Source organism: Rhipicephalus microplus, chromosome 9, assembly GCF_043290135.1.
Source record: "Rhipicephalus microplus isolate Deutch F79 chromosome 9, USDA_Rmic, whole genome shotgun sequence".
NCBI lineage: Eukaryota > Metazoa > Arthropoda > Arachnida > Ixodida > Ixodidae > Rhipicephalus > Rhipicephalus microplus.
Genome location: NC_134708.1, coordinates 109,648,013 through 109,720,101, shown reverse-complemented (window position 1 = coordinate 109,720,101; position 72,089 = coordinate 109,648,013). Strand labels below are relative to the sequence as shown.

The following is a 72,089-nucleotide window of genomic DNA, read 5'->3' as shown; positions in this document are numbered from 1 at the left end:
CCGTCACGCTGACCCAGACATGCCTGAGGAGGAAAAGTTTGTTTCTTCATGCGAGGGGTCAAACAGGAGCTCTTCGTGACACTGCTGAGAAATCCACTGAACACCGTTCAAGAATTTGTAGCCGAAGCGACCACTATCGAAAAGACCCTGGACATGCGCACCAGACAGTGTAATCGTCGCCTGACTCCAGAATGCGCTGCTGCTCAAGCGAGTAACTCCGAAGACCTGCGTGAAACGATGCGAGCGATCGTGTGGGAAGAGCTGCGCAAGCTGTTGCTTTCGGCGCAGCCTCAAGTGGATTCGATCGCCGCTATTGTGCGAGAAGTTCGGAAATCGCTTCGAATTCCCCAAGCACCGCTGCCCGAGCAGGAAGCTATGAGCTACGCCGCTTCAGTGCGCCACAACGCTCCTCCCCGTCCACGATCGCACTTCCGTCGACAGACGCCACCGCCGCCACCACCCCCACCGACGTCATACTGTTCGCCAGCGGCCCAGCGCAGTGCACCGAGGAAGACTGACGTCTGGCGCACCCCTGACCACCGCCCGCTCTGCTACCACTGCGGCGAGGCCGGACACACATACCGCCGTTGCCAGTACCGACAGATAGGACTGCGTGGCTTCGCCGTCAATGCACCGCGTCCACAGCCAGGAGAACGACCACGTGACATCGTCGACTACCTGACAGGAACTCATCGGACACCACGAAGCCCTTCGCGTTCGCCGTCGCCCAGCCGCCGCACGTCACCGCACCCCCGGCAGTACTCTGGCCTAACGTGGGGTCGGTCTCTTTGCCCGTATCCGGGAAACTTAGGGCAGCAACCGATGGAGTTGCGGTTGCTGTGCGACGAGCTACCGAAAATCCTTCGATGACGACGACCACGCGACGGAGCTTTCCGAACACAACGCCAACCAGGCAAAGCCCTGACGGTGAAACCTCACTTACCGAAAGTGACCTGACGACGCAACATGGAAGCAGCTGAACAAGCCGACGCAGCCGTGACCCGACGCCATGCCCTAACTGTATATCGAGACGACGAACTAGCGACCTCGACGTTCTTATCGACGGCCACAGTGTGATCAGTGGGTCGTTCGCCGTGAAGTTAAAGAAAGTTAGGACAGCTTGGGAAGGCCCTGAAATCCGCACAGCCGGAGGTCATCTCGTAACGCCTTCAGGAATCTGCACAGCGAGAGTCACCATTAACAGTCGTATTTATCCTACAGACTTCGTAGTCCTACAGCGTTGCTCGAGAGATGTCATCCTTGGCATGGACTTCTTATGCCTCCATGGTGCTGTCATCAAGCTAAAAACAAAGTCGATAACGTTATCCACAGAAGAAGCATTACCACCACGCATGCCATCAGGAAACCATGCCTTGAATGTGCTGGAAGAACAAGTCACCATTCCGCCTCGCTCAAGCGTCATTATTTCAGTCCGCGCTCCTAAATCCCCTGACTTGGAAGGCGTCGTTGAAGGCAGTCAGCATCTGTTAGTCACCCGAAATTTTTGCGTCGCAAGAGGAATTGCAGAGCTGCGGGGAGGCAAAGCAACGGTTATGCTCACGAATTTCATCAATGAGTACAAACATGTGAACAAAAGAACAACGGTCGCATACATTGAAGAAATTATCGAAGCCACCAGTGCTTTCGCCCTCGCCAATTCTGCGGAACCTGCTCAGAGGGATGAAGCCCCTCCCATAGCTTCCGATGTCAATCCCAGACTTCTGAACCATAAGCAAAAAAGGCTCAAGGCCCTGCTCCTGCAATACGAAGATTGCTTTTCATCATCGTCGAAAATTCAGCAAACCCCAATCAAGAAACATCGCATCATAGCCGACGAAAATGCCAGACCACTTCATCAGAGTCCGTACATGTTTTCGACGCGAGAACTTGAGGCCATGAAGAGACAAGTTGATGAAATGCTGCGGGATGACATTATCCAGTCGTCCAAGAGTCCATGGGCATCCCCCGTGGTGTTAGTGAAGAAAAAGGATGAGACCCTACGTTTCTGCGTCGATTATCGCCGCCTGAACAAAATCACAAGAGAGGACGTGTATCCTCTCCCACGAATAGACGACGGACTTGATCGGCTCCATAACGCCAAGTACTTTTCGTCAATTGACCTCAATACTGGCTATTGGCAAATCGAAGTCGGCGAAAGAGACCGAGAGAAGACGGCGTTTATAACACCGGACGGCCTCTGTGAGTTTAAGGTGATGCCTTCCGGTCTTTGTTCAGCGCCTGCAACTTTTCAACGCGTTATGGATACATGACTGGCAGGATTTAATTGGCAGACTTGCCTTGTGTACTTCGACGACGTCGTCGTGTTTTCCTCGAGTTTTGACGAGCATCTTGGGCACCTTGAATCTGTACTTCAAGCCATCAAGACGTCCGGACTCACACTGAAGCCAGAAAATTGAAGATTTGCGTACGAGGAGCTCTTGTTTCTGACACACGTTATTAGCAAGTCTGGATTTCGTCCCGACCGACGGAAAACAGCAGCCATCGCAGACTTCCCGCTGCCCACTGACAAGAAAGCGATGCGCCAATTTCTGGGCCTGTGCGCCTATTATAGGCGATTCGTGAAAAACTTCGCCAGCATTGCCGATCCTCTCGCTAACCTTACCAAGGCCGACGTGGAGTTCAAGTTGGAAACGCTGCAAGAACACGCTTTCCAGGAGCTTAACCATCGCCTCCAGACACCTCTGTTACTTGCCCATTTCGACGAATTCGCCGAGACAGAAATACACACTGACGCAGGCAGCGTAGGTCTTGGCGCCATTCTTGTGCAGAGGGCTGACGGACTTGAAAGGGTTATTAGTTACGCCAGCCGATCGCTATCCAAAGCAGAAGCCAATTATTTACAACAGAAAAGGAGTGAAGATGATGATGATGATGTGTGGGGTTTAACGTCCCAAAACCACCTTATGATTATGAGAGACGCCGTAGTGGAGAACTCCGGAAATTTTGACCACCTGGGGTTCTTTAACGTGCACCCAAATCTGAGCACACAAGCCTACGACATTTACGCCTCCATCGGAAATGCAGCCACCGCAGCCGGGATTTGAACCCGCGACCTGCGGGTCAGCAGCCGAGAACAGAAAAAGAGTGCCTCGCCATCACCTGGGCTACGTCGAATTTTCGCCCCTACCTCTACGGCAGGCCCTTCAAAGTTGTGAGCGATTACCACACCTTGTGTTGGCTAGCCACCTTGAAGGACCCTTCAGGTCGCCTCGCACGATGGAGCCTGAGACTTCAAGAATATGACATTACTGTCATTAACAAGTCCGGCAAGAAACACTCCGACACTGACTGTCTTTCTCGAGCGCCTGTCGACCAACCACCACCCGACGATTCGGATGACGACTACTTCATGTGAACAATAACTACCGACGACTTCGCTGAACGACAGCGGGCAGACCCGGAACTTAAGGCCCTAATAAGATACCTCGAAGGCAGGACCACCGAAGTCCCGAAGGTATTCAAGCGCGCACTTGCGTCATTCTTCCTGCGAAATGGTCTCCTGCAAAAGAAAAACTTTTCACCGCTTCGAGCTAAGTACCTCTTTGTGGTGCCTTCAGCTTTATGACCAGAACTCCTGCAGGCCCTGCACGAAGATCCGACGGCAGGGCACCTCGGTGTTTCTCGCACGCTCACGAGGATACAAGAAAGATACTACTGGCCACGTCTTACTACCGTCGTCACTCGTTATGTGAGGACAGGCCGAGACTGTCAGCGACGCAAGGCACCGCCGACAAGGCCAGCGGGACTTCTGCAGCCAATTGAACCACCTTGCCGACCTTTCGAGCAGATCGGTATGGACCTACTGGGGCCGTTCCCGACGTCGGCTTTCGGAAACAAGTGGATCGTAGTAGCTACCGACTACCTCACCCGCTACGCCGAGACAAAAGCCCTTCCCAAAGGTAGTGCATTCGAGGTAGCTAAGTTATTCGTCGAAAATATCGTCCTACGTCACGGCGCCCCGGAGGTCCTTATCACTGACAGAGGAACGGAATTACTGCTGACGTAACTCAAGCGATCTTGGCATACAGCCAGACAAACCACCGCTGGACGACAGCGTACCACCCGCAGACCAACGGCCTCACCGAGCGGCTTAAGAAGACGATCGCCGACATACTGGCAATGTATGTCGAATTCGAACACAAGACGTGGGACGCCATTCTTCAGTACGTGACCTTCGCATACAACACGGCGGTGCAGGAGACGACGCAGATATCTCCATACAAATTGGTCTACGGAAGGATCCCGGCAACGACGCTCGATGCCATGTTACCCAACGTCACCGACGAAAAAAACTTCGATGTGAGTGAGTACTTTCAACACGCCGAAGAAGCCCGACAACTCGCGCGTCTTCGTATCAAGAATCAACAGACCATTGACAGCCGCCGTTACAATCTTCGACGACGCTTCGTGGAATACCAGCCCGGTGAACATGTTTGGGTGTGGACGCCGATGCGCCGACGTGGACTAAGCGAAAGCTTCTGCGACGGTACCTCGGACCATACAGGGTGGTTCAACGTCTCGGCCCACTTGATTACGAGGTTGTCCCCGACGGCATCACGAACTCTCAACGACGCCGATCGCAACCTGAAGTCGTCCATGTCGCGCGCCTCAAGCCGTTTCATGCGCGTTGACAAACTGAAACAGTGTTTTTTTGTAGTATTATTGTATCGTAATTTATTCATTGTACTTTCTTGCATTATTGGTGTACCTTCATCTTTAGTTAAAGCATTGGGACGATGCCTTTTTCAGAGGGGGGCAATGCCACGTTCCATTTACCAAGTTTCGTTATCGTCCCAAAACACTACACAATTCTCAGCGCAAACCACGACTGCAGTTTTCGAGAAGCTTCCAGACTGTAGTAGATCATTTTTGATAAGATCACGCCTACTCTGCGAATTGTACAGATCATTCTGGAACCTACGCCACCGCCAGCGATAACGCTAGAACATTCTACGGCAAGAGTATAAAGGCCGACGCGCTTCGCCGCTTGTAAGTAGTTGATCGCCGGTCGACGCTCCGTTCACTGCTACCTGTGCGAGACTGCTACTGTATTCGAACTTTCCGTTTACAGCGCACTGGTTCGCCCAAATAAACAGTTAAATCCCAACATAAAGTCTCCTGTCTTCGGCTACGTCACAACCCCGTGACAATATATATATATATATATATATATATATATATATATATATATATATATATATATATATATATATATATATATATATATATATATATATATATGCTAGCGGAGTTGGCCTCGGCGCTGTGCTCGCCCAGCATAAACCTGGGTTTGATCAGTACGTCGTCTCTTACGCCAGCCGTGCACTCACAAAAGCAGAAGCCAACTATTCAGTCACCGAAAAAGAGTGTCTAGCCATCATATGGGCGATACAAGTTTCCACCCTATCTTTACGGGCGCCCATTCAGCGTGGTAACAGATCACCGTGCATTAAGTTGGCGCTCCTCGTTAAAAGATCCCACCAGCCAGCTCGCCCGTTGGGCGCTTAACTACAAGAGTACGACATTCACGTCGTTTACCAATCTGGCCGAACACATTCCAACGCAGACGCTTTGACCCGATCACCTCTACGATGTAGTGACAAGTCGCCGTCTTCGCCTGCCCCCGACGTATTTGCACTTAGCGTCAGCGACATGCTACAGGAGCAACGAAAAGATCCTTGGATCGCTTCACTCATCAACTTGTTGAGTCGAACTCCCTCGCAAAATATCTCTTGAGGTATGTGCCGTGAAATACAGCACTTCGTTACCAGAGATGGTTTGCTATACAGACGGAATTATCTCTCCGAAGGACGCCAATGGCTCCTAGTCATTCCCAGATGTCTCCGCTCAGACATATGCGCCTTCATTCACGCCGACCCACAAAGCGCCCATGCTGGATTGATAAAAACCTACACCCGCCTGTCCCACCGCTACTACTGGCGTGGAATGTATCAGTTCGTTCGTCGCTACGTACGTTCCTGTCCCGCTTGCCAACGCCGGAAGAATCCCACTCCAAGTTCTCCAGCTCCACTACAACCCTTACCTTGTTCTGCCCGACCGTTTGGCCGTGTTGGTATCGATCTGTATGGACCTCTTCCGATTACACCGGCTGGAAATCGCTGGGCAATCGTTGCTATCGATCACTTTACGCGCTACGCAGAAACTTCACCACTCTCTTCTGCATCAGCCAGTGACGTCGGTCATTTCTAGTGCATCAGATCATTTTACGTCATGGTGCACCACGTGAACTCCTGAGTGAGCAAGGATGTGTGTTTTTGTCGGACGCCAACAAATCGCTTCTCAAGGAATGCCAAGTCATTCATCACACCTCCACCGCGTATCATCTTCAAACTGATGGCATTACAGAACGATTCAACCGTACATTAGGAGATATGCTGTCAATGTACGTCGCAACCGATCACGCCAACTGGGATTCTCCCTTTTGTAACATACGCGCCTAATACTGCTGTCCAGACAACCACTGGTTTCTCTCCATACTTCCTCCTTTATAGTCGCGAGCCCTCTTGCACGCTAGCCACCATCGTTCCTTACCACCTGGATGTTGGTGAGCTGACGACAATGTAACAAGCTGCTAAATGCGCGGAAGAGTGTCTTCAGCTCGCCCGCTCCTTCACAAGTGCTGAACAGCAACGCCAGAAACACCACCGCGATAGCCCGACGCCTCCGGCTTTTTATGCATTGAATGACCTTGTCTGGCTTCGCATCCCTTCAACGAGCCCTAGTCTTTCAACGAAACTAATGTAAAAGTATCACGGCCCTTACCGTATGGTTAAACAAACTCCCCCCCGTCAATTACATCGTGGAGCCGCTTGAACAGCCGCATGATCGACGACGCCGTGGACGTGAGACCATCCACATAGACCGCCTAAAACCGTATTACGATCCCTCTATTGTCTTCTACCCTTGAGTGGCCAGGATGGCTTTTTTCCAGAGGGGAGAAAAATGTAGTGAAGAAGATGAGTTCTACTCAGAAAGGCAGGGAGTATGACTCAGTCGGTGAAGAAGACGACGTTTGGTTGGCTGGGTACTCAGACTCGTTCCGCCATTAACAGCAGCGAGGTTTAGAAAACTTTCCCTTCTTGAAGACTCATCAAAAATCAAGATATCGTATCCAGATTTCTCGCACCTGCACTACACATGGAATAATAAATGGTGTCCCACGCGTAAATTGGAAGTCGATAACAAAATTACGTTGCCGTGTACCACCTCTTAATTTCTACTTAAACAGGTCTGGTCTGGTGCCATCCCCTCTGTGCTCAAGCTGTAACGAACCTGAACATATCGACCATTTTCTTATCACATGTCACCGATTCAAAAATGAAAGAAAAAACTGTTTCGAAATTTTATTTAAAAAACTAGGAATATCGCTTAATACTCCCAATATTTTGTCTTTTGGGGCCACTTCATTGGGACACAGCGACAAGAACATCTGCGGGGCTCTCTGCGAATTCATATATAACGCCTTATTCGCGTTATATATGACGCATTATAATAACGCGTTATTCGAAGGTCGTAGGTTCGATTCCTGCTCACGGCTGGTTATTTTTTCATCCACTTTTCTTTCTTCTTATTTACATTCCGTTGGTTCTAATAATTTCCCCTGTACATTCCTTGGCATTACTGTCTGTTATATCTCCTATATATATATATATTTATATGTATATATATATATATATATATATATATAAGGGAAAGAAGTGTATACCTAAGGGCTCGTTTTTCCGTGTTTTTAACACAATAATAATGAGATATAACAGACAGTAATGCCAAGGAATATACAGGGGAAGTTATTAACATTAATGGAATGTAAATAAGAAGAAAGAAAAGTGGATGAAAAAATTACCAACTGTAAGCAGGAATCGAACCTACGACCTTCAAATTACGCGTTCGATGCTCTAACCACTGAGCTATTACAGCGGCCCTCCCTCCATCCACTTTTTTGGGTTTATCTGTGAATTTAGAAGTAGGAGCGACAGTCAGCGCCATCTATAAGCCAAACAACGAGTGTGAAAACACTCTTATGCGCATGTTTGGCGTCACGTAGCACGTGAACTTATTATGAGCGGGCAGCTGATTAATTGTCCCTCTTATACAACCTAAACACACCAAGTCTGCCAGTACGAGACCCTCGTTCAATGAAATAAGGGAAAGAAGTGTATACCTAAGGGCTCGTTTTTCCGTGTTTTTAACACAATAATAATGAGATATAACAGACAGTAATGCCAAGGAATGTACAGGGGAAGTTATTAACATTAATGGAATGTAAATAAGAAGAAAGAAAAGTGGATGAAAAAATTGCCAACTGTAAGCAGGAATCGAACCTACGACCTTCGAATTACGCGTTCGATGCTCTAACCACTGAGCTATTATATATATATATATATATATATATATATATATATATATATATATATATATATATATATATATATATATATATACTTATATATATATATATATATATATATATATATATATATATATATATATATATATATATATATATATATATATACTTATATATATATATATATATATATATATATATATAAATTCTAAGACAGCGTCTCCACGATCCTTAAGACTCTTCTTTATTGTCTCGAGTATGTGCCCCACAACCTAAACTGGAGTGGTGATGATGAGTTTGTACAGGTGAAAAGATGAGACGGATAACTAATGCTCACACCTATTTTCCCCGCGCACTTAAGTGGCCGGCCCGGCCGAGAGTTAGTCGGAAAAGGTACGCCGAACAAAGGGTTTAAGAACTAAAACGTGGAGTACCTCGGAGGCACGGTAACAACGGTTCGAGGAACCCTCGACGGAGTAACAAGGTAATTTACAGGAGATGTTCTTTCACAAACAACGTAAGGTCCGAGAAAGCGTGACTGAAATTTATCACACAATTCTTGTGTACGAACAGGCGTCCAAAGTAGTACTTCATCTCCAGGACGAAAGGTGACGTCTCAAAGAAAGCTGTCATGTCGTTGCTTGCGGTCTTGTTGACTGCCTCCGTGTTGAGTTGGGCACTTTGTCATGTGTCAGCGAGCCTGGAGAAGAAAGGTTGGTGCGCTCTCGTAGACTTTCTTGTTACATTGAGTAAAGAGGCGTTAATGGTGACTGTCGGCGCACGACCGTAGACGACGAAGAAAGATGAATACCCCGTGGTAAGGTAAGCAAGGATTAGGTTTTACCATAGAAAATATCAGACCCATCTCGCTAACTTCGGACATGGTGAAACTCATAGAGAGGATCTTCAATGGCCGAATAAACTCCTGGATAACGAATATGGTCCTAATAAAGCCAAATCAAATTGGTTTTCTTTGTGAATGCTCAATTTGGTGCGCCCATGCGGATTTAGAGAGTCGAATACAGCTTGCTCGTAAAAGGAAACAGTACGCCGCATTAGTAACTCTCGACAGAGCTAAAGCGTACGACAGTTCCGGGGACTCTATTCTACTAACCACCTTGCGGAGTCTAAAGTTTCCTCAGTATATTACTGAGTGGATAGCAGAATTCCTAAAATTAAGGAAATTGTATTGCGTGAAGAATGGCTGTTGTTCGCATAAATTTAAACAGAAACGCGGTGTTCCCCGAGGCCCCGTCCTATCTCCAGCATTATTCAATATACTGATGAGCTCCATTCCAATTGTTCAGGATGTCAGTGTCTATATTTATGCAGATGATATCGTGTTCTTCGCTGCAGAGAGCGACATTTACTCACTACATCAAAAACTGCAAAGATGTATTAATACACTAGAAATTTGGTTGCAATTCATTTCATTGTCTTTGAACATCAGTAAAAGTGCGCTCTTGGTGTTTCCTATAGCAGATACAGTTTCAATTTCTGTATTGTATAATCGAGAACCTATTCCACAAGTAGATTGAGTCAAGTATTTAGGAATGATTTATAATGAAAAGCTAAATTGGAGCCCACACGTTGAATATATAACAGCAAAGGCACAACTGGCGTTAGATTTATTATGCATGTTAAGCAACAGAAAATACGGGCTGCGCAGGCACACGATGTTAATGATATATAAAATGTATCTGCGACCAATTTTGGAATTTGGGTGTGTATTATTCTCGGGGCCCGCTGGTTATAAAATTAAACCACTAGTAATGTTAGAGCGAGAAACCCCGTGAATATGCCTGGGACTTCCCAGGTGCCCCGCCGCGGTGGTCTAGTGGCTAAGGTACTCGGCTGCTGACCCGCAGGGCGCGGGTTCGAATCCCGGCTGCGGCGGCTGCATTTCCGATGGAGGCGAAAATGTTGTAGGCCCGTGTGCTCACATTTGGGTGCACGTTAAAGAACCCCAGGTGGTCTAAATTTCCGGAGCCCTCCACTACGGCGTCTCTCATAATCATATAGTGGTTTTGGGACGTTAAACCCCACATATCAATCAAATCAATCCCAGGTTCGTGGCAAATAATGCATTGTATCAAGAAGCGCGATTGCCAACACTCCCCTGTCGATTCCGCATTCTAACGGTTCAAATCTTCTTAAAGTTCTACAGTTTACCGGCGCGAAGATCAGAGTACGCATTTATCAATGACCCTGACTCTTTCTTTCTTGCACATTGGCCTCGATTTCATACCCCTCAGATAAATTTCGTTAAAAAGAAACTGGATTGCAGAAATGTAGACATTGGCACAGTAATTGAAACTAATTTCTCAACCATCAACATTAGAATAGAGTACGATGAAATCTTCCCCCCACAAGCCAAGTTGCAATCTCTTAGATTTTTGACCACTACATTAAACAATTACTTGGTACATGCAAAAACGAAAACTGTAATAGCTACAGATTCTTCTGTCAACATTAAAAAGGCAGGCGTGGGAATTGCGTCTGATTTTTCCGGCTGGTCTTTTTCAGTAAGGCTTCCAGATTTCACTGCTATATTTGAAGCCGAGCTAGTAGCTATTATTTTAGCGCTTCGTAAAATTCCTACGACCGAGACCAGTACAATTATTCTAACAGACTGACTTTCGGTGTGTGCAGCTCTGACAACCTCTGAACATTCTCGTGCCCCAGCAGCGTTCCACACATTAGCACCACCACATTTAAAACTCCTCAAATTAGTGTGGGTCCCAGATCACTGCGGATTACAAATAAATGCATTGACAGATGCTCTGGCACGAGCATCACTCGTTGGAAGAGTAATTTCAGTACTTCCCGAGTTAGAATACTTATCACGGGATAGATATAGGAAATTTGCTATTTTTGCAGATAGTGTACAAAATATCACACAATGGACAGATTATCAGCACCTCAAATTTTTATGGAAAGCCCAGTAGAGTCCGTCAAAAAACTTGAAATTATAATCTCGAGATTCCGGTGCCGTGTCCCCCCATTAAATTTTTATTTACACAGAGCTGGTCTGACACTTTCCCCCCTTTGTCCGTTTTGCAAAGAATCAGAAACTATTGAACATTATTTTGGCTCATGTTGTAACTACGCGTTAATTAGGAAACGACTTTTAGATATTCCATTTGTGAAGCTAGGTTTAAATTTAACCAAAGAAAATGTTCTAAATTTTAGTGCTTCCGTTTTAGGAAATTGCCACAGAGATGCACTCGATGAGGTGTGCAATTTTAATGAAGACTCTAAACGTTTTTTCAACATAAAGCCCACGTTAACAGGTACCCCCCCCCCCAAAAAAAACCGGGTCGAAAAGTAATTTTCAAATCTGGATAAATCCGCGACATACCAAATTAATCGGGTTTGGCAAAACCAGCTGTCTGGTCGGCTCCCAAAATCAAGTTATAGCTATTAGTGTCTACTTTCTTGTTGATTCTTTTTTCTCATTATCTAAATCTTTGGTATCTTTCTTTTTTTTAACATACTGTCTTCACTATACAACTCCCCCCCCCCATTTTTTTTTCGTTGTAAGCAATAATGCAATTATCGTCTATATGAGACTATATGTTCTCTTGGCCAATCCCCCAGAGTGAGTATGAGCCATGGATTAGAGGCTACAAACAAACAAACAAACAAACAAACCCGGTGGTTCGTTGAACAGCGGTGTTGTGTGCAAACGTTAAGAACGGCAAGATTTTTTGCAGTTATTGTAGATCGGTCCGATGTACATGGATATCATGTCGATAGGGTCCGGTGGAATTCCCCTGTCAGGCCATTTGTCGGCGGGCGGTAAGCGGAAGTGGCCTTACGAACTGTGCAACAAGTTTTTAGAATTTCGTCAAAAATTGTGGACATGAAAGCCTTGCCTCAGTCACTCAACAACGCGCGAGGTGCAGCATGACGCAACACAATGGCTTCTAAAAAGAAGGCGGCAACCCCTGAGGCGAAGCTGGCGCGTAGAGGAGCGGTTTCCGCGTATCGTGTGAGGTATTCGACGGCTGTGACGATCCAGCGGTGCCACGCTGGTGTTACGGGAAGTGGTCCGACGAGGTTTATTCCGACAACGAGAAAAGGTGTATCGGGACATGGAATGGGTTGTAATTAGCCAGCAGGAGCTGAAGTTGGTCGTTTCCGGCGTTGACAAAGTTCGCAAGAAGTGACATAATGAGCCACAAAGGTAGAAAGACCAGGCCAGAAGAAACGGCTCTTGATGCGTTTGTAGGTCTTCTGAAATCACAAGTGTCCCGCTGAAGGGTTGTCGTGCAATGCTTCGAGAATTTGTTTTCGTAGCGAACGGGGAAATACTGGCACCCACCGATGCTAGGCGTTGTAAGGCTGGGTAGATGGTGTTGTGCAAGTGAGTTGAGCGAACCATGCACTCCGGGCGCTGGTAGCTGCATTGGGCTTTGCTGAAGTGCAGGTGTACTAGCAACAAACTGAGCATAAGTTAGCATGGCCATAGGATATGAGCTCGGAACAGGTGCGACAGTCATCGAGGCCAGGCTTTGGTGGCGCGCAGGTGTCGTTTCAGCAACGTGAGTGTAACTTGGTATGGTCCCGGGATGTGAGCTCGGAAGTGGCATGCCAGTCATCAAGGCCAGTTCTTCCCTCACAACGTCGAGTAGACTAGTAGCAGGTGGCGTCGTTCGAATATCAAGGTGTCCTGTGCATGAAGATCCTCGCGGATTATAGAGCGTAATAATGCACGCAGCTCTGTTGTGTCATGACTCGAGCTCAGATCGAACATATCACGCTCTAAGGCAAAATTACTCCAAACAGCAGTAACGAAGCCCAATAGGCGCGCGTGATGAACGGATAGACCGTTGAGGAGCAACCACAGAGGGAAGCGTGCCGCGCGAAACCACGTACTCTCCAAACACGCTCCAAATGGATGAACCACCCGGGTATTGCAAGCAGCGCGAAAAGCGTTGCCAAGGTGAACAGCCATCTGTCTCCTCCTTTGCTGGCTCAGTCTTTCCCCGTATTTTGCCGGTGATGGTTCGCATTGCGTCACGCTCGGAGTGCTCGATCATGGCCGCCTGGATTCGACGATCTAAGAATTACGACGTGGTGCTTGTGTGTACGCAAGGATGAGCAAGGGCTGCTGCTTTTGCGTTTCGCTGCACCTATGAAGTCTGGAGAAAATCTCGACACGTCACCACGCCGCGCTGTATTTCTCTGGCTTCAGGATAGTCACGACCAACAGACGACAGCAGCAGTTGGGAAGGCCAATATGGCGGACGAAAAGACAACAGGCCTATCGGATATATACTTCAGTATGACTCAGGGTAGAAAACAGCGCTAGAGTCTAAGGCAAGTAGGTTATCAGTCTTTAGTCTACTCTACTTGTCGTGTGTGCGATACGGATCGCGCTCTCCGGCAAAAAGCCCAGTCGTGTTGTATATCACATGCACGAAATGCATCGCGAAGGTCAGCTTCGGCGTCTTCAGTACGCCTGTGCTTTGCGACCGCCTAGATATTGGTCGCCATTGCCGTCGGCTTCCTGTATGCTCGCTCATCGAGTGCTCGCCTGTCCTCGCCGCCGCGATGAGCTCCGGGCTGACGATATTGGGCTTAGACCTCGTTGCTGTGTTGGGAGTCGTCGAAAGCACGTTGAGTGTTCTCGTAAAGAGCTTGGTTGTGGTATGTAGCGCGCTGTAAGTGCACCGGCACGGGCTGGCGGGGCTTTCACTAGCATCGGAACTCACTGAAAATTGGTCGCCATTACAGTTGGCTTTCCTGTCAGTCGGTCACAAGCAGCCTGGCGCCGTCCGTTGGTTGCGGCGGTGGACTCGCGTTTGCGCGCTGCACTCGCTCGAGTTTGTGGAATAGAGCCGCATTACCGTCGATTTCTTTGGCGCCAGCTCCAATCCAGCTCTGCGCTGTTCGTGGTGGCGGCCAAGCGTACGCTCGCTCTCCTGTTCGAAGTTCACTGGCGGCAGACACTCCACGTACAGCACCGTGTTTGGTCTCGCGTTCGCTGGCTCGAGCTGAACGACGTCGCTCGCTTAGGACTCGCCGACTTGTTAGCGGCACGGTTGTTCGCGGAGTCGTGGGTGCGGTCGCCGCTCCTAAGCTGTTGCGCTACGGGGATCGAAATGAGTCTTTGACGATGTGTGACATCACGGTGAAATTATTAGCATGTCATATCTCACGTATATTTTAATTTCACCTTGCTTGTATTTCTCATATGCATTTGTATTCATCCTCTGTCACGTGTGACTCATTATTTTACATATTTATTGCGCAGGCGTGGGCACAAACCGTGCTTAAGTCTGTGTGCGCTGGTGTCTGCGATGCCTGTCAGCCATCTCTTTCGTCCGAGTAGCTTCAGAAGAACTGTGCGAGAGGTGAAGGTAAAGTTGTCTGTGTGTCATATTTTAACAATTGTTTTTATAATAACGTGCACGTACTTGTCATATGCGTGCATCTACATCTTCTATAACGCGTGTCTAACTATTTTTACTATATTATTGTACGTGCAGCCGTGGGAACACAACAGGCAGAATGCTGCGAGCACTGGCGCCTGCAATGCCTGTCATCTATCGCTTCCCTCGGAGGGGCTCCACAAGGAGTGAACAAGATGTTACAACGAGACTGGACCTTTACACTTCACCATGAATTCACTTAGCAGAATGGAGAAACTTCATGTGTATATAGAAAAATAAAAGATTTCGATGTCTCAGTTTTGTCTTTTGTTGTTACCGTGACTGCGAAAGCAGTAAACATAGGTGGCTCAGTACTTTTGCGCGTGTTCTTTTCTGCGAATTTTTTTGCTCACTGCGCAAAAAAATAGGCGAAAAAGTATTGGACCTGGCGGAAAATAAACAAAAAACAATGTTTGAACTGGGGACAAAAAGTTCATCCGATTGAAGTATTTGAGTGGATCAAACTGTTCGTCAGGCAAGGTGCAACAGTGAGGACTAATGGTTGCCCGGTAAGATGTAAATGTGGGGATAAACAGTTGCTCTATAAGATGCAAATGTGAGGCCTAAATGTTAGTCTTTTGAGAAGAATTGTGGAACTAACGGTTACTCACTAAGGTGTAAATGTGAGGACTAAATATTAGTCCCTTGAGCTTGTCTGTGGGGACTAACTGCTAGACCTGGTGCTGTTAGTTCTAAAAGGGATAAATAGTTGTGGCAGCCCCATTAGTCCCCAAAAGGACGAATCAAACACCCTTTTAACGCCCTTTTGCCTTAGAGTGCAGGTTGCACGCGAGTAGTCTGAAGCTCCTCAAGGCGCTAACACTTAGCGACAACATCGGCTACGGTCTTGGCATTCTGCACCACAAGCGCAGTAAAAGCGACAGTCGCAATTCTTTTTAGCAGGTGGCGCACATGGTCGTTTTGCGCCATATATTTGTCGATTCGGTGGCAGAGGGCGAGAACATCTTTATTGTAAGAAGTCTAAGACTCGCTGGGGCGTTCAACACGTGCACCAAGCCTCTTCTTGACGATAATCGAGCGCCCGGACGGGTTTTCGAAAATCTGTCGGAGCTGTTGTGTAAAGGCGGCCCATATCGGAAATCCTGTAGCGTGGTTGAAAAACCAATTATTTGCGACGCCGCTCATGTAGAATGCAACGTGTGTAAGTTTCGCACGCTCATTCTAGTTGTTGATAGCACTCACGCGGTCATACTACTCGAGCCAGTCTTCAACGTCCTCACCCGGAAGCCCTGCGAACAGCGGAGGATAGTTTTGAGGGCTGGTGACCTGGTGAGAAGGTTTTCTCGGCGGTGGTAGAGGTGACGTAGCTGGCACACTGGGCTGCAGCTTGCGACATTACCGAACCCAGGTCGTTTAAGCGGTGGCCTGAACGTAGCTCCAGGCATGCATTCGAGACGACGCTGGGGGTGTCCAAGAGCACGAGAGGACGCAGGAACCGAGCAGCACCACTACCATTTGTAAGACGACGTCCAGAACCCTCAAGCCTCTTTTTTATTGTCTCGATAAATGCCCCACAGCCTAAAATGGAGGGTTGATGATCAGTATGGACAAATTAAAAAATGGTACGGATAAATAATGCTCCCAATATATATATGGATCATGTTATGTAGACCGCATAGTCGTTATAATTCTCAAAAACATTTGTTGGCTAGAGGGCACTTTAAACTTTGGGCACTGAGCTGAGGTGTTTGACGGTAAATAATATATATATATATATATATATATATATATTACTGGTGTGATCAGTTATCACGAAATATTTTTCATAATTTAAATATGCTGCTCTTCGAATCGAAGACTGTGGTAGGATATACATTTTTTGTTTAAACAATTTTCCTTGTATGCTTGGTGAAAAATTGCAATATGTTGCATGTTCAGCATATCTTTATAAAAAGCACAATTTTTATCATTAATGTTATTACATTGTCTGTTTCCAATCCTTACATAGTAATGAATGAAGCACTTTAGAAACCACTGAAGGAAAAACATTGTTGAAATATAGTGGCAAAAACAGCATCTTGACTCATATTGCAGCTCAACTTCCGCAATGTAGCAATCTGAATAATAATAAGACTAATGTATTGTTGCATAGCACGGTGCGTCAGCGATACATGCAGAAAGTCTCAAAACAACATATTCTGTTTTAAGGTGGTTAAACATTTTTCATCTTAACAAGTCAAGGTACCACGAAGCTCGCCTTTGCCTCGCCTTCACTGCATAGCAATGCCTGAACCAGGTTCCAGCTGGAGCTTTCCATCAGTGAATAAAGCAAGTAATACAACTGCTTGTCACTTGTTTTAGTGAGACTGCTGAATAGAATGTCGAAAAAGAGCAACAGTGCTTAAACTCTGGAATGGTATCTTGCTCCTTTGACCATTCAAGGGCAGGCTTATATTGAACCGTTGCTTAGTCCCATGGGGCAGAATTAAAATGCAATCGATCACCTACGATACCGCATTGAGGTGTTGCGTTTAGGTTTCAATAATTTATGCACATGTTCCTGAAATATTTAATGACATAATTCAAGTGTTTTGTAATTAAGGCCGATTCATTTTGTTTCAGGTGAAGGGTTGTGCGTGATAGTTTACTACTGGTGTGCTTGATGATATCATGCATCGCGAACACGTTAGAGATAAATTATTGTGACCCCAAGTGACGCTTCAGTCACCATTTCCTGTGAGTCACCACTTACGGTACTAAAAGCCTTGCTTGTAGAGCCAGGTACTGGGCTCGAAAAACTTTGTCTTCCAGGATGCATTCAGTGCATAATGAGAATCTACCACTTAGGGAGCGACGGTTATATACTTGCCTGCGACTGCGTGGATTTGCTGATCGGCCCATTTTCGGTCACTGAGTAGTGAGCATCTGAGAAACCAATCCCAATTGTTTTGGGTGGCATCGGGATGAGTGTTTATAAACTCCCAGAGCCTTTGCGCCAGTGTCGCCATGTAACCGCGCACGTAAAAATAGAAGTCTTCCAAAGACTGGTCCTGTAGCATTCCTAGTATTTGGTAAAAAATTACCCTTAATTACTAGCGGTTATTCTGTCTACGCGCTACGTGTATGCCACATCTCCATTTTCTTTTACTGTGACAACAGTTATATGGACACTCTCGGCTGCATTTCGCTGTCAGCGTTGGCGTCACTGATCGCATAAGTATACATACATACATATAAATATACATATATATATATATATATATATATATATATATATATATATATATATATATATATATATATGTATATATATATATATATATATATATATATATATATATATATATATATATATATATATAAACGCAAAAAGAAAAAAAATAATTCACAAGAAGGAGAGACGCCAGTAAAGGATTGATCCTCTGATCTCTCTTTGGTAGGCGCGCAGCGTTGGCCACTGAGCCACGAAGGAGCACCTCCTTAAACGTTGAAACAGCAAGCTATTTATATCTACCACGGTGAAAATATCGTGTTTTCAGCATTACCGAAGAGATGGCGCGATGAGTTGACTCGGAGTAAAGGTCGGCGCCCAACTCGTCGCGATCTCCCATGCGTGCTTTGCTCCAGGGAGAAAAGGAGCCCTATCCGCGCACTTATCTTGTGTTGAGAGAGAATCGCATGCCTTCGACTTTGCCCGGTTGATATGTGGGGTTGAGCGTCCCAAAACCACTAAATAATTATGAGAGGAAATGCCGTAGTACAAGGCTCTAGAAATTTCGACCACATGGGGTTCCTTAACGCACACCTAAGTTTGAGTTCACGAGCCAATAGCTTTTTCGCCTTCATCTAAAGTGCAGCCGCTTCAGCCGGACTTTGTCCGGAACGATCGCGTTTAGTTACCGGGCGCACAAAGGTTACATGGCTTCTTGAAAAGGCCCCGTTTGGGAAAAGTGCACGCTTTTTCGAACGCAGCGTAGTAACAACTTGGACACTTGTTAGCTCCTATTGATATATTCACCTGCGGTTAGGTTTCTTCCTAGTTTTTGTCTAAAATCACGTCAAGTGTCGAGTTGTAAACGTTGTTGGCTGGCTCTTGTACTACGTGTGTTGTTTTCGTGCGTCATTCCTACGTGAGCAGCGCACTGCACGTTTAATCTGCTTGCCGTTTTCAGCGTTAAATTCCAAGTTGTTGCTATGAAATGAATTGCTTAATCCTTGAAGCGAAACTTTGGCCTTTTGACTTCACCTACGATATCTCTACCTGAAGTATGTTTCCTGACTCACTGTGCTCTCTTAATGTACACCTATCAATTTCTTTCCATCGCTGGCTGCGTCGCCTTCAATTTACGCTGAAATCTCTTCGTAAGTCTCCAGGTTTCTGTTTTGTCGGTAAGTGCGAGCTAAATGAGACTTAAAAGTTCGCCGTTGTAACGTGGCAGTAGAAGGCACAAGACCGGGTTAATTGGTGGATCATTGGAGAGGCTTTTTCCCTGCAGTGGGTGTAGTTAGGTTGATGACGATCAGGGCATTGATGATGATAGCGCTACTCATTACTTTAGTAGTGTGCATAATAATTTTCACACCTACTCTTTTGCTTTACGTGTCCAGTTCAGTAATCATGAGCTGTAATTTGCCACGGAATTACTCATCTAGGCAATGTCATTAGCAAATCGCAGGTTACTGAGATAACTCTCTGTAAACTCTTATCCTGAACTCTTCGCTATCCAAGGTTTTGAAATCTTCTAGTAAACACGCGGTGAATAGCATTGAAGAGGTCGTATCTCCCTGCCTTACACTTTTCTTTATTGGAATTCTGTCGCTTTGTTTCTGTAGTACTATGATGCTTGTGAATCTGCTCTACTTTTCTTACAGTTTGCTTATGTAGGCTTCGTGGATGCCCTGATTCTGTAGCGCGTACATTACTGATGATGCCTCGACTGAGTCGAATTCCTTCTCAATATCTATGAAGGCCGCGTAGAGGTGTTGATTGTATTCCGCAATTATTACTATACAGTCACTTTTAAGCAAGAGTAAACATACAACACTCTCAGCATGAATGACATTTGATTCACCTTCGCTGGCACTTGCGTTCGCACGGTTAAATGGTGGACAATTTTTATATTCCTTTCACTAAAATATTCATGAAGAACTGCCAATAAATTAATGAAGTGGCGTATGTGCCAGTTACTTGTCATTACATTGTCACATTAACACGGTAAACAGCGTTCCAAAAGCCACGAAATTGGTATAGAAAGTGTGGGACACTGCCCGAGAGGCCTTACATCAGCACTCTATGCGCCAGGTACATACCGAACACTCCATCAAAAAAGAAGAAAATCAATTTTTGTTGAGAAGGAATTGCCACGTCAGTGACCTCCACAGCAACAACCGCAAGACCAAAATGTGCAAGGTGATAATTTTGACAAAGCCCGAATTGAACCAAATGCAGCCCTCGATACTTCAATATTCACTGTAAGTAGCATCAGTGTTTAAAAATAGATTTGGGGTGTGTGCATGCTTTGCGCCACCAGATTCCATCAACGTTAATAGATTAGGTACCTAGTCTAGTAACGTTGGATTCCATTGCTGGGTTTTTTGCGCATTGTTTCTGCCATTACAAAATGCGTAGTACATGGTATTCAGCTGCGTGAGCATCGAATGCTACCGCAGCATACTCCAACAAGAGTCTCAGTAGGATGAAGACAAAAACCTTGCCAAAAGCAGTGATAATTGAAGCAAGAACATCAAAGGGGAAGAAAAAGGCACACAAACAAACCCACGCGACCACACACACACACACAAATAAACACATCTAGCGTCTGTTTTTTTAGGCGTTTGAACGCTCTGACGGAATGAAGTAGCCTACTGGAGCACGTCTAAGCAAACAGTGTTCATTGCGAGAGCCGCGTACTCGCAATGTGGTGTCTTCAACAAGCAAGCAAGGACGCAAATAAACAAGAAAAGGTAATTTATTGACTGAGCATCTGTGACCTGAGTGGCCCTGGTTTTTTCACGCTGAAATCACGGACAAATGTTTGAGATGTTCTGAACGGAAGCGAGTGAAGTAAACCGCAGCGTGTGCAGAAGATTTCTTGTGGGTTACTTTTTTTAGTAATCCTAACGAAGGTGCCACGCTTCTCTCCACCACTACATGCAGTACTTCTTTAAAGCTGATTTCAGAAGAAAGCTAATGCAGCATGAAATTTTGTTGAAGATGCCACGCTATGCGAATTCGACACCTAAACAAAACATAATAGAAGGGTGTTATTTGTACGAAGCCAGGACTGTTCTTTTTGCAGTGCATTTTCAAGTTAATTGAGTCATTCTTGCAGTACACCTTAGCAGTGAGCCCGATTTGCCGCATCTTGTATTTACTGTGCTCATGGAATAAGACGGGACATGAAGATCTATACATCTTTTTGATAAAGAGAGCTGAACTAGTAGGTACGTTTTTATGTTAAAAATCTTGTTTTGCAAACATACACACAAGGTATTTTTCTTGCATTTCAATTTCTGTTACCAGACATTTAACATGCTTAAGTATAACAACAAGTGCATGCATTCGCTCCAGCAAACTGCGTTGTATCGCTATGGCCATCATAAGTAATTACGGGTCAATAAATGGACTAATACTCTCATTACGGGCTGATACTGGGCGAAGGCAATGATGCCGCACAAACTAAAAACGATGGAAACGAATATACGTGCATTACTTAGCCCTCTAGGGAACCGCGTTTGATTACGCGAGGAATGTGCATAATCCTCAAACCCAACCTTCCTATGTTTGCGTATTATTTGTGCAGAATAGGAACGGTAGTGTATGGCCATCAAAAGCAATATCGCGTTTGAAATGTTTTGCAACAACAATGGTTGTAATATTTAGTTTAATGACTGCTATACGTGATTAGGCAGCCAAGTCGATGTCTCCCGGTCCTGCTTTCCTCATTTTTCACGGAGGTTTTGAAGATGTTGTGGCTTTCAAATCTTTCAAGAGAAAACTAATTTTACGTCTGCTCTATGTAATTATCGGCCTATGTTATCATTTATGAAACCAACTTCCCAACGATAACCGTAAAGCGATTTCGTGTTTCGAGAAGCTAGACGTGCACGGTGAATTAAATACGGTAAGTAGAACAGCGAACATCCCAAGTCTCTGGGCAAGCACGTAGACTTACTTAGACCTAGTGGAAGTGCTTTTGAGTAGTGAAAATACCATCACAGAATAGAGGACGCTGGAGCCTCCGCCATGACTGCTGTATGCTGGACACTTCGACAGTCTACCTTCTGCCTCAAGTTATCTTGTGGAGCCCACCCTTCTGGTACACGTGGAAATATTTTATATAGGGAAGTATTGCAAATCCTTTTTGTCAATTTCTTTTTTGATTACGGTATATCTTGTTGCATCTTTGGTAATCAAGGCAAACATTTTCTACAGCTAAAGAAGTTTTGAGTCAAATTTTTAGGTATTTGAGTAAAATGTTTAGGTATTACAAATTTGATAAATTTAGTAGAGAATGAAAGAGTATATTTGCAGTAAACAATATATAAAGTGGCAAAATTACACACTATCGGTACAATTTATCGCACTTTTTATTATTATAATTCACCGCATGCGATTTGAACAATTTTTTAAAGAAAAAAGACGTACGCTTCATCTTCAAAGGCTTTTACCTGAGTTTCTGTGCGAAAATCTTTAACGAGGCCTATTTTAATTTACACACGTTGTTCAGGAATGCTCAACTACAAGTATTACCAATCTAAAGGTTCCTTAATAAGAGTGCATATATCATAAATTTAGTTTTATCCCTTTAAGTCACGATGTGTACTGGTGAAGACGGCAACTTCAATATCACGTCACGCGCCACGTGTTTCACCAAATGACTTGAAACATAGTGCGCACATTCGTGCAAGCCTCCTCAGTGGACAACTGGCGATCATTTACCTTCATTAGGTTACGTATTTGTGCAGAGGATCACTTTATAAAACGCGATATCATATTCGACAATTGCTCAACGTGACGCATTCTAAGATCAGCAAGAGAAGTATTTTTCCTTCGCTCGAAACAAAGACAACCAAACAACAAACTCTGCATGCATTTCAGATCTAATATCGCCATTTTTTACGAATGCAGTAAAGCCGAGCGGAAACAGAATAATTTGATAATTAGTTCCACACTTCTTTACCTCAACCGCCAAAACTCGCGCAGAAAAACACTTTGCTTCATTTTTTTAAATGCAATACTGTATGCCTTAGAATTATGCCACGTGAATTTAATGCGTTTACGAAAGCACAATATAATTTGCGACTGAAGCCATTAGAGAAATACCCTTGTGGAGTAGAATTCTTCGGAGTATATTTTGCGTCCCTTACGTTTTGATGAGTGGAAGTACAGCACTTCCGCATTTTTTAGAACCACATGATGAAAGAAATCTTTAGCCCACTAATTATTGTGTTCCTACTTCACGGGCTTTGATAGTTTGCAAGCTCTCATTTCCTAGGCCCGTTTTGCGTGTAGCCCTCCAAATGTATCCTGAAGAAAAAAGATTTTCGAGGATCGCATCATAAAAATCACACCCCTGCTCTCCCAATATAACGTACGGCATGACTTAAACACGTGTGCTGATCTTAATGAGGTGACAAAGTAGCTGCAGCAAGTTACGTGAATATGTCGATAGTATAGGAGAAAGAGAAGAAAAGCTAACTTTGTATCACCAGTTGAAAGAGCTTAACAACGTATATAGGTTACGTGTCGTTTTCACACCCACTTGGTCAGCGCACCTTCTCACCAAGAACCAACGCGCCTTCCCACATACTTCCTCTGCTGCCCGTGATTCTTCAGATATGCTTGACTGGTACACTAGGCATGAATAACGATTCGGCGTTTTGCGCTTTCCAACCTGCTGATATGTTCTCTAACGCATCAACGTAACACTTACATATTTCATATTCAATGTCTTTCACGTCCAGGCTGAGTCCTAAGGTACAGAAACTGAGAGACACTATTACGACCCAAGTGTACACGTGCACTGCTGTGTGACACAGAACATGATAGCAACTCCACGTCAAAATTTATACTTGCTGTCGTTCTGTAGACAATCTAAAATCAATTATTCTCAACTCACGTTCTAGCTTTTCACGCAGATATTTACTTGGAAAAGTTTAAATACGTAAATCCAGATGACGGGCACACTTCTTCTGCAATGATGTGCTGACAGAGCTCGACAGAATAGCCCCGTGATGGTTAGAGCTGCAGCTTTTGAGCCACTCACGAAAACTTGTCCTTATGTCTGACTGAGATAACAACTGACGTCCTTTGGGCCACCATACGTGCACTATACCACACCCGCACTCCATACATAGGCTGCATCTTTGGGCTTCGTTTCGAAGAACGTAGAGCAATATTCTCTGCAGATCACAGACGAAATCCGGGACGTGTGTCTTGTCACAACCGTCCTTCAAGTTACTCTTCAGTTGACTCACTTGAGTCGGCCAACAAGCTAGTCCATCCATGCAGCCCACAGAAACCACATTGGAATCGGTGGTGCCAGTTAGATTGGGAGTTCATGTGCTAAGGTGAGCCTGAAGTACTACAGGCCATGTGGTCTTTATACTGTCCCTTCACGCTCTGTATTGCTGGTCATTTAAAGGGGTCATCGATTAAAAAAGTGTCGCATATATGCCGGATAACGTCATAGAACATGGCTGTAGTGGTCTGAGGACTTTGCCAGAAATGGACAACACGCAAGTGACACTGTTCATCTGTTAACACACGAAGGGAGGCATCTGCTCAGCATTATGACCTGAAGGCAAACGGAAGTGTATGTCCTCGATGTCCTTAATGTCCTTTGCTGCATTGCACGTGAGGTTCGATGTTCACTGAGGAGACTCTTGTACCACGGACAGTTCTTTTGTGTGAGAAGGCACCTCAGGGGTAGTCGATATAAACGGACCAGTACACTGTGTTGAGGATGACGAAGGACAATGGAAAGAATACCCTAGAAATCTTGTCTACGAGCAAGGCGCGATCACGCCGACGAGGTAGCCCGGTTGAAGTGGCTGCCGTCTCGATCTTCTGAGTGGGTGTGCCATTTGATAGCCGCCTTGACTCCTTGAAAGCAAGGGAAAAGAAAGAGAATTCGTAAACGTACACCCTTCAAGATACATCTGCATAAAAACAGCTAATGAAATTGTACATTTCTAGAACAGTAAGTCTCAAACTTAAGGTCACTATACGTCATGTTGCTCTGCTCGTTGTGGTGCTCTACACGAGTGCTTAAGACAGGGAGGCATGTTACTGCAACTTAAGGTATCAGCTTCTGATTGTAATATTACTGTTCGGAGTTTACGTCCCAAAACAGCCACATGAATATGGAAGGCTGCGTAACGTAAGGCTCTCGAAATTTTGGGCACCTAGGCTTCTTTAACGTACGCGTACCTTAGCACAACGAACTAGCATTTCGCTTCCATCTGAATGCCTCCACCGCAGCGGGGATTCTATCCCATGACCTTCGGCTAAGTAGTCAAACTCCACTTTTCAATTAGCGGCATAGCTAAGAAGAAGGAAGTTGTAAGGATGAATGCTTGCTAGCGCTAGGGGACAAGTTAGGTATACAAAAATTAATTTGTTGGCGGTAATTACTAGGATTAACATTGTCCGAAGAAAGCAGCTTACCGTGACTTTAGCGGCGATGTTGACGGGCCTGGCCTTCCGATAGACGAGGCTCTCATTCGTCTCACCCATAAGGATGTTGACGAGCGCGTACTCCATGAGCGAGGCGAAGACGAACACGGTGCAGGAGGACATGAATATGTCGATGGCCTTTATGTAGGACACGGGGGGCAAGGACTTCTGTGACTGCGCGTGCTGTGTGGACAGGGTGAGCAGGCTGGTGACGCACAGCGTAACCCTGGCCGGCACTGCCTCAGGCTTGATCCAGAAGGATATCCAGGACATGATGACGATCAGGCAGGTTGGAATATACGTGTGGAACATATAGTAGCCGAGGCGTCGCTTGAGCGTGAAGGTCACTTGGATGCAGGTGAAGTTGCCTACGGAGAAAGCACATACAACTGGAGTTTAGAGATATCTTTCCAGCACACTTAATAGCTTAGATGACCAGCTGCTGTCGGAGTAAATTACGCCATCATCTCGATTCATCACCACAAAAGAAGGCTGTGCAAGCGCTACTGGGCTTCTTGCGAACAACTGGCCTGTGTGAACGACTCTGAGTTGATTGAATTTTTGTGTGCGTGTGTGTCTTTTTTTCTTGTTCTTATTTATATCTTTTCTCTCTCTTTGAACTCTGTAATCCCCAACCCTAGTGCTGCTTACCAGATTCTAGCATCTGGTAGGCTGCAGATTCTAGCATCTGGTAAGCATCTAGCATCTCCCTGCTTTTTTTTTCTCGTTTCTCTCTCTCGCTCTCGAGTTTAGAGAATATACGTCTGTTAGTTGCATCTGGTGCCTAGGCTGAGGTTTACTATGAGCGTGAAGCGCTCCATGGACGACATAGACGAGAGCATACAGGAGACAGAACAGCCGACAGGAGGCACTGTCAAACCACCACCCCTTTTATTACCTTGTACTGCCCCATTGAATACGTTCCGTAGGCTGTAATCATGTGTCTTGTAGGAACAGAATAGGTGTAAATCTCTGTGGCGTTACACTGTTCTTGTTCAACTTCTGCCACTTTTCATAACCATTGTGGGTATTGTTTATGTTATCGTGTAATGCACAACCCAATGATAACACTTATTTAAACACTAGCCTTTCCAGTCAGTTTGTTATCGAATATAAAAGTGCTCACCTGATGGTTCATATACAAACCTAGTTTTCTATAACAACCGCTCTAACTAAATTCTCTGGTCACAGTGGCAGTTGCAGCATATCGATATCACTAATCGTTGCTGCTGTGGCTTGAAATATTTACGTTAAGTAAATATTAGGCCAGCTCATCAGACAAATTGAGCACTTAAAACAACAAACAAAGCAAATAATCTTTATTTTCTTTGGCAATTATTGATAGATATATATTTTGGTTCAACATGGCTATTTGCAAATGCAGGCAGTCGTTGGAAAGCAGAAAGTCAAAAGTTGCGCAAATTGATCTACTGTTCATTATTGTGCTAGTGAAGGCAAGGAAACTATAAAAAGATAAAATTACAATGTGCACATAAGCTTGTGAAGCGAACTACCATCAAAGCTCGTTTACGTATTATTCGCAAGGTACTATTTAATACCTATTGAAGGTAAATATGCTGAAATATAGGTTTGGGCAACCAGTAGTATCGATTCTGCCAACAACCAGTGGCCCCGTCTCTAGCAGCGAGAACATTTTCTGCAACAGACAAGGGCCCTTTAGTGCTCTGACATTTAAACACAAAAGCGTGTACGCATAATGCACATTGAGATAATTTTCACTTCTCAATTCGAGCTCTTTTGCAATGTTCACAGACGACTTACGCCCACATCCGTCCTGTTTTTGGAGCGTGCAGCCAACCTATTATTGCAAATATATCGCAATTTTACCCGAAAATCGCCGGTAACGGAGAACTCAGAGCAAACATGTGGGCATTTATCGTTCGTGGGCGAATTCTTAGTCAGTTCAAGCTTATGCTTTGATGCGCTAACCCTCTGTGTCGTTGGTGAAGCATCATAGACTATGTTCGGCCTACATGTAACTGTCACTTATATTAGCCCAGCAGAAGAATGGCGTAATAGGTAGACGTAACCAGATATATACAAGCAGATCATAAAAATACCATATATATATATATATATATATATATATATATATATATATATATATATATATATATATATATATATATATCTTGTGGTGAAGCCTTCGAACAGTGGGTCGTCCTCTCCAGCGCCTTTTAGTGGGTTGCCCTTTTTAGCAAGAATAAGAGCAGCTCGCGCAGAGAGTCGGTACCCGCATTGACTGTCGCTGTCAAGCATCGTCGACAAGTGTCCGCCAATAAACGTCTCAACAATTTGGTGGTGAGTGCTGTGCCCTTATAACACCTTCGGTTAGCATTTGATGCCCCTGGAGCTTCGATCCCGCACCGTGCCTTCTACCATGCACCAAGACGCCGCACAGCAAATGCTTCTTCCTGCGCCGACGCCATGTTCCGGTGTTCCCCGCATCCGCGACCCTCCTGTCTTCACCGGCGCGGATGGCACCGACGTCGAGGACTGGCTTGCTATGTACGAACGCGTCAGCGTCCCCAATCATTGGGACGAGGCAGGTAAACTCGGCAACCTGGTTTTCTACCTCGCGGGTGTGGCCGGCATGTGGTACAACAACCACGCATCCGATTTCCCCACTTGGTCCGCTTTTAAAACCGCCGTCTTCGACGTGTTCGGCCGTCTTGCCGTTCGTAAGCTTCAAGCCGAACAGCGGTTACGTGAACGAGCACAGCAGACCGGTGAGTCCTTCACAAGCTACATAGAGGACATCCTTGACTTGTGAAAGAAAGTGGACGCGAGCATGTCAGAGGCCGACAGAATTACCCATGTTCTAAAAGGTATCGCCCACGATGCCTTCACCATGCTCCTGGCCAAGAACCCTCGCACTGTGGCAGAGATCATTACACTTTGCCAAAGTTACGAGGAGCTGCGACGGCAGCGCTCGATTACCCGTCGACCACCCTCACGTGACGCTGATCTCTCGGCCTTGTCAACACCTCCGGACCACACCGCCTTGCTTGCTGAAATCAAGTCATTCGTGCGTGAGGAAGGTGCCCGCCAAGTCTCTTTACTGGCCTTTGCTTCCCCGCAACGTGCTGAACAGTCGTCAAGCACACTTCTGCCTCCCCTCCGCCGAGCCATTCAGCAGGAAATCGCGGAGGTCGTTGCAGAATATCACCAGCCGCCTCCAGTATCTACACCACTCAGTTACGCCCAAGTTGTCGCCAAGCCACCCCCACCGATTCCTGTGACTGGCCCTCTTGGTTACACCGATACCATCGCCCGACCCCAGGCCTTCTGAGAAACTGTGCCACCTACATATACCGACGTCATCCACGTGCCCCGTCTGCCGCCCACTATGCAGTTATATCAGCAGCCGGCTCGCCCATCGCGTTCTTCGACATGGATGGGACCCGCGAACCGATGGCGCACTGCGGACAACCGCCTCATCTGCTTTGCTTGTGGTTGCGTCGGTCACGTAGCACGCTACTGCAATCGTGTGCAGCGACCGCAGGTCGCCTCCAATTTTCCCAGCCAATCGAGCCGCTTTTATGACCAACCGCCACCTACGTCACCGTCGTCCCGCCAGGCTCCATCTACCCGCCACTCACATTCTCCGCGACGTCGCTCACTGTCGCCAATGCGGCCACGTCCACTAGAGGGTGACCAGGAAAACTAGTCGTCGCAGTCCACGAGGCAAGCGCTGCGACGCTGTCGAACTGCGAAAGCCCTCAGGAAAGACCATCGAACGTGATAGACGTGCTTGTGGATGGTGTTCGTGCATCTGCCCTTGTAGATACTGGAGCCGCCGTATCCGTGATGGACGCAAAGCTTAGCCGATTACTGCGCAAAGTGACCACGCCACTTTTCGGGCTCTCCCTCCGTACAAGACAGATCCGTCAAAGTGGGCGCTTATTTCTGCTACAGCCAAGCTTGCTGAAGAGTGTCGAGAGCTTGTAAGGATCTTTACAGCGCATGATCAAGAGCGGCAAAAAGGCATTCGCGCTGACACCAGCACTACTGCGCCCATGTTCCTCCCTGGAGCGCTCGTCTGGCTCTCGATCCCTACCACTTCAACTGGCCTATCTTCAAAACTATTGCTCAAATACGAAGGCCCCTACTGTGTCGTCGAACGCACTTCCCCTGTAAATTACTTGATCGAACCCATCGAACCATCTTCGGACATGCGCCGTCGAGGGCGCGACATTGTCAATGTGGAGCGCCTCAAAGCCTACCACGACCCGCTCATAGTAACCAGCTGCTAGGTCGCCAGGCGGCGCCCTCTTCGTACCCGGGGTAGTTGTGGTGAAGCCTTCGAACAGTGGGTCGTCCTCTCCAGCGTCTTCTAGTGGGTTGCCCTTTTTAGCAAGAAGAAGAGCAGCTCGTGCAGAGAGTCGGTACCCGCATTGACTGTCGCTGTCAAGCATCGTCGACAAGTGTCCGCCAATAAACGTCTCAACAATATATATATATATATATATATATATATATATATATATATATATATATATATATATATATATATATATATATATATCAGCCTGACTACGTCCACTGCAGGACAAAAGCCTCTCCCATGTTCAGCCAGTTAAGCCGGTCCTGTGCTTGCTGCTGCCCATTTATACCCGCAAACTTCTTAATCTCATCTGCCCACCTAACCTTCTGTCTCTCCCTAACCACCTTGCCTTCTCCGGGAATATAGTTAGTTACCCTTAACTATTCCTCAAGAGGAAGGCATATAACAGCTGTATCTTGCCGGTACTTAGCTACGGAGCAGGAACCTGGAGACTTACAAAGAGTGTTCAGCTTAAATTGAGGACGACGCAGCGAGCAATGGAAAGAAAAATGGTAGGTGTAACCTCAAGAGACAAGAAGAGAGCAGAGTGGATTAGGGAACAAACGGAGGTGAAGGATATCATAGCTGAAATCAAGAAGAAGAAATGGACATGGGCCGGGCATGTACCGAGTAGACAGGATATATATATATATATATATATATATATATATATATATATATATATATATATATATATATATATATATATATATATATATATATATATATATATATATATATATATTATCTAAATCTTTAACAGAGGCAAGCTAGGCCACACAACTGCTTTTCATGTTGATCGTAACGTTTGCAAAGCGTCAATTGGGAATACAGTGACGCCTAACTAATTTATAAACATTAGATATGTACTCCTACGACACAGTCGTCACATTGGGTTAAGATCAACTCTAGTTAAGCGCACTGCAATAAAGGTAGTTCACAGTTTATATTGACCAAGGTACGGTGAGAACTGACTTTGGTCATTTCAATTCCAGAGTGTAAAGAAAAATCAGTGCATCTCCACGAAATGAGTGAAGACGAGTGGGTGAAGCTATAGGTCTTAAGGTTCGTAATGTGAACGTTGAAATCGCTGACTAGAATAAAGTATGGACAGATGGATAGACGGATGCACGGATGGATGAATGGATGGACGCGTGAATGGTTGGACGGACAGACGGGTGGCAGTCACATGAATGGATGCGCCAACGAATGAACAGACGGACGGCGCTGATCATTATGTATTGTGGTGTGGTATAGTTGCTCACACAGGAAGTCGATTCTTTACATATTTATGCTTTCATTTTATATTAAGCACGTGCTCAATATCTGTTTGGGTTTTGCGACTAGTTTGTCTCTAAGGAAGCTCCGCTCCTAAAATTTTGCATCGGCAGCATTAGGACAACAAACGCATAGTATAATATCATAGTGCCAGCAGAAATTAAACCCCTGCACTCTGTTTGGCAATCGAGCATTCTACTACATAGCTACGCGAGGTCATGGAACGGCTTTTAAAGCATACCGTTATGTTCGTAGAAAGTCTGTAGTGGTTGCAGTGCTGGCTATCCAATCTTATAAACACTACACACTCCTCTCACTCAGCCATCACGTTCAGTTAATGACAAGTGTAGTGAAGTGCTATCTATTGAAGCTCATATATCCATCACTGTCCAGGACCGCTATCATCGATGACACCAGCACTAAATATCAGCTTACCGCTTCTGGTGTCCAACACCAATGTTGCTTGTGGATACGTTACACAACATTAAGCGTGACACTGTAACACATGTCTGTGCGTACAAACTTTTTTAGCTTCATTTAGTGACGTTTTTTATAAGAAAATAATTACAAATCGGTCACTTGCCTTACGCATGCTTTGTGTAAAATCAATTCTCAAGGTATGAGGGATCTTCCCAATTTATTTCTTGAGACCTTCACACTTTAGGTCGGGTGAATAGTCTACCATGGTGGAGCAATTGCTACGTTGCGCGATTGTATAAACAAAGGTTATGGGTTCGATCCTTGCGGCAGCCATTGCATTACGGTGAAGGTAAATTGGTAGAACCCCAATACTGCGCGATGCCTGCACACGTTAAGGAACGCCAGATGATCGATATTTACGGAGCGCAACAATACGGCGTCTCTCATAATCACATCTAGGTTTTGAGACCTAACAACCAAAGTAATAAATTGCTTGCGCTAATATATGTGCATCCGAAGCCAGCGTGGCACATTCCAGCTCCATAGGCAGCGAATCTAACGGAAAATGGTTTTTCCAAACGAGCGGGACAGTGCTTGTAACAGCAACACCTTTTATAAATTATCGATGCCAGCCAAACGCGCCCAATCCAGATGTTCACCACCTTCTTCTCTAGCCCCTTCCTGCTCTCACCCAACACCTAGCCTTCGCGTGTGCTTTGTGGTCACGGGGGAGAGAACCCCTTATGTGGTGCCTCACGACAGAAATTATGAGAAGTAATTTTTAGATCAGTTGTGTATGAATCGGCGGGGCGGCGCCTTGCATTCCTAAAGTTCACAGTATTGGTGGTCACCGTGGCTCTGTAGAAGATAACGGCGTTTTGAGATAGCGTGTCGCCAGTCGTGGCGGGCAACAAATGGCTAAGCGTCACTGCGACGCTACTCCATGCACTGCGCTGTTATGCGGCGGTGGCGTTGATTCAAGCCACAACGTAAGAGGACGAAGGAACATTCAGCGAAAGGTGTGATAAATCTCGCCACGTTATTCTACATAGCCCAAGCAGAGTATCGCCAGGCGCGAGGGTTTGTTCTGTTCTAGCGTGCGCCTCGAGCTCCGAACACGAGGAGCGCGAAAGGCGCAGCGCGGTGACCGAGTGATGATAATGATGATGATGATGATGATGATGATTATGGTGATGACGATGATGATGATGATGATGATGATGATGAAAGTGCTACAAACAAATCTGACCGACGCTTGATATTCGAGTGGAACACATGTCTACCACATCACCTGGGGAAAACACTCCGAAGCACGTGTGACGCAAGCAGCGCCACCCATCATACGTAGCACTGCATCATATAGCACTCTAAACTGCCCGAACTAGCGCGGACTGACACATCCCGTTGAGAAGCGTGCGTTTGGACTGGCGTTACATAAAAATAAATTTGGCGTTGGCAATAGTAATGAATCAAAATTTTATACGAAGTGAGGCTATCGGAGAACTTTTTGGGAATGCATCTCGTACGACTCTACAAAACATTGATTTCAGCGAATGTAGCTGCTCCTGCGAGAATATCGCTTCTCGACCTTGTAGTCGTCTAAATGTAATGTAAGCGGTGAGAGCACAACACCAATACGAGCCGTCTACTGTTATCTGTGATGCAATGGCATGTGCCAGCGCTCGCAATCATGTCCTTATCATCAAAGTTCATGTTAGCTCCCTGCGCATATTCCCCTCCCCACCTGCCAGCGCCTATTTATACTGCTCTGAAGAAGGAGTGGTTTGGCGTTTTCTCCGTGCTTGTGGAGACATGTGGAGCAGGCCCCAAATGCGGTAGGATGTTATCGCTCGTGTCATTCGTGCGACAGATACGGCCGGCTCATTTCAAGTATGCTCCAGCCAAGCAAGTTCGCAGCCCTAGCGCACTATTGCTAACGTGTATGCTCAGGCAACCATGCTTGAAACGAGGTACCGATATAAACCATATCTTAAGCATGACGCAAAATGAACACGGCGAAAATTTGCTGAGAATGCCAACCGGCAGATGTCGCATTAGCTCTTGTCCTGAAATTCGGGTTTATACCTGTCGAATAAACAGTCGTGCAGTCGCTGAGTGCCGTCTCAACCAGGTTGTGCTGAGGCAACTCGATGGCGTCGTCCACAACCAGGGGCACGTTGTCGTCCCAGCTGAACACCAGGTCATCCGTCGTGTACGACACTGCGTGCGTCCAATGCAATGCGCACATCACGTGCCTCAGCTGAACTCTCTCTCTCTCTCTCTCTTTATATATACATATATATATATATATATATATATATATATATACAGAACTAGTTCCTTCATCGGAACAGTAACAACAAAACTGCCGAAGTAAACACTTTTGTTGTTACTGTTATTACGAAGCATCTGCTTCACTGTTTGCAATGTTACGGCCGCCACTTTGGCCACCATGCGTGTATATATATATATATATATATATATATATATATATATATATATATATATACACCCATTCATAAATTATTAGGCGAAATTATTACCGAAAATGGTTTGTTCGAAGGTGAACAAATATATATAAAGCTGAAAATTATTATAACTGCTGCCGAGAGTTGCATGTTATGCTCATACGTTGTTTTAGCAAACGTTTACCTCGAGACACAGCTAAATAAAGCAATAATTTTTAGCAACAAAATGGTACTATGAACAGCATGGAAAGGCATCTAAATTATAAACCAAAATCCATTACTTAGACCTGTTTTGTAGAAGTAACCTAAAACACAAGCTAATATTACACACGTTTCCATCTACTCAATTTTTTAGAATCAAGCGTCACAAAGCTAAGGCTTTTTTTCTTTGGCCATTCTAGCGTACTAACGCCTCTTAGAAATCTAGATATTCTTCAATAAGGCTCAACGCCTGAAAATATGTTTGGGAACTGCGCATCAGATTGGTAGGTGTAAGATTCTTCAGGAAGCAGGTGTAATTGATCTTCACTAACTTCTCTTAGGAATTTGATGGTATTTCTTTATGCAAATATTACTTGAAATCAGTAGCTGCCCATTGCAACGTTCCTCCCTTGCTGCTGGGGGCATCCTACAAGAGCAGCTCTTAAAGTAACCCTCTAAAAATATAAAAGGCAAAACAACTGGTAATAGATAAGCTTTTATGCAGACCGAACGACAAATGCTTAGGTAACACTATATAAATGTTTCACGTGAAGTGTTTAAATTGTTGGAAACTCGGTAGATGAGAGGTTCACTCACAACTCTCGATCTTCATAGTGCAGACTTGCGTGTCGTGCGGGTATGTTTCGAACTTCATGGCGCAGGAGAGGAGGAGGGTGAGTCTGCGAGAACAAAGCTATTTACTGTAGATGCAGCTCAGATTTCTACGCAATATGTCATCACAGGATCAATGCGCGTAACTTTACTTGTGGTTTCTACATAACAATCTCCTATGCGGGCATATAAATCTATTGACTGATATGAGGAGTGTAATGTCCCAAAAGCACGATTTGAACATGAGAGACGCCGTAGTGAAAGGCTCCGGAAATTTCGACGACCTATGGTTGTTTAACGTGATCTAAATATATATAGCACACGAGCCCGCAGCATTTTTGCTTTCGTCAAAAATGCAGCTGCCGCCACCGGGAATTAATACCGCGACCTGCGGATCAGCAGTGTACTACTTTAGCCACTATAACACCGCGGAGAGGTAAGCATTGAAATCTAAGACAAAAGAATTTAATACACCTTCAAGATTGTTCTATTTAAAAATATAGATTCTGTCTGCGTGGAACACTCAGTGCAGTCACAGAGAAAACTGCAGAGTGGCCCTTCTAGAGCTCGCTGTAAGTCCGCCTCGGCAAAACAGTGTTTACGCTGCTCGACTGCTGACCCGGAGGTCGCAGGTTCGATCACATTTCAATGAATGTGAAATGATAAAAGCCCGTCTGTTGCGCGATGTGAGGTCGTGCTAAAAACATCACGTGGGGAAAATTTCTTGAGCCCTCCTGACGGCGCCTCTCACAATTATCTCGTAGTTTTTGGGACACAAATTCCAGTTATTATTATTAAAGACTGTTCTAAACTCTTTTAGGGGGGACAATGACAACCACACTTGCAAAGTATCCACTGCAGCATAAATTGTCACAATTTTCCAAATTAAGGTATCATTCATGAAGTAAGGTTATTTTTCATCATTTCGCGGAGAAGCGGCGTGGCCACTCCGCATCTGTATTGTACTATGGGCATTTTTGATGTCACCGCTTATGACAATGATTAACTATGGCTGAGTGCTTCATAACGGGAGGGGGGTAGCATGAAACTACCCTCTCGTAACTCAATTCACATAGTGTGGCAACTAGGGTAACTTCGCTCTTTTATCAGGCCATATCAAGTCTATTGACGTGCTTATTACTTGAACATGGCGTCTTTAAACAGGGGTATCAATTTGCATTGTATGACACCTGTTGTATTTTTGCTGTTTTGTCACGCTATGTTCGACCTCATAACAAAAATCTCCCGTACATGACGCCTTTCAACGGGTTATTTGGGCTAGAGAGTGTAAAGGGCAGGAAAATGGGCGAGATTCGCAGTGGAATTATTGACTACTACGCCGACGACCCGTATTCAAAACCTCTCATATTTTTTTCCTCATTGTGTGTGATAGCGGTTACGCACCCGGTTTTGCGCTAGTGAACAACTGCACCACGAAACTAAGCGGCTACTGTTTTCTCACAACAGTTTATCTTGTGAAATATGCCCAGTTTACTACGAGACCGATTCAACATGTTCAAAACAATTGCAAACTGCATCTCCATCATCCAGGCATAGGTGTTAGTAAACGGGGTGTACTTTAGCGTCGCCAAACTGCGTGGCGAAGTTGCCAAGGCTGCCGTCAAAGTTCTGAGCTAAACAATAGTTACGTTCACCGGTCACTTTTCTTGTACGTACGAGGGAGTGGGTGGCACACCCTTGCCCGCTATCTTCCTTCTTCGAAGAACGTCCAAAATTCAGTTTGATGAGTCGTTTCCGTCAGATAGCGTGATTTTATTGATTTGTGTGGTTTAACGTCCCAAAACCACCATTTGATTATGAGAGACGCGGTAGTTGAGGACTCCGGAAATTTTGACCTTCTGGGGTTCTTTAACGTGCACCCAAATCTGAGCACACGGGCCTACGAAACTTCCGCCTCCATCTGAAATGCAGCCGTCACAGCCGGGATTTGAACCCGCGACCTGCGGGTCAGCAGCCGAGTACATTAGCCACTAGATCCGTCAGATAGCGTCTTGTGCATGCCAACGTCTTTTTATAGTTCAATAAGCAACGTAGTGCAAGAAAAGAGAAGCGAAAAAACAAACTGCAGTAACCAGTTACAAAGAAAACGCAGGACCAGACGCAGATAAGCACTGTAATACAAAACGGAACGCCAAATGACTTCGCCATTAGCACACTGAATGGCGTTCATACTGTCCAGTGAACGCGCAGTTTTTTTAACAAGATGGCCATGTGAGTTTCTGATAGGTTGCACTAGAGTATTGCATAACGTTAGCCCACGTTTGTGACGCAGTCAATAAAATAACAGTAATAACTGAAATTTTTCGCACTGAAACAATTAGGGGATTATGAGGCATGCCCTAGTAAATGGTTCGAGAATTTTCCCGTTCTAGTATTCTGTAGCATGCGCTGGCCTCAGTACACAAGCCTCTAGCATTTTGCCTTCATTTATATGTGCCCACCGTGGCTGGGAATAAACACGTGATCTAAATGTCAGCAGCCTAGCAGCATCACAACAAACAGTGAGTAAAAGTCGTGGAATGTAAACTTTTGAGACACCGTCTTTTCAATTCCCATGATACACCACACAGTGGTAGCATTGCACGTACATTTGTGGGGTATCCCCTACTCACTTGACCATATAGAGTATACTGCCATCCGAGTAGAGCCATATGTAGTGATTCGGAATAGTCATCTCTTGGAAGGTGACGCGCTTTGCGTTCTTAAAGAAGGAGTCGGGCCTCCACATCTGGTGAAGCCAGTTCACGGGCAGGAGCCGATACTTGGTTGTGACGTTCCGCGGCAGCCTGAGCCTGTGGTCGTACCAGGACTGCGACATAAAGATGTCCGCGACGTACGTCTGTGGGAAGGAGAGACGCAGTCACGAGCCTGGCGCTGAGGTCGTTGCACGGCGAGCACGAGCAAAAAAAAAAAACTTTCATAATCCCGCTTTTTAGTAATCGGTATAACGCTAAAATAGAAAATTGGCCCCGTATCTGCATGTTATTCTGCAATTCTCGGCAAAAGACCATAGTCTTGCGTGAGGAGAGAGCAAACAAAACACTTGCTGTTCTGTGCAAGAAATCAGTGAATGGTAATTTAGAGGCACTGCGTATGAGTGCCTCAAGCGTGCAGCGGAAGCAAACAAGCGCATTAAGTCACGTCACACGTGAGACATGAGCGATATCTGGCGGTTTTCGTGGAAAGCGAAGCGCGTGGCTCTGAGACGGCCGTGCATACCAGTCTCAGAGGTGATAAGGTGTAGAACGCAAGGCGACGGGTAGGTGCCACCACCGCCTCGTTTTAGCAAAGCGTTGGAAACACTCTCTTTTTCGTACAAGCGTTGCATGGTCAGCGCAGCGTGATAAGCGCTATGGTCCTTGGAATTACTTATATCTGCCTTTTCTAGTAAAAGGCACACATGGAGAGTATATACGTCTTGTTATGAGGCCACAGACATGCCAAATAATTGATTTTCCATTGACAATTGACCAAGCATGAACGATGATTCTTGAGCAACGTTGGTGGGCAATGCGGGCGGGGTCAACTGTTTGCCGTATCGGCTGGTGCCGCTCAAAGTACCCGGTACCGCTCAGAGTGGACAAACAGGCAAGTGTACAGACAGACAGACCAACATTTTTTGCGTCGAAGGTGCCCAAAAAAGACTATCGTCTTGAAAAGCCTCTTCACAGAGGTAGTTGAGCGTTATGTGCGCTATTTTTTGCCACAAGGACGATGGAACAAATGCTTCAGCAACAAACTGCTAAGTCACATGACGAACGACAAGCAACTTGAACCTTGAAGCGCGGACTTTCAGCTGAAAGCACGCACAAAATGAGCATACTCAAGACGAGCACGTACTACGACCTGTCACAGCTCGACACTTAAAGTGCGCTGTTCAAAGAGAGAGAGACACGAACGAGTGTACAAGCCTAGAAACATACACAGGACCAGTGGAAGCGAAAGTTTTTGCTCGTTTTTTTTACAATTTTTTCATTTATAGTATACAGCTAAATAGTCATGACAAAAATGCGTCAACGTAGTCGCGGTGATCTTCGGCATCAAACACTTTCGTGCTAATATATTTTCTTTCTTGGTCTTTTAATAACGACAAGTGTAAGAGCACAAAAAGTTGTCTTTGCGGACTCTATCGGCAATCTGACTGTATGTATGACCTGGACTTTATGACCTGGACTATGAGGCTGTATGACCTAGACTATGCCTATAGGCAGTGCTCATGCGTTATAAGCAATATATTGTATACGTGAACCTACATAATGTCAGTCATTTTTCACTTTCTTTTATTCTTTTTAATTTCTTTGGGTGTATCTTGTACAATACTACCATCATAGGACATCAGGCTCTAACTGAGCCTACCATCCTATATTTTTTTTTCATATGTAAACTTAAACAAAAGCGTGAAATGTAGTGCAATGAGACGATTCATTGGTTGAAACTTAGTTCAAATTTACTATTTCCATTGGAAGAGAAATCAGTGATTCTGATCAAATGTTTTTTTAGACTGAATTTTGAAAAAAAAAAGCATGCGTTCGATTCTCTGTTGTGCTCACCAAAGCAGCTATTGTTTGGGTAACTGGAATGCCACTTCAATATTAATCTTTATTGGAATCAAGTTATTTCTCACACTACCTTTGTACTGGTATACTACTTGCTATTTAGAGCACGCTCGTCATTATGTGACTAATTCATTCAAAATTCCTACTAAAGTGAGATAGGAAAACGAGTGTCATATTTTGTGTACTGTACAATATTTAACAAGCTACATTGCTACTCATGTTCGGTGACCAATTGATGCAGAGAACACAAGTGTGCATGGAGCGTTCCTTTGTTAACTAGAAACGGTAGCGTGGATCGCCGAATAAAAAATAAATAAGTTAACAGGGAAGCATAGAATAAACTGCTCACCATAGAACCTTCGTCAATAGAATCTATGCTGAGGACGGTGACGTGGAACTTGACTGATGTTGCTCTCCCTGTAAAGAGACAAATATTTCAGAATCAATTAAATGCATTTGTGTTGTGAAATCGTTCAATTGCCGTAGCGATATAAACGTTGCCGTGGGAACAGTTCTGCACTTTATACATAAACATAAAGTACACTAGAACACCTGTGCATACAATTCGAAATATTGAACTTCCTACTGTTCGTGAACTCATCAGTAAGACTAGGGCTGGGTAGAAGCATCTCCCTCACCTGCAGGGTGAACCTTGAGCTCATGTCTCGGCACGTGCTGAGTATATGCTCTAATGTGGCTGTCTCACCACATGCCTTGCCACCAGGTGGCCGGCAGGCTCGGCTTGCCGGTCCCTACGGGGGCTGAGCCGAGTGCGTGACTCAGTCGCATTCCACAAGACCAATATAAAATTATTCTCCTTCCTTTCATCCTTTCTTCTTTCCTACCGTTCATCATTGGGATTAGTTCACAGCGTTTTGAAATGTGCCAGCTCAGCTTCAGTATTTAAAATTTTATTTCGAGCTGGTCTGTTCTGTTTCTGCTAACGTGCTTCATTTTTGGTCCTTGCTGCAAGTTTATGAACCTCACTTAATATGCCAGGTGCACTTTGAAACAACTACAAGCAAAGAAAAGCGTAGTACTATAGTGTACAATTAAAATGAGGACACCGGAGCGTGTTAGCTCTAGAGTTATTAGCGCAAATTGCTGGGCAAAATCTGTTAAGGTGTTTATCACGAGAGCTTATTCAATTTAAACAGACGTGTGCTGGGATAGCGTACGGGTATGAATGGTGGAAAAATCTTCCTCTGTTTAATAAACAGTGCAAGCCTAATATAGAAACAAGGAGGGTGAATGAAAAAGATCAGAAAAAGAAAAGAAAGCACATTTTTTTCTGAAAGAAAGCCAACATGAACATATTTAACACAGTTTGAAACCATCACAATGTGACCAAAGGCAACAAAGAACCATTCGATGCTGTTACAGTGCGATTGGCAAAAGTAACTTTGAGTAAACCTCTCCACGCAAAATATAGTACCATTAAATTGGGATGCTGGTTGCAAGTAAGTATCGTGAGTCTGAGTCAATATCGGAGTTAATATCGTAGGAGGGCACGCAATCTTTCAAACAATACTGCCTGTAGCACGCGCTATCGTATTGATTTTCAGTTGCCCTCTTAAGTACTTCGCATACATTCATTGGTAAGACGCTGTCACATTCGTGTGGTAAGATTGCATGCTCGCAGGTTAAAAAAAAGGGGACACGATTCTTCTCGATCGGCCACGCCATGTGGAAGCAAGTTATCGGAAACATAAAAGCACAATATGTGGTGTTACAAGACCACTACTTTGTGGGTGGCTCAGCAACAGATACCAAGATCATACCAAATAGTAAGAACAACTCTCATTACGACGAAAGGTTTTAAGTCAAGATATCTAATACTATTTTTCTGCAAATAGAATGTGCTAGTTACTGAATAAACTTTCATTACTGCCATTGGAACAATTAGCCGGTTTGTTTACCTACTCACACTTGAGATTTACAAAACTCTGCACAAGCCACACCCCCCCCCCCCCAAACTGCAAACACGCATAACATGTTTACTGAAAATATTTGCTGTAACAAAATTGCAGAATTTGGAGAGCATAAAAGGTGCCGGCGTCAGCGTGGTTACACAAAAAAAAAGTTTCGTGTAGACAAAATGTCAGAAACCTAAGTTATCATTTACCGATTGTTGACGAATATTTTGTGAACTTTTTTGCATAAGGTGACCTAGAACTTCTAACATGGCGATAATATTGTGACGATGTTGAAGGACTCGGGGTATAATAAAACTTATTTATTAAAGGACGAACCTGTGCCCACAAGTCAAAGGGACTATGGTCGTAGCACGTTACAGCAGAACACCAAGATATCTTCTTCTTCTACTTCTTCAAGAAAAGTCTCAAGCGCGTGGCGCACATCAGCAGGGGCCAGCTGGGTTCTCGTGCTATCATCATCGTCTCTGCGCAACACTAGACGGCGCGCATGTATGTCCCTGTGCGCGTGGTGATGGGCGCGTTGTTTGAATGCAGGCACTATGTCGTGGCATAATCCCCTCCTCATACGCATCGTCCCGATGCGTCATGCAATGAATAGATTTGTGGTAGGGTCACTGGTCTTCCGGTGATCTTTCATAGTACGGCTTCATCCGGACTACATGTACAACCTCTGTAGGGTTGCGGCGTTTTGAGCTCCCGTGTATAGCGGATCTGACTTGGTAAGTTACATCGCTTACTCGATGGAGTACTTCGTAAAGCCCGAAGTAGCGGCTAAAAAGTTTTTCAGAAAGTCCACGGCGACGCACTCGGGTCCATATCCATACTTTGTCACCTGGTTGAAAATGCGTTTCGGTACGACGCTGATTGTACCGATAGGAGTCGATACGCTGTTGGCGGCGTATTCTGTATCTCGCCATCTGTCGTGCTTCCTCGGCTTTTTGCAGGAAGTCGTCTAGGCCAGGTGGATTGCTGTTTTCATCATTCAGTGGTAACATGGCATCCAGTGGAGTGGTGACTCTTCGGCCGAACACAAGTTCAAATGGTGTCACTCGCGTTGTTTCTTGAAAGGCTGTATTATATGCGAACGTGATGTAGGGCAATATTTCATCCCACAGTTTATGTTCGACGTCGATATACATTGAAAGCATATCAGTCAGAGTTCTGTTCAAGCGCTTCGTTGGGGCATTTGTTTGAGGATGGTATGCTGTAGTTCTTCTCTGGTCTGTATGGGTCATTCGCATCAGACATTTTATTAGGTCTGCAGTAAAAGCTGGGCCACGATCTGTAATTACAACGCTTGGTGCACCATGTCTGAGGACTATGTTGTTGATGAAGAACTTGGCAACTTCAAGAGCTGTTGCAGTGTACAGCGAGTCAGTCTCAGCGTAGCAAGTGAGATAGTCCGTGGCTACGACTATCCAATTCTTGTGTGCAGTCGATGTCGGAAACGGGCCTAGGAGATCCATACCGACTTGTTGGAATAGGGCATGCAGTGTTTCTATTGGCTGGAGGAGACCTGCAGGTTTCACGGATGGAGTTTTGCGTCTTTGACACTCACGGCAAGTTTTCACATAGCGCTGAACTGATGATAACAGTTTTGGCCAGTAGTGTTTTAGATGAATTCTGGTGAATGTATGGCTGACACCCATGTGCCCAGAAGTTGGCTCATCATGACATGCGTGCAGAATCTCGTTTCGTAAAGGTGCAGGTACAACGAGTAAAAACTTGTCACCATGAGGCTTGAAGTTCGTCTTGTAAAGAACCCCTTCCCGAAGACAGAACGAAGGGACCCTCTGGATAAAGTGCGCGGGACTTTAACGTTGAGTCCTTGGAGACGCTGTATAGGTGGCAGCAAATCGGGGTCATTTTGTTGTTGCTCAGCGATTTCTGATGCCTGGACGACGCCTAGAAACAGGAAGTCTTCTTCCTCCGGCTCACTCGTCTCCACTGCTGCGCCTGACAGGCAGTCGGCATCGCTGTGCTTTTTCCCAGATTTGTATACCACAGTAACATCGTACTCTTGTAACCTAAGGCTCCATCTTGCTAGTCGGCTAGAGGGATCCTTAAGATTCGCCAGCCAACACAGGCAATGGTGGTCACTTACTGCTCGGAATGGTCTACCGTAGAGGTACGGCCGAAATTTACTTATGGCCCAAATGACCGCGAGACACTCTTTTTCGGTTGCAGAGTAATTTGTCTCAGCTTTCGAAAGCTCGCGGCTGGCATACGCTAGCACGTTTTCTTGGCCGTTTTGCCGCTGGACTAAAATGGCTCCGAGGCCGACGTTACACGCATCAGTGTGAACTTCAGTTTCGGCAGCATCATCGAAGTGGGCGAGGATTGAAGAGGCTTGCAGGCGGGTTCTTAACTCATCAAATGCTTCCTGTTGTTCACTTTCGCACCTAAAGGGCACCTCGTCTTCTGTCAGATTAGTAAGTGGTTCAGCAATGTTCGAAGAATTTTCCACAAATCACCGATAGTACGCACATAAACCCAGGAAGCGACGTACTGACTTCTTCTCTTTTGGTGTCGGGAACTTCGCAATGGCAGCTGTCTTTTCGGGATCTGGCCAAACGCCGTCGGAGCTGAAGACGTGTCCGAGGAATCGAAGCTCTTCAAAAGCGAAGTGGCATTTTTTTGGCTTGATGGTCAAGTCTGCTGAACGAATGGCTTCCAATACTGTGCGGAGTCGCTCTAGATGTTGGTCGAATGTAGCGGAAAGTACGACAACGTCATCCAAGTACACCAAGCAGGACTGCCATTTCAGTCCCGCGAGGACAGCGTCCATCATTCTTTGAAACGTAGCTGGCACTGTGCACAGGCCGAATGGAAGCGCTTTAAATTCGTAGAGTCCGTCTGAGGTTTTGAATGCCGTCTTTTCACGGTCGCGCTTATCCACCTCAATTTGCCAATATCCGCTCTGAGATGAAGGGAGGAGAAGTATTTCGCACTCCGTAGTCCATCGAGTGTATCATCGATACGCGGCAGAGGGTATAAATCCCGTTTCGTTACGCTGTTCAGTTTCCGATAGTCGACGCAGAATCGAAGGCTGTTATCTTTCTTTTTAACAAGCACTACGGGAAACGCCCATGGACTGCTGCAAGGCTGGATCACGTCATCTGAAAGCATCTCCTCCACTTGTTTGTTGATGACGTCTCTTTCCTTTTGCGATACTCGATATGGGTGTTGGTAAATCGGTCTCGTGGCTTCTTCTGTTATAATCCTGTGTTTTGCAATAGCCGTGCGTCGCACCTTAGAGGACGCTGAAAAGCAGTCCGAAAACTCTTTTATAAGGGCGAACAATCGTTTCTTTTGATATTCTGGGAGCATATGGTCGACGTTAACTGATGCGTCGACGTTGCAGGTTTCTTGTGGAGTGGTTGGCGTTGTCGCTAAACTGCATAGTTTAGTCGCCATGCAGAACTCGTGGAAATAGGCGATAGCCATACCTTGCGCGATGTGCTGACATTCATTTCCAAAATTCGTAAGGAGGACAACTGAGCGGCCATTCTTTAAGTGAACAACACCCCTCGGCACGCTAATTCCTTTGTTTGAAAAGAGCTCTACATTTCCATCCGCTATTCCTTCGTGGTCACAAAATGCCTTATTTTCAACAAGCACCATTACACTACAGCGTGGTGGCACTGTGACGTCATCATCAACAACGCGCAGGGCAGTAAGACGTCGCTTTTCCGATTCCTCCGCCGACATAGCTTGTTCGGTCGAAAACGTTACACTGGATCTGCGCAGATTAATTATGGCTCCATTGGCTTGCAGAAAATCCATTCCTAGTATAAGCTACCTTGAACAGTCCGACAGCACGATGAAGTCAGCAACGTAAGTAGAGCCTCTTATTTCGAGCCTTGAGGTGCATCTGCCGAGCGGTGTAATAGTGTGGCCACCTGCCGTGCGTATCTGTGCCCTACTCCATTTTGTCAACACCTTTTTCAGTTTCTTTGCCAATTTGTGACTCATTACCGAATAATCAGCGCCGGTGGCAACTAAAGCATTTAGCTCGTATCCGTCTATTTTCAACCGCAAATCTGAAGCAATCTTCGCACTGCTGTGCTTATCCTCTGTAAACATAGCATCGTCACATTGAAACCGTAATGGAGGACCTTCGCAACTGTCGTTATCAGCGACCTCACCTCCACAGGTCGCTTGCTTCAGTTTTCCTGGTGTGGGCTTGTAGAACGGTGCCCAGACCATGCGGAAGAAGCACGTGGGCTGGGTGATCGGTAACGCCTGGGCGACGGCGATCTTGGCTGATGTTGGCGTGGAGTGAGTGGGCTCTGGCGCGCGGACAAGTACTCTTCGATCTCCGTTGGTCGTTCACCGTTTCGAGGGCATGGTGCGTACAACGGAAAGCCCCTTAATCCTGCCTGTCGGTAAGGGCAGAACCTATACAGGTGACCTGCTTCCCCACAATGGAAACACAAAGGCCTGCGCTCATGGTCACGCCAGATGTCACTTTTCCGGGGCCTTTGATCCACGTAGCGAGCTACACTACGGGCTCGCGGCAGGTAGGTAGCCGTCGGTTCCAGTGGACGAGGTGCGCTGCGTACCGTTTGTGGGCAAGGAGAGGCCATCGTAACTGATGCATTGGTGTGCGCCGCGGGTTGTCTGAGTACTTCAGAGTACGTTGGGATGCGTTGGGTCGGCTGTGACACACGCTCCGGCTCACGTATCATCTGCCTCAGTTCATCTCGTACTACGTCGACGACAGACAGTGTTGCTGTAGTGTGAGGTGCTTGCAACTTGCTGAGCTCTTCCCTGATCACCGACCTGATGAGTTTTCGCAGAGCGTCCATGTCACTACGCTGGCGTCCAGAGAAGACATTGGCAGGTGCATAGTTTATGTCTCGATTGTACTGTCGAGCCCACTGTTCTAGCGTTTTCTAGATGGCTGTCGCTTCCGTATGAAACTCCGCAACTGTTCGATGTGGGTTGCGGACGAGAACAGCGAATAGCTCTTGCTTCACCCCACGGATGAGGTGGCGTAGCTTCTTGTCTTCGGTCATATGGTAATCTGCGCGCTTGAACAGGCGGATCATGTCCTCGATATACATTGCGACACTTTCGTTGGTGAGTTGGTTTCTGGATTCGAGCGCAGCCTGCGCCTTTTCTTTGCGATCCGCGCTGGCATAAGTCGCCAGAGCTTGTCACCCAAATTGATCCCAGGTCGTAAAGGAGGTTTTATGGTTCTCATACCACGTCTTTGCGAAGTCCTCCAATGCAAAGTATACGCGGCGGAGCTTCTCTTTCTCATCCGAACCGTTCAAACGTGCCACTCTCTCAAAGAGGTTCAGCCAATGATGATGATGATGATATATGGTGTTTTTTGGCGCAAGGGCCATTTGATGGCCAAAGAGCGCCAGTTCATGAGACAGGAATGTGGACAATGATTGTGATTAGCGGCTGTATAAGGGCCATAAAATTCCTTGCAGTAAAGCGGGTAAAAACATACAATTAATAAAATCATGACTATGCCGTGAAAGGTGTGTCTGGGGCGAATAGATGGCAAAAGTTAATGATAATAAAAACGATGGTGGACATGTATGGCATTAGCACAAGTGCCTCACTCGTTCATACCCTTGCATCCAAGGGCCGTGAGGCAAGTGCTTTATTGTGTAGCCACCGCAGCGAAAACCTCTCTGAGAGGTCGTGCTACGGTATGCCCGGGTATACGACATGGAAGCTATGAATTTCTTTTAAAAACGCTAACAATAATTTGTGACTAAAAAGTGGTTCCCTACCGACGAACATTGCAGGGTGTACAGGTATATGTTGTCAGTCGGGTGAAGGAAAGTGTTGTTTTCTTAGAGTGTCCAATTGTTTGCACTGAATTAAAATGTGAAGAAATGTTAGTGCTTCACCACATCTGTCATTCAATGGTGGATCACCACCGGAGAAGAGATATGAGTGTGTCGTGTATGTGTGTCCTATCCTGAGCCTCGTTAATGTTACCTCTGTGTGACGTGATTTTAATACTGGTGGCCAATGGCCAAGGTGTGGCTTGATAACGTGTAGTTTGTTTTGTTTGTGTGTATCCCACTTGCTCTGCCAGTAGTCCCTGAGTTTTCGTTTGAGAGACGGCTTAAGATCAAGGGCCGGGATTGATGAAGGTGTAATGGCGGTGCTTTCGTGGGCAGATGCAGCAAGCTGATCCGCCATCATGTTGCCTTGAATCTCACGGTGCCCTGGCACCCAGCACACAACAACATGTCGGTTGAGTGTCTATGGTCGTAGGGACTATGGTCGGGACTATGGTCGTAGCACGTTATAGCAGGACACCAAGATATCTTCTTATTCTACTTCTTCAAGAAGAGTCCCAAGCGCGTGGCGCACATCAGCAGGGGCCAGCTGGGTTCTCGTGCTATCATCATCGTCTCTGCGCAACACTAGACGGCGCACATGTATGTCCCTGTGCGCGTGGTGATGGGCGCGTTGTTTGAATGCAGGCACTATGTCGTGGCAATATGAGCTGGGACTTGTTGTTTCATAGCCTGACTTTTCCTTTACCTAAAAGAAATGATCTTCTGAAGCCGTGTTATCGCAAGTAAAAGCCAGGAGGTGAATTATATTGCGTCCGCTCATTATTTACAAAATTTGATGTCTCAAGACCACATATATATCAATAAATGTGTGAGTAAATGATTAATAAAAGTTATACTGTATATTACCTGTATGAAATCGATTATAAGTTAGACGTAGTCACTGGTCGAGAATTCCCTCACCGTTCTCTTTTGGCGGTGCAAGGTTGTCGTAGTCCTGTGGATTTTCCGGTAGGATGGACGAGATGTCGAGGTTTTCGTTTGCCCTCACGCCGTTCCTGTTCATGTCACTGAAAAAACAAATGGAAACGAATTAAAAGTCACACTTAGTGCACTCAGTTACGTTTTGCGATTGTTGATAATTTCCGGAATTTATGGTGATGCACTTCTATCACCGATGTTTGTTGTCAAATATAATTGTCGCGATAGTCAAGTAACTACCCAAAATAAGCGCATTAACTCCTTCTTTACCACGCGAAAATGATTGTTTTTTATATGTCTCGGAAAGATCGTTTTTGCCAGTTGGAAAAGCACTCCAGCACACATTGTAGCATTCCAAACTTTGCACAATGAAATGCTCTTTTAAAAAAAGTACGTTGTAGGGCAACAAAATTATTTTAGAATGAATAAAAATGTGATAAGTGTAGAATTCTTGGTCACATTCTGGTAAACAGTGCTATAAAAACACTATATATGCAAAAATACTCAAAACAAAAAAATTCACAATATACATTTTTTAGATAAATGACGGAGGAACATCACAAAAAATATAATGTTGTCAAAAACGTTTCTCGTCACATAGGCAAAAAAAATGAGAACTGAGGTGCTGCTTCGTTGCTGGTGCCATGCGATGAAGCATTGCATAGTTTTTCGTAAGACGCAAGTGTACCCGTACACTTCTTTTCCGTAAATTTTTGTTGTGTTGTGATAAGAGTCTCCTGGTGTTCTAATATAAGTAGATGGATACCCGTGATGTAAATAATTCCTCTATAAATGAGATACCGAATAAACTTCGCTATTTCATCTAGCGTCACCTCTTTCAATGAACCACCTTACAACGCATTGATTGGCGTTACAATATATGCATCCAAGTATATTTCTTTGCACTTTCATGCATATCATATTAAAAAAACAATATCGCACGCAATTCTAAAACGTTTCGCATTGCTCTGTAGTTAGGGCCAAGATGTGCTCCGGGGGCCATCTTGTTGTCAGTAGATGCTCTGCAGCCAGTGCCAGCACACTGCGCCTTAGCGAAGTGTGGACCATGCACGTAACCAGAGTAGCTATAAGATTGTGCGCAAAGGTCAGAATTTATACGCACTTGCGGTTGAGGAAACAACTTGAGGATGTAAACAAAACGAACCCATGAACGGCTGTGGATGTATTAGGCTGACGCAAAACATTGTCGCCATAAAACTTGAAGCTGAGTTGCTGTCATCCTCGAACAACAAGCTCATTGCCACTCAATTCAGGTGGGGTTGCAAGACAATTTCAAGCAGCGCATGTGTTTTTCAGTGCTGATGTGCGCCCAGCGCTCGTGAAGACGACACCATAGGAGTGACTAGTGATACTAGATGCGACCCTGAGTCTGATATACAGATGCGAGCAAAAGCAAAAGCAAAACAGGTTCTTAGCGGCAGTGGTGTGTACTAGGATGGACATGCTGGCGCTTTGCTCGCTGGGCAGGCCAAGGCTACAGTAGATCATGCTGCACATACGCGAGAGTTCCGCCGAGTTCCCACGATGCGAGTGCCCTCACACACCAGAGCGCACTCTTCATCGCCACTCACTCGCCGCTACCCCGCCCACACAAAATTCTCAGGTTGCTAGGAGCTAGGATAAGATCGCGAGCCCACAACTGTTGCTAAGGGAGAGGGAGTGAGAGCGGAGAGATAGCACCAGCCAGCTCGAGGACGCCGCCGAACGCTTTACATAGCCTGACTATTGGTATATCCGCAGCAGCCTCCGAAATATTGGAGCAAGCACTCAGACTGCGCTGAGCCAGATCTGCGGGTGGAAGACGTGAATGCCCTGCGTGAGGTCACTCCGGAAATTGTTTACGCATAGGTCACTAAACAGGTACCGGAAACTTCCTCGACGTAGCCGACAATCTTCGGCCGTGCAGAGGGTGGGCGAGGAAGCAATTTCTTATACATCATAATATAAAGGACATATGGCTCGTGGTCCTCGCTGCTGCTACTGCTACGAGAACTAGTGCCCTCGCTGTCGCTCAAAATGAGATGCAAACAAGCAGCAGCGCAAGTATATTGCCACGTTCCATTTCCCAAGTTTTTGTTATCGTCCCAAAACACCACACGATTCTCAGCGCAAACCGCGCCTGCAGCTTTCGAGAAGGTTCCGGACTGTATAAGATCATTTCGATAAGATCACGCCCACTGTGCGAACGGTACAGATTGTTCTGAAACCTACGCCACCGCCAGCGATAACGCTAGAACATTCGATGGCAAGAGTATAAATGCCAACGTGCTTCGCCGCTTGTCAGTTGTTGTTGATCGAAGGCCGACGCTCCGTTCGCCGCTATCAGTCCGAGACTGCTATTTGTGCAAGACTGCTGCTGTAATTAGACTTTCCGTTTACCGGGCACAGGTTCGCCCAAATAAACAGCTAAATCCCAACACGAAGTCTCCTCTGTCTTCGGCCACGTCACGACCCCGTGACATCTGGTGGAGGTGCTGGGTACACGGCTTGACGGGGGCGTCCGATACATGAACAAAGCAGCACCTCCACCAGATGTCACGGGGTCGTGACGTGGCCGAAGACAGGAGACTTCATGTTGGGATTTAGCTGGATTTTGCCGTCGATAAGAACGTCGAGGTCGCTAGTTCGCCGTCTCGCATTACAGTTAGGGCGTGGCGTCGGGTCGCGGCTGCGTCGGCTTGTTCCGCTGCTTCCATGTTTCGTCGTCAGGCCACCTTCGGTAAGTGAGCTTTCGCCGTCAGGGCTTTGCCTGATTGGCGTTGTGTTCGGAAAGCTCCGTCGCGGCGTCGTCGTCGTCGGAGGACCTTCGGTAGTTCGTCGCACAGCAGTCGCACCTCCACCGGTTGCTGCCCTTAGTTTCCCGGATACGGGCTAGGAGACCGGCCCCGCGTTGGGCCGGAGTACTGCCGGGGGTGCGAGGACATGCGGCGGCTGGGTGACGGTGAACGGGAAGGACTTCGTGGTCTCCATTGAGTTTCTGTCAGGTAGTCGGCGATGTCACGTGGTCGTTCTCCTGGCTGCGGACGTGGTGCATCGACGGCGAAGCCACGCAGTCCCATCTGTCGGTACTGGCAACGGCGGTAAGTGTGCCCGGCCTCACCGCAGTGGTAGCACAGTGGGCGGTGGTCAGGGGTGCGCCAAACGTCGGTTTTCCTCGGCGCACTGCGCTGGCCCGCTGGCGAACGGTAGGTCGTCGGTGGGGGTGGTGGCGGCGGTGGTGTCTGGCGACGGAAGTGCGAGGGGCGGCGTTTCGGCGTGGACGGGGAGGAGCGTTGTGGCGCAGTGCAGCGGCGTAGCTCATATTTTCTGGCTCGGGCAGCGGTGTTTGAGGAATTCGGAGCGATTGACGAACTTCTTCTCGCACAATGTCGGCGATCGAATCCACTTGAGGTTGCGCCGAAGGCAACAGTTTGCGCAGCTCTTCCCGCACGATCGCTCGGATCGTTTCACGCAGGTTGTCGGAGTCACTGGCTTGAGCAGCAGCGCATTCTGGAGTCAGGCGACGATTATATTGTCTGGTGCGCATGTCCAGGGTTTTTTCAATGGTGGTCGCCTCGTATACAAATTCTTGGACGGTGTTAGGTAGATTCCTCATTAGTCCCGCGAAGATCTTTTGTTTGACCCCTCGCATGAGGAGACGAACTTTCTTCTCCTCGGGCATGTCTGGGTCAGCGTGACGAAATAGGCGGGTCATCTCCTCTGTAAAAATTCCAACCTTTTCATTTGGTAGCTGAACCCGGGTCTCTAATAAAGCAGCGGCCTTCTCTTTGCGAGCGACGCTCGCGAACGTTTGCAGGAATGCGCCACAGAAAACATCCCACGTTCGGAGTGTGGACTCCCGATTTTCGAGCCAGGTCCTTGCGGTGTCTTCCAAATAGAACACACGACGCAGCTTTTCGTCATGGTCCCAGTGGTTGAGGGCGGCGACACGGTCGTAGGTTTCTAGCCAGGACTCCGGGTCTTCGAATGATGACCCATGGAAAATCGGTGGTTCCCTGGGTTGATGAATTACCATCGTGGGCTGGGACGCTGCGGTTGTCATTGTCGCTGCAGTCGCGGTCATGGCCTTGGTCTTTCGCGCCCTTTCTTGTAGAAGCCCATACTCCGGTGGTAGCCCTTGCTGTCGGCGGCTTGTTCGCTGTTTCTGGTTGGCGTCGGTGTCTTCTCCGCGACGTGGGCTGGGTTCACGACGATGCCTTTTTTCAGAGGGGGGCAATGCCACGTTCCATTTCCCAAGTTTTCGTTATCGTCCCGAAACACCACACGATTCTCAGCGCAAACCGCGCCTGCAGTTTTCGAGAAGGTTCCGGACTGTATTAGATCATTTCGATAAGATCACGCCCACTGTGCGAACGGTACAGATTGTTCTGGAACCTACGCCACCGCCAGTGATAACGCTAGAACATTCGATGGCAAGAGTTTAAATGCCAACGCGCTTCGCCGCTTGTCAGTTGTTGTTGATCGAAGGCCGACGCTCCGTTCGCCGCTATCAGTCCGAGACTGCTATCTGTGCAAGACTGCTGCTGTAATTGGACTTTCCGTTTACCGGGCACAGGTTCGCCCAAATAAACAGCTAAATCCCAACACGAAATCTCCTGTCTTCGGCCACGTCACGACCCCGTGACAATATTCTAGGCAACATAGCAGCATGCCTAGAAAAGTCAAACGACACCATTTCAGCAATTTGAAAAGGTAACAGGGGGAATAGACACTGCTTAAAAAAACCGTTGTAGACAACCAGGCTGCTTACTGTACCGGAATGACGGGAATGCATTCTTGGAGTTCCGGTGAAACCCGTCTCTGAAAGACGAAGCACGTGGAATGCTCCGTCGTGGAGTGGGTTGCCCCGAATCTTACAGTAGTAAACGCGAACTTGCTGCCAACCTGCCTGCGGAATTCAGATTCTCGGCTGCGGAGCAAAATAGCTTGCTCCCGCTCGACAAGTGGAAACTGCCTTAAGAAATTATTTGGTCTTTAAAAGTTTTCGTGTCCATGAGGCGAAAGGGGAACATGAGCAAATTTAGCCACAAAAATATCTATTGCTCTGTCACTGCGTTCCAGATTTCACATCAAAATATAAGAAATTGTTTGTTACAGCATTTCAAAACAAACAATCTTCTTTCGCCTTTGAAAGTACGCATCACCTATTATTGTAAATAACAGTTCAGTATTAGCTTCGCTGCGGTTATGCAGTTGATTTAAAGAAGTTTTGGCAAGGCGTGCTTAGGAAAAAACGCGAACTCGACGTAATAATATGCACTTGCTTGAGACGATATATCTTTGAAAAGTGGTGAGTAGAGACCGCTACGCTTAAACCGTCAAATACAACTCGTAAAGCTCCAAAACTGCACAAAATGTCAGACCTAGTGGTATTCAGCCTCTTTGAACAACAAAGGCGCTGCTTCAGTGTTTGCAGCGCACCCCACTACCCACACTGCGCGAATGGCGAAACTGAAACAGTAGAAAAGTATCAGTAGATAGCTAACAAACGGAATCTAATCCGAAGCTTGTAGTTCCCATAAATAACAAGTGGATATACGACCTGAGCGCCAGATTTGGCTCAAGGTACTATTGTATGAAACTCTATGGTTGCCACCTTTTTAGTGGATACATGCCTGCGAAGAAGAAATAGTAGCTTGGCCATTTGACTTGCGCTGTTTTCGACTCGGTACGCATACTCCCATATCTGTTTCCGTATTGCCCTCCATCGTGCGTATTGCATAGTGATGAAATGTGGTAGTCGAGCATGTAACATTTTGCTACTTCATGCCAATTTTAAACAGCCACTGTGAAACTACATATACCTACAACTTCATTTTAGTTATGATTTATCGTAAGTGAAAGATACTACGTTATGTTTATTTTTATTTTTCAGCCACAACTAGGAAAAACGTGTTCGTAGTCTGTCGGCCTCTTTTCTTCGTGATAATTACTCTCTGTTATTCATTTTAGCCCAGCGTACCTAAAGTGTCACGCAGGAACCCGAAGTGCACTCCATGTACGTGCACTCAGCTTGACGTCGTTGTGAAATTCTTACTGACAGCATTGTGGTAATTCAAAATTGTATCATGACTCAATGACACCGAGTCCTTCAGCATCAAGGTGTGATACACTAAATATTACCATAGTAGAAAAAAATGGAATGATATACAGCACATATCCTAAAAGGCATGATGGCAAAAAGCTGAGAAACAAAATTCCCGAGAGCTTCGTTTTCATAGTAATTCAGAGTTGATACTGACGTTATCAATGTAATGGCCGCCAACCAAAGTTTCTACAGGGATGTATGCGCACGTTGTCACCCAGTAATGACATGCATATCCATAACGCAACTTCACTAATTTGTGACTTGCGTATGCGAAAGCCCGTAAACGTGCCACCACACACTGCCAGGTTTACGATGGAACAGCGAAAGCAGATCCTTGATCATCTAAATTTCAACAGCTCATCAAGATCATATATTAGCAAGAGATCGTTGTCACTTGAGGTTCTCGTGGTGATTTGATAACATAATATCAATTACCCTGGTGTCCGCAGATTTAGAGGGTTGGAGATAGGCTTGTCATAGGTATCGCGTTTGTTATAACTTGTTTATATCATCTATGTAACCTGATGCCGCTCTTGTTAAAGTGGCTTTGGTATGGTGAGGCGATTTCATTAACACAATTCGAGGCAACTTGAGGGCTGCAGGTCGTTTACTTTATGAAATCTGCGTCGTTGCAGGGGCTGTAAAGATAGCCGGGTGCATTTGAAAGTGCTGCTCTCAAGCAAAAGAACCAAAAGCTTGCCATAGCGCCCATGCCGCATACTTCAAATATGCATATATTTTTTCCCTTGTGCTGGTTTTATTTAGTGCCGTGTAAAATTGCCGTAAACAACACAGGCCTAATCGCCATGCAGTTCATTACGATTGTTAATTCTGTCTTTTCTTGCCCAAGCGAAAAAATTCTTCTTGCCACTTTATTAAAAATGTTGTCTACAAATAAATCAGTACATTGCGTAGAAATGACTATGTTGCCGCATTACTAAGTTTTTTCAATTTTATCCGAAATTAGCCTTAACATTTTTTTACCTAACAAACATTCACCACCACTTCCCAACATTTGCGCACGTTTAGGCAATATAGGACAATGTCTGTCAGCTGTAATATATATATGAGCAGGCGTCGGAACACTCCGAGAGCGAATATCATGTTTAGATTCAGTCAAAATTTCTATTGCCACCTTATCACAATTTAGAAGACGCCACGCGAAGACCACTAAATAGGCTGTCGAAAAACGTCATGTTCCTTTAATAAGCATGCTGTACCTTTAAACAATGCAACATGCGGCAAAGCATAACACACACAAAAAAAGCCGGGCGTCGAAGCCGTGAGTTATACATCTCGCACCTCTAAAATGTAGTCGTCGTTCGATTGCCAATAGAATGCTCTGGTGAATCCCGTGGCATTGTGTGCAATTATATTCTACTTATAGACAAATCCTTGCAAAATAGCAACACTTCATTCATGGCGGCATAGGCTTACCTTTCTGATTACAAAAGAAAAGTCAGCACTTTCATACCCTATTTTTTTGCTCCAAATAGATTTAAACATGTTTCTCAGAACTTCGGTTGGTTGACGAATATCGCATGCTCAAACACCTCCACGAATATGCTGACAAGCGTGGATGTGGCTGCATACTCCAAGTTCTGCCTAGATGGAAAATTGTCACTTTAGCAACAAGCAACCAGTCTAACAAAGCTGGCAGCTAAGACACGATCATTTGGTAGACAGAAGCAAGAGGTGCAATAATGATAATAATAATAATAATAATAATATTAATAATAATAATAATAATATAATAATATTAATAATAAAACAACTATCAAAAGCACTGCCTTCAACGCACGCTGATTATCTCGCTTCTATTCGGTGTACGTGCGCATTGTGTCGGTTTTTCGAAACGTGTTGTTATTGCTGCTCCGCGTTCCCAAAACCTTTCACCCCCGGAAGTAACAGCCACGCTTCTCTGTGCTAGCTGCCTGCAGCAGCGGATAAGAGGCAAAAAAAAAGAAATACGGTCGCTTTAAGCTAGAACGATGTCAATGAATGCGCGTGTTATAACTGCGGAGCCTGAAGGGTATAAGTCGTTTGTTTTCATCCGCGATTTCTCACTTTCCGCTCAGCCCCTATGGTCTTCATATCATTATCTTTTCAAGCGGGACGTAGATGAAGTTCAGCCGAGAACAAACGGAAAGCCTCCAAGGCACGAACCTTTTGGTTAGGGCACATTTCGAATGATTCCCACATAGTAATTTTTCTACGTTCAGTACATTTCTTTCACCCTAACCAACACGGTTTTCAAAAAGGACTTTCATGTGACACTCAACTCGCCCTGTTCGTTAACGACCTGAGTTCTAGCCTGGATAATAACATACCTGTATATGCCATTTTCATTGATTTCGAAAAAGCCTTTGACAAAGTTTCTCATAACAGATTATTTTTGAAGCTTTCACGTCTTAACCTTAATTGTCTTGTTTTTAATTGGATATGTGACTTCTTGACTAACCGTAAGCAGTTCGTTTGTGCTAATAACCATCGCTCCTCCCTATCCGCTGTAACCTCCGGCGTACCTCAAGGCATGGTCCTTGGTCCTCTACTATTCCTAATCTATATTAACGACCTCCCCAACAACTTAGCGTCTAACATTCGTCTGTTCGCAGACGACTGTGTCATTTATCGTCCTATTCACAATCCTAACGACCATGTCATCCTACAGTCTGATCTTTGTTTGATTCAATCATGGTGCGAAAAATGGCTGATGTCCCTTAACATAAAGAAAACTTGTGTCATTTCCTTCCATCGCCGTCAATACTATTCCTCCAATAAATACTTCCTATTTGATTCTGAAATAACAGCAGCTCATTCATGTAAATACCTCGGTATCACTCTAACTTCAGATCTCACCTGGTCATCCCACATTATGAACATCACTAATGACGCCAACCGCGTGCTTGGCTATCTCCGAAGAAACTTACGTCTAGCCCCACCTTCTATAAAACTTTTAACCTATCTAACACTAGTTCGCCCGAAGCTAGAATACGCATGTGCCATCTGGGATCCTCATCAAACAACTCTTATTAAAACGCTTGAAACTATCTAAAATCGTGCAGCCAGATTCATTTATTCTGACTATTCCTATCTTAACAGCGTCACCAAACTAAAATCTCAAGCTAACAGGGTTAACTTAGCTTCACGCCGCAAAATTTCAAGACTGTGTTTATTTCACACATTTTATCATGCATTGCACCTAAACCATGTTATCGTTCCAGCCCATCGTCTTTCATGCCGTATCAGCCATTCGAAAGCGGTTTATCCACCCCGTGCGCATACCACTCCCCATCACTCTTCATTTTTTGTGCAAACATCAACAGAATGGAACGATCTTCCTGCTGACATCGTGCACCACTCCAGCATCGCCCATTTCAAAGAAGCCGTCGAACAAATCATCTGTTTGTGAATGTCTACCTCCTCATGTAACACTCCTTGACTGGGCCCCTTGAGGTATTATAAATAAATAAATAAATAAATAAATAAAGTAGTAAAGGCGACGTCCAAAATGATGTGAATAAAAGCGACAAGCGCCCAAAAAAGTTTACGTGCCCGTGGAGAACATTGTTTTTTTTCTCTGCGTTACGGTTACTTCATACCGCAGTCGGAGTTTGCGAACGGACTGCGAGACGTAAATGATTGGTGGTCCGAGCCACAACGGTACATCGTGTTTGTCTAAAACCATGCACGCCTCGAGACTAAAACTGTATAAAGAAGTTTTCTTTTTTGTTTTTGAACTCGGAAATGGGCGTGCGCTTAAATGCAACAGGGAACGTTTAAATACGCTACCGCTAATCATTGCAAAAGCCGAAAAATTGTGGCTTCATATTGCAGGTTTGTTACGTCGTCTTCTCTAGTTTGTGTTCGAGGTCCAAGGAAAAGGTTGTACAGTCTCTAAAAGTATTCGTTACATTATTACGCTCTAAATGGGAACAGGTACGGAGCTTTTCAGCCTTCGTGAGAGCCCTGTTTTTGTTTTTTAGGGGGCTATTTCCGCCGCAGTACCCGCAGCTACTCTTGGATTGATAAAGAATCGGCGTTTAAGCGAATCGTCCCAAATTCTGGGTAGCCAGTATGCTGGTATTTCGCGATAACTGCAGGACTGCAATGGCCCGCGATAAAACTATCATGCGTAAAAATATTCTGCAGTTCCGCCTCTATAAGCCCTGAATTTTGAAGGGGCTATCATGCAGCAGCAGACCCGAGGTGTAAGACTTTTTGGGGCGAAGCTCGTCTTAGTTTAGCCTTGTTCTACGACAGGTGTAACTGGCAGTATCAGACATGCAGACGAACGGACAGACAGACAGACAGACATACAGCCAGACAGACAGACAGACAGAGAGACAGACAGACAGACAGACAGACAGACAGACAGGCAGGCAGGCAGGCAGGCAGGCAGGCAAACAGATGTGTGGATGGGTGGGTGAATGAACGGAAGGACAGACAGACAGACAGACAGACAGACAGACAGACAGACAGACAGACAGACAGACAGACAGACAGACAGACAGACAGACAGACAGACAGACAGACAGACAGACAGACAGACAGACAGGCAGGCAGGCAGGCAGACAGAGTCTCAGCACCAAAACACTGCAATACAATAATGAATGACCATATGTGCGAATTATCCTATATTCCTCGTTACGCACGATAATGAGACACGAATGCTATGGCTAATAAAGACTCCAAATGAGCGCTCACACCCTAGCGTCCGTGCATAACATAAAAACGGCGCTAATGTCAGCCTACAAGATATTAAATGCGAAGCTTTTCTTAGCCAACTTCGGTGGGTTTGAGCGTATCTATCTATCTATCTATCTATCTATCTATCTATCTATCTATCTATCTATCTATCTAGCCGCCTACGACATTTAGCTCTCCTGGCCGTTTCGATAATTGTATCGCTACCAAACTTGGTATGGCATGACATGACCGTATGCAAAACATACTTGACTAGTTATAACATGAAAACATGACATGGATGTCATTATTGTCATGATTTACATTTATTGGTCCTGCAGCTCTTGCGGTGGTTTCGTTCACATGGCGTGTTGCAAATCTCGTAGGTAGGGCATGATTGCATCACGAACTTAAGCGTCAGACTCTAACATGAAAATAATGACATGCGTGTCATGTAACAACATGATTACATGCAACGCTTATGATGCGCTCACGGCCGTTTCGCTAGCGTCATATATACCGAATTCGGTGTTACACTACGTAAATGGACGGGGAACGTATGTGACTGGTGCAAACATGATAATCATGAGATGCGTGTCATGCAACAACATGACTATTTCCCACGCTCATGATGCGCTGACGGCCATTTCGCTAGCTTCACTGATACCAAATTTGGTATCAAGGGACGTGAATGGATGACGAAGGTATGATACTGGTGCAAAAATGATAAACATGAGATGCGTGTCATGTACCGAATGACTACATGCTACGCTCATGATGTGCTCGTGGCCGTTTCGCAGGCTTCACATGCACGAAACGCGGTATTATGTGACGCGAACACATATTACCCAATACATAGGTAAATGTCACATCCAAACATGATAATTGTTACAGGCGTGATATATAACAATATGACCACATGTAACACTGATGATGCGCTCACGGTCGTTTCGCTAGCTTCATAAGTGACACATTTGGTATTACGTGACGCCAATGAAGGACAAAGGTATGTGACTGGTGGAAACATGATAATCATGAGATGCGTGTGATGTGAGAACATGACTATATACTACAGTCAAGGCGCCTATACATTTAGACGTGTCGCGGTTCGCGTGGTCACCGGCGTTCATTTCTTCACGTCACGTCGGCGTTGCCACGCCAGGCGCCGGTCTTGCCATATACTCGCAGGCACGCGCCGCGCTGCGTTTCTTTGACGCATGCGCGTTTCAGCACATCGAGGGTCCCTCCATCACGAAAAAAAAGGAGATGCAGTGTTGTGTGGGTAACGCATCGGCGCGAAACGCAGCATGTTCCATATCGGGCCGGTTGCCGTCGGGTCATTCTGACGAACGCCAGTCGCACCTGGCGTCAGTCTATAGAGTGCTCGCGTTTTGCTTATGTAGCGTCGCTGTGCCCAGCGTACGCGTCAACACTACATTGTAGTATATTGGGCCCTTCATGATGCGCTTGGGGCTGTTGTGCTAGCTCCACAAATACTAAATTTGTAAAACGCGACGTGAATAGATGACGAAGGTAAACGACACATCCAAACAAGATAATCAACACATGGAAGTCATGTACGGCATTATTTACCCTCACCTCGTTACGTTGTGTTGATTTTAAAGTGACATATCAAGATTTCTCATTTGTGCTTCGCATATCATCGATTGCCACTGTACGTGCGAAGTGCCGTTTTTTTCACTACATTGCACGCACTTGGAAGCGACAGCATAGTTCCTTTACTTTCACCATGCCACAGACATGAGCCCGAAAAAAAGAAAGAAAATGATGTCCAAAGACATTGTAGTGTACCGCAAGGCGTGGCATCACGGTGGAAAGATGGAAACGCATCGGTCTATCAATTCGTGAAGGATGCATGCAACGAACGTTAGAGAACGAACGGAATTAAAACTTACGCATTGCAAATAAGGTGACAGGCACTACAGTAGTTTGTTTTAATTCTTTTGCTCGTGATGACTTGGTTCTCCTATGTGAGCAGAGCATTATTTGACGTGTGTGCATTCTCATCAATATTCGGGCTTCTCGAGGCGCGGAGTAGTGTCGGCTTTGGAATTTTTTTTACGTCTCGTGTGTGGCTGTGTCAATCGCATGTTTGGTTTCTGTGCAAGTCGTAGTGCTACCCAGTCTCAAATGAAGCTGCTGTAATCTCCCTTCCCCCCGAATATGTTTGGTTTCGCATTAGTGTATATACACGCGCGAAGATCACGTGTGTGTGGCATTCATGCATGTACCGTATGTTGATGAGTATAGTGTGCGTGCATACGCCTCTTGTGAATATGAAGTACTCCCAACACGAACAAGGGAGTGCTCGGAAGCACGCGACCTAATTATTCAGAAACCTAATAACATAGATTGGCGAACAAAAAGGAAGAAGCACTCCTACTAGAAATAAAACTACGATTTGTGTTATCTCAAAATACAATGCCCCAGGCATAGCTCCATTCTGTAAACAATTGAAAGGCGTGCTATTGAGCTTTTGGTGGGGCAACAGAACTTGATAGGATACACGCAATCTGCAGCACTACTCGCCGCGTAGTTACCACGGAAACTGTTAAGGCCTTGCCTGTAACAGTGTAGAAACGCCGCCCAAAGTGCTAGAACTTTTCAGAGTCGCCCGCTACGCATGAGCTGTTCTCTTTATCAACCTCGAGCTATCTAGACAGGATATTCAAGTGGTACTATGTCCGATCTGATTCGCCGAAGAGGCTCGATATTTGCACGAACAGTGCCACTCTTTCCGCTGTTCCAGCAGTGAAATTGTTTTTGCCAATTAGAATGAAGCGGTCCATGGCCAGCGCCTTTTCGTCTTTGACGAAGCAATGCGATCGGACGCCATTATCGAGGAACTTCAGCCCAGCGCCGAGTAAAAGTGCCCCGTTGATCTTGTTAAGCATAACCATTTTGTTTTCTAGACTTGTGTTTCCAGCACACGCGACGTTTTGTGGAGTTGTGAATTAATCTTGCTTCAGCACTCCGCCATGTGACATGGTATATATACGCTTTGAAAACATTACTCAAATATTCCCGGTGGTAGATTTAGAATGACTGTCTTCGATTATTAGAGGTACGCTTTCTGGTCAATCACTAAACTTGTCCACAATGAACAATTTTACGCAGGAACATATAGATTAATGTGAACATACACAGAAAGGGCAGTGGAACGGAGCGGCCGCCACCATAGTCTCTTCCAACCACTTTTTGCTTTTCGTACAGTTGTTCGCAGCCATCAGCACGAGCTCGCCAGACTGCGTGGAACCACATGCGCCTCGCACGCCATACGGCACGTGCCCTCCCCAGCCCGAACCGAGCCGTTGTTGCCCGGTGCCACTTTAACCTCCTGTTCCGGTAACCCCTTACGCTGTCACCAAGTCAACCGCATCGACATCGTCAAGCCACCCAGAAAAATACAAATACAGCCAGCCTTGCACCGTGCGCCTCAGTGGGCGGTGGAACGGAGCGGCCGCCACCATGGTCTCATCCAACCACTTTTTGCTTTTCGTACAGGTTGGTCCTTCCCAAGATTATAGCGCTAAGCGATCTAGCAACTATTGTCTGCTGCTCCTTCCATGCCCACATGCGTTGATTGATATAGTCACATAGTGTTTTGTCGTTATAAAGGAACTCCTTCTTTGCGGGTATATTGAACAGAATCTTGATCCGAATAGTGAAGTATTAGCCGCCATCAGCAAACTAACCGCACGACAACTTGCAGAAGACTATTAACGAAGTTAAAGAAAACCAGTTGCTACTTGATTATAAAGTAACAGATTTAACCACCCGACTAACTGTACTTGAACAGAAGGTTATTTTCCTCGAGAGCGTTCCAGACAATGCACAGATGCAAGGTCTTGTAACGGCTGCCGTGCGACACGAAAGTGTCGCTCTCAGTTCACGGCTTGATGGCTTCGAGGATCGCTCTCGTAGGGAGAACCTAATTTTTTATGGGATATTGGATTCTGCTTCAGAAACCTGGGCTGAGTCGGAGCTAAAAATTCGTGAAATCCTCTCTGCGTCCCTTAAACTGGAACTTTCTAATGAAGCAATCGCCCGTGCACACAGGCTTGGAACATATGTACAGAACAAATGTCGACCTCTTATTGTTCGCTTCAGTTCGTTCAAAACAAGAGAAAGTGTCTTTACTAAGAAATCGATGCTTCGCAGCACCCCCGTGTCAATTAGCGAAGATTTCTGCAAGGCCACGCGCCACATCCAGAAAAAGCTTTTCAGTTACGCGAAAAGCACTGGGCAGCCATATTCCTTGAAGTATAACAAGATACTAATCAACAAGACAACAAGAAAGCCTACGTTTATTGTCCGGTCACCGATCGTGTAGCTGAAGCAGGACCTATTTATGATAACCCCGTACACGTTGCTCCCGAAGTCAGCAATGCAGAATGCGCAGGGGCCAGTGCTCCTCCTTCACATCGATAGCTAGATAAGCATTTCCAAGCTCACGAATTTTCTTTTATGCTATGTAATTCTCGAAGTGTTACTAACAAGCGTGAGGCCCTATCTGCGCTAATAGATACATGTCTAGCTGATGTCGTCGTAGTAACTGAAACTTGGCTGTCCGCGGAAATTGAAAATAATGAAATATTTAACTGTTCAAAAAAGTTTAAATTCTACCGCTGTGACCGGGGTACGAGGTGCGGGGGCGGCGTATTGATTGCCATTAGCGACAACAGTAGCTCGTTCAGCGTGCCTGTTGTTTCACCGCTTGAAATTGTTGTCGCGTGCGTTCGCATTAACCACAAAGATATCGTTGTTTGTGGCTGCTACCGGCCTCCTAACCTTACTGCCGGTTTCGCAAATGAATTACACGATGTACTAAATAATTTGCGAGTAAGGTTTCCGGCTGCGCCTATGTTTCTCCTAGGTGACTTTAACTTCCCTAATGTTTCGTGGTTCCCCCTTTCCCAATAATTTAGCCCCGCCGCGGTGGTCTAGTGGCTAAGGTACTCGGCTGCTGACCCGCAGGTCGCGGGTTCAAATCCCGGCTGTGGCGGCTGTATTTCCGATGGAGGCGGAAATGTTGTAGGCCCGTGTGCTCAGATTTGGGTGCACGTTAAAGAACCTCAGGTGGTCAAAATTTCCGGAGCCCTCCACTACGGCGTCTCTCATAATCATATGGTGGTTTTGAGACGTTAAACCCCACATATCAATCAATTTCCCAATAATTTCATGAACTTCTGCTGACAGTGCTGCCTTTCTTGATGTGTGTTCAGACTTTAACCTTACCCAGCTGGTTAACGCTCCAACACGCATTACCTTGTCCACCTCCTCAGTTCTAGACTTGGTGCTGACCACGCATCCCGACCTAATTAAATCCCTATCAGTTATTCCGGGCATAAGCGACCATCTAGCTGTTCATTTTAACATGACTAAAACAACCAAAACAAATGATGGCTCAAAAGTTTTTAGGGACTACAAAAGAGCCGACTATGTTTCAATTAACAATGAGCTTCAGCTTTTCCTAAACGATTACCTTTCGCAATTTCTGGAAAGGTCCGTGCAACAAAACTGGAATTTGTTTAGGCAGAAGGTAGCAGAACTTACCAATCGTTTTATTCCACTCCGCAGAATTAGGCAAAACGCAGTCCCCTTGGTTCACGCTTACACTAAAACGACTACTGAATAAGAAGAAAGGAATTTTTCGAAGGGCAAAGCTAACTAACAACAAGGAAAGGGGGTTCGCTTATCATCACGCAGCTGACGAGTACACTCGCGCAATATTCGTTGCAAAAGAAAATTATTATGAACAAACGCTTCCCTCCCTGCTTGCAACTAACCCAAAAATATTGGCTGATGATAAGGGGAAATGAAAAAAGGCGATAGAATTAATCCATTATGAAAACAGCCGTGTACGAAAAGAAGAGTGTTGTGTCATTTTAAGCTCTGTGTTTACATCATGCTTTGTTAAACCTACAGCACTTTCCTTTCCCGATACCCCCACCCACAACTTTGTTCCCATGGAACCCCTTTTATTTCACTGTGTCGGCATACAAAAATTCATAGAAAACATGAAATTAGCCAGTGCTCCAGGTGAAGACGGTATCTGTGCAACGTTTTTGCATAATACCTCTGTTTACTCATCTGTCATTTTATGTAAGCTTTTCACACAGTCTTTGGAATGTCATTGCCTCCCGGGCGACTGGAAAGCGGGAAAGGTGGTTCCTCTTCACAAATCAGGTGACGTTTATAACCCCCGCAATTACAGGCCCAAGCCCCGCCGCGGTGGTCTAGTGGCTAAGGTACTCGGCTACTGACACGCAGGTCGCGGGTTCGAATCCCGGCTGCGGCGGCTGCATTTCTGATGGAGGCGGAAATGTTGTAGGCCCGTGTGCTCAGATTTGGGTGCACGTTAAAGAACCCCAGGTGGTCGAAATTTCCGGAGCCCTCCACTACGGCGTCTCTCATAATCATATGGTGGTTTTGGGACGTTAAACCCCACATATCAATCAATTACAGGCCCATATCGTTTACAAGTATACCGTGTGAGCTCATAGAACACGTCATCTACTCCCACATAATCACTTTTTTAGAAAACAACTCGTTCCTTAGTGATAACCAGCATGGATTCCGGAAACAGTACTCGTGTGAGGCCCAACTTGTCTGCTTTACTAATGACCTTTTTCTTGCCATTGACGCTTCTTCCCATGTTGACTGTATTTTTCTCGACTTTGCTAAAGCTTTTGACACTGTATGCCATAAACTGCTACTGCTAAAACTAAGCAACCTTAATCTTGATGCTAACATATTAAAATGGATTGAATGCTTTCTAATAGACCGCTACCAATTTGTAACTGCGAATGAATCCAACTCCCCCCTCTCACTCGTAACCTCTGGCGTCCCCCAAGGATCCGTTCTTGGCCCACTACTCTTCCTGATTTACATTAACGATTTGCCACATAACATCTCTTTTTCTATTAAACTTTTCACCGATGATTGTTTTATTTACCGCGAAATTAAAACCCCTTCTGACCACCTTGCCCTTCAGTGTGACTTAGACAATGTTTCATCTTGGTGCGATACTTGGCTACTGAACCTTAATGTTACTAAATGCAACGTAATGAGAGTTTCACGTCGAACATGTAATATTTCTACTAACTACATACTTAATAATTCTCCCCTTACTGAAGTTAGCTCTTACAAGTACCTTGGCGTTACAATTTCTGACAACCTTTCCTGGCAGTCTCACATTGACCTTATTAAAAACAATGCTAACCGCACACTTGTTTATTTATGCCATAACTTCTCCCTTGCCCCGATGCAACTGAAACTTCTGTTCTATAAAACATTAGCACGACCAAAGCTAGAATATTCACCATCTGTATGGGATCCCCACGCAAACATCCATATCAGTAGCATCGAAGCAATTCAAAATCGCACCGCTCGTTTCATTTTGTCGAACTATTCCCGTACAGCAAGCGTAACCCATATGAAGTCAACTTTAAATCTACCTAGCCTATCATTTCGCCGCAAAATCTCGCGCTTGTGCCTCTTCCACAAGTTGCACCATACCACGCACTCACTGAGTAACGCGCTTTTTTGCCGCCATCCTACATTTGATCCCGCAGCGATCACCACTTCAAAGTTAGAATTACAAGCAGCCGTACAAACCTTCATTTTAATTCATTCGTGCCCCAAACAAGCACGGACTGGAATCGCCTTCCCGCTTCCATCGCATCCATCACTGACCCGGCCAACTTCAAGAGTACCATAAACGCATACCCTTTTTAAACATGCTCCATTTGTTTGTGCAGATTGTTACTTGTTTTTCCACCACTCCTCTCTGTAACGCCTTGTGCATTGAGAAAAAATAAATGAAATGAAATGAAAGTGAAGTAACTAGAAGAATGGGAATGGGGTGTAGCACATTTGGCAAGCACTCTCAAATCTTGACGGGTAAATTGCCACCATCTTTCAAGAGGAAGGTATATAACAGCTGCATCTTGCCGGTACTTAGCTACGCAGCAGAAACCTGGAGACTTACAAAGAGGGTTCAGCCTAAGTTGAGAACGACGCAGCAAGCAACGGGAAGAAAAATGGTAGGTGTAACCGTTAGAGACAAGACGAGAGCAGAGTGGATAGGGAGCAAACGGGAGGAAGAAAATCATAGTTGAAATCAAGAAGAGGAAATTGACATGGGCCGGGCAAGTAGCACGTAGAAAGGATAACCGCTGGTCATTAAGGGTAACAAACTGGATTCCTAGAGAAGGCAAGCGGGTAAGAGAGAGACAAGAGGTTAGGTGGGCAGATGAAATTAAGAAGTTTGCGGGTATAAATTGGCAGCAGGCAGCACAGGACCGAGTGGGCGGGTGGAAGATGGGAGAGACCTGCGTCCTGCAGTACACGTAGTCAGGCTGACGATGATGATGATGATGACACACAAACTACGCAGAAAACGTCGAAACGAGCCGGAACTACGTACGCTGAGACGTAGACTGCTGCTGCGGTGGATATGAACAGTGCGAGTGACCCGTTCCGAGGGTGGCGAGCAGGCGGGCTCATGTCTCACGACAGGCGGCGGCATGTGGCTTGGCTGGTGCTCTGGAACTCGGCCTCATTCTGCACGAAAAATCAAAATATTGATCGTACGTTTGTTATATCTAATATTTATACACACACACACATCCGTATATATATATATATATATATATATATATATATATATATATTTATATATATATATATATATATTTATATATATATATATATATATATCTATATATATATATATATATATATATATATATATATATATCCGTGCCAGTCACAATAATAAAGACATCCAACAGACAATAATGCCAAGGAATATATAGAGGAAGTTAGTAAAACCAATCTTATGTAAATGAGAGAAAATAACTTGCCGTGAGCAGGAATCGAGCTTACGACCTTGAATAACGCATTCGATGCCCAACCACTGTGCTATCACGGCGGCTATCCGCCCAGACATTTTATTTGGTTTATATGTGAATTTGAACATGGGAATGTCAGTCAGCGCCACTTGTAGCCATGGAGGTGAGTGTGGCACGCTCTTTTATGAGCCTTTATGGCGTCAGGTAGCACGTGAACTTATTACGAGCTGGCAGCTGACCAATCGTCTCTCGTATATAGCCTAACAGTACCAAGTCCGCCAGGTTAAAACAATCTAGGCGTGTGTGTTCAGAATTGATTGCACGTTAAAGAACCCCAGGCGGTGGAAATTTCCGCAGCCCTCCTGTACTGAGTCTTTTATAGTAATATGACGGCTTTGGGACGTTAAACCGCACATAGAAATATATGTTGACGCACCTTCCACACGTTTCGTTCCACTCGGGTGACTACGGTATGACCGTGTGCTTTCTTTTCCGCTCTGGTCGTTCTGTTATAATTCCCAGCCTGTATTCCATTTGTTTTCAAATATTTGTGCAACTTCTCACACGTTTGGGCAATGACCTGCTGTGAATAACCCGCCTGCTTAGTCTAACAAGTTACTCATTAGTGCCTATTGAGCTCAATTGAGTTGAATATATAGCGCAGCAAGGTTGCGAGGAGACCAGGCGAAAAAGTTGCACTGAGCAGCTTAAGGAATCTGGCCACCTCACAAACTGAGTGGTTACAGTGGTTCGAAGCATGCCGTATATTAATTCATGAACGGAACAGCAAAAACAGTAAACAAATATGGTGAACAATTTAGTCCAATAAAGTCCCTCTACGGAGATTAGGAGAGCCACGAGGAAAGAAGAGCGAAGCTAAGCAGACGTGGTTGAGTAGGGACCGAGTGAGGAATGTGGCCAGGGTGCGGGAGTGGCGGCCTGCAAAGCTCCTGCATCGAGGTTCCAGCGGGCTCTCACCTGGACACAGAGCTTCTTCTCGTCATCTGGCGTGGGCCAGGCTTGCTCTGGTCTTCTGGTGTTGGCCAAGAAACGTCTCCGGCTTCATGTGGGAGCAATGGCTGCCAAACGCCAAAAGGTAAATGACCTCGACCAGCTCGACGATTCCTTCCGTGCCAGTCAACGACGTGAGCGCCTTCACCCATTCGCGAGTCTTTCCCTGCTGCACGAGTGCGTCTTTACCGTGACACCATCGCATCAGTTGCAAGCCCCGCATCACCGCTGTCACCACTTGTGTAAGTGCGTTCATGCCTTGGCAGCAGAGCCTCCACTGCAAACACCACGTCCCGCTATAAGAATTTTTTTCCAATGAACATTCATTTCCATGCAGTCTTCAAGTCTTTAGCCATTTGTTCTTCCTGCCAACCTCTTTCTAGTTATGCATACTGTGTTCTTTGTCTGTTATTACGCATTTTGGGGGGTTTCTGAAATAGCTTGAGTGTTAGGGATTCGGTGGACGCAAACGGTCTCGTCGGCTTATTTCTCGATGATGGTTTTGTCATCAGTAGTTTTTGCTTTACACGAACCTACACGAGAGCTTGCCCATGAAATAACCGAGAGCTTGCCCATGAAATTCGCGACAGGACGAGATCATTTTCCACTTATTTCGCCACACTATTACAGGACCATGAGTAGGGCCACCACCACCTAGACTATTGACAAGGCCCCTCCAGGGAGAGCGGGACGTCACGCTAGTTGCCCACCTGCACCCCGGCCGTCGTCACCACTCGTTCTCGTTATATCTGCTGTGGGCACTTATTGAAGCCGGTGTTTCTTTTTTTTGTTCGTTTTTTGTTCCTGCGCGGTCTGCATTTGTTTACGCCTGCCTTTACACTTTAGTGATCAAACTGTAATAGTCAGAAATGCATTTGTAGAAGTAGTTTTATTAGGACGAAAGGCTAAAACCGTCCTACCTCATTTCTTGTTCAAGGTTTTGATTTTCCTGTCAGCTGCCTTTTTTGTGCGGTGCTTTGGATGGTGTCATTTCGAAGTCTACAAAAGTTGTTCAGAGCGACATTTGTTGCAACACGCACTACATGCCGCACGATAGTCTCAGGGGTATGGCCATTTTCACAAGTCTCTAGCTCAACATCTCCTAGCAGTGATGTGGTAATAGAGCTTACAATGCCACGTTGGTTGTTCGACGCGAGGAACGCCTTTGCATTTTCTCGCTTGGTGAGCTTTTCGACAACAAGCGTTGTCACCAGCACCATGTGCACAGTACATGGCTGCGGAAACTTTAAGCTTCCTCTTGACAAGTTGTCAATCATTGTGTTACCTTCCACATCTATGTTCCTGCTCTCCAGGACGAGCACGCTGCTGCAAAATGCGCATGACAGCTTCTTCAGAGCTGAATGAGCACAATATCCAGCTATATAAGCAACGACCTTCATGTCATGCTTTGGGTTGAAAATTTCATCATTTGAGATGTCAACAGAGAAGTTAAGTTGCGATACTTCTGTGTCACTTTCGCTGCTGATGTCTGGCTGCGGAAGCATCAGCAGCTTTTGCAGACGAGTTTTCTTTTCAGACTCCAGAAGCTGCCTCACGGAAACATGATATTGTGCACCAGAAAGCTGACGGTAGCGACCGAAGCGATCTTCAAGAGTGTCAGTTTGAAATTTTCCCAGCAAGACATACTTGAACCAGTTCTTCTAAACAGTACCGCGACAGCTCAACAAGGGAGTAGCAAGTGAGTCTCAACGCAGAATGTGTTTCCCTTGTCAAGCAGCCACGGCTCATGTTGACGCTGCTCCAAGCATCCAGCCAGTCTACCATGCCACTAAAGAAAACCAACTGTTGATCCACCGTAGAATTCACTGGATTTTGAAGGGTGTCGTTCAGTCGGCGACCTTTTGAAGGGGTCTTCACGTTGACGATTTTCCACCACGTCGATATGATGTTTATGAAGAGAGCTGTTGAACTGGCACATGTGGATTCAAGGGCATCGCCACGCTTCTCAAGTGCGTTTGATACAAACGGAATAATGATATTTAACACCAACTTTACATTTTGTCTCTCCATAGGTGTTGGATTGATTGCCTTGGAATTTAGCTTGTAGCCAAGCTTGAGAAGCGATGTCTGCTCCAGTGCATACAGCTGCCGTACGGCTTCAAATGATGCTGGTTTCATTCTGGGCGGCCCGTCAGGCAATATTCCTGACAGGCTCACTTCAGGAAAGTAAAAGCATATTCTTTCGTTTTTTTTTATTCATCCAGTTGTTCCTGATGCATTTCAGTATGTGCACAGGATCTACGACATAAAACTGAGGCCGATTGTTGTCGGCTGGATGAGGATATACAATGCTTACTTCCTGTTTCTGTGAGAAAAACGACATCATTTTCCGGTTGAGGGAATCGTTGTCGGTAATCTGACCCTGAGGCCCATAGATTCCACTTCTAAAATTACTTTCTTGCAGAACTTATGTAGAATTTCGGCGGTCATTTTAGCAACAGGAAGAATCTGAAGCACATCTTTGTTCGATGACAAGAGCGACTGAAGCATGAAAACGTGAGCGGTTGTGGCTGCCTCTTGAGAATTGGCTGCAGATCCAACTATGCTGCCCCCTTTATAATCGAAGTATGGCTTGATATAAATTTCATCAACCATTAGCGTCACCGCCTTTTCGTGCGGCTGCATGCACTTCACCCTTTCTCGAATGTAGGAGAGGAAGTTCGCTTCGTTTTGCTCCTTCAGTGGATCGCCTCCATAGTTGGAACAAACGCGGCGCAGAGTTGAAGGATGGGATAAAGTCAACGTCGACGCTGATCTGGCAAAGTTATAGGCGTGCGGAGATATGGAGTGCAGGATACTAGAAAACACTAATGTTTCAGCACTCTAGCGACGAATGGGGGCAGCGAGTGCGAGAGCTATTTGCTCATTTAGCAAACGAAACAAAGCACTGTGTTCTTCGCTCGTGTCCCTGTGTTGGGAGAGTTTATTCAATGAGGAGCCGATATGCTGCAACACTGACGCTGTTTTCGACAGACTTGCAACTTCAGGCGTCTCAGTCATGTGGTTTTCCAGCTGCTGGAGCAGTGAGGACAACGTCCGGATGTCGCGCACTGCGTCTGGAACTGCGCCTCCGCAAGGTAATGAAACCAGCTTGATCATACCTGCTGAGAATGCAAGTGAGAGATCAGCAAGCACAGTGACGGAAAACCTCACGTGCGGGGAAGGAATATCTTCGATGCGGAGAAACATCACACAGCGATCGTTGGCCTTGATGGTGCAGGAATCATTACTGCATACAGCAGAAAGCTTGCCTCTTAAGTGTTCGAAAGAGGACACAGCATTTCTCTCCTCTTCGCTTTTTTTTGCGCATATAGAG

The 72,089-nt window shown here is 45.7% G+C and overlaps 1 protein-coding gene across 1 annotated transcript; it reads right to left on the bottom strand.

Moving 5' to 3' along the window:
* Window positions 1–20,741: 20,741 nt before the first annotated feature.
* Window positions 20,742–67,447, bottom strand: LOC119164646 (glycine receptor subunit alpha-2-like). Its single transcript, XM_037416864.2, has 8 exons — window positions 67,315–67,447; window positions 48,050–48,156; window positions 39,725–39,792; window positions 37,432–37,658; window positions 34,784–34,866; window positions 33,603–33,737; window positions 25,463–25,839; window positions 20,742–24,898 (listed from the first exon to the last, which is right to left on the bottom strand). Exons 1-8 carry the CDS (start codon window positions 67,392–67,394, stop codon window positions 24,716–24,718), a joined length of 1,260 nt encoding a protein of 419 aa, XP_037272761.2. The 5' UTR covers window positions 67,395–67,447; the 3' UTR covers window positions 20,742–24,715.
* Window positions 67,448–72,089: the final 4,642 nt, after the last annotated feature.

Bases quoted from the DNA above. Each gene is read 5' to 3' on its own strand.
- LOC119164646 (XM_037416864.2), bottom strand. From the start codon at position 67,394: ATGAGCCCGCCTGCTCGCCACCCTCGGAACGGGTCACTCGCACTGTTC. The intron at 33,738-34,783 runs GTGAGTGAACCT...GGACGCACGCAG, and splicing joins CACTATGAAGATCGAGAGTT to TGTCGTACACGACGGATGAC. The intron at 24,899-25,462 runs GTAAGCTGCTTT...CTTGCTTTCAAG, and splicing joins ACATCGCCGCTAAAGTCACG to GAGTCAAGGCGGCTATCAAA.